Consider the following 72089-nt stretch of genomic DNA (forward strand, 5'->3'; position numbering starts at 1 on the left):
AACTTCATAAGGTAAGTCTTTCATCTTCTAATTGTTGGTATTGTTATAATTTTATGCATTTTGGTGGTTAGGATTTGTTTAGAAATTAAAAATCCCAAATTGGTTGAATTAGTTGGTGTTATAGGGATGCAGGGCCTTATATTAGTAAGAGAAACAAACCCCAAGTATGATATTTGATGAATTTTGACTGTACAATACTCGATCTGTTCTCACGACCCGACTGCGCAACACGACGTGGAACGCTAGTCCACGTCGTGGTTCCTGGGCTGTCAAAATTCTGTTTCGCTTTTAATGTAATACTTTGGGTGTTTTGGTTTGTTTTTGATTTCAGGCATGGCTCTTAGACGTGCGGTTCAGCAGGAAAACAACCCAATTGATGTGGTGAGCATTCACCCATTGTATCGGTTTCCACAAAATATTTCTCGTGCTTTGTTGACCACATACGAAAACCGGTTGGGATGGCTATATAATCGGGAGTTTTCCATAGCACCCATTGTGGATTGGGGATGGCTTGGAGGTGTGGGCATGGTTGTTGAGTTGGAACGTCACTGGACAAAGGTGTACGAAGGAAATGATTTTTCTTTTACATGTCATGGGTGGAGGAATTTGTTTGCAATTCAAGAACCCGTATACCGGGAATTATCGGTGGAGTTTTTCTCTACCGTAAGCTTTGAAGAACGGACTGTGGACTTTGATTATAACCGGGCACTTGTTTTTCGGTTAGGTGGGGTATATCGAGAATGCAGTCTTTGGAAGTTTGCTTGGCGCATAGGGCTATATACGGAAGTGGAGACTCAATCCCCGTTCTTCGTGCCATTTTTACTTGGGTGTGTTCGGGATTTTACTCCCGGCACTTTGGATGTTCAGTTTTGGCGGACTATCTCCAATCACGAGTACAATTCTCGTGATTCTAGTGAAGCACAGATTCTGAATCCCGTGTATCGTTTTCTTCATCGCCTTGTCACCTTTTCTATCAACCACAAGCACCATGGTGATAATGTTTCCATCCAGAATTTGTTTTACTTGTGGAGTATTATCACTCTCGGGGTTTGTTGCGACCTTCCCTACATGCTTGCTCAATTTATGGGGAAGAAGGCCGCCAGTTCACGACAAGGGAGTCCGATCACGGGTGGACATTTGGTCACTCGCCTTGCCCGGTCTTATGAGATTTTATCACCTAATTTTGTTCGGAACCTTACCCGATTCCCGGACAATGATTTGAAAATTCAAGTGTTGGGTGTTATGAGAGTGGTGGTAAATGTCGGGGGAGGGTATGTTATACCCCCGGAAGATGGAGAACAAGAGATGGAGAAACCCAAGCAACAACCTCCGGCGAGACAACGTAGGAATGTGAGAGCCCGAGGAGATATAGATCGAGACCGTCACGCAACACCACATGCGGGTGGAGTACCCACCGACCCGTTTCAGAGTCGGGTTGGGTCGTATTTGGATAATCTTCGTGGTGGGGTAACTTATAACATGCAAATTTTGGAGGCAATGTTTTCTCACATGGGTGTGGTGCGACCACCCTCCGTGCCACTGCAAGGTCCTTACATCCCGACTTGGGAGGAGCTTTGGATCCCGAGAGACGATGGAGAAGGGCCTAGTGGAGTTCAAGGACGGGACGAAGATGATTGATTTCTTTTCGTTTTATTTGGTTTTTAGTTTTTATTTGTTTGGTTTTGAACTTGTTATGGTTTGTAAGACTTGTAAACTATTATGTTACTTTTATTTGTCCTTTGGTTGCTCTATTTCATATTTGCAATGGAGTCTCGGTAAGGAAAGTCGAGTCAAGCGTTTACGTCTAGCCAAGAGTCGGATAGAGTCTAGAGTCAAGAGTCGAGACCCACAATTGGAAATAAGTGTGAGGTGCGTCGAAGATAGAGGATAGAGTCAGAAAGGGTCTTTAGAATACTGAATGAGAAGAGTCTTAACCAATTAAAACATTGGTTGAAATTCCAAGTTGAATGAAGAAGTGGAAATTTTATTTTTTGGTTGCCCAGTTTTCACGACGTGGTGACCATTCCACGTCGTGGCTATTATACTCAGGACGTTCTTTCTAATTTTTCACAATATCGAAGTCCATTGGCACCTTTTACCTTATGGCCTACCATGTTTCTTCTTGGGATCATTATAAAGACCATTATGGCTCGTTTCCTCTACCATACAATGTGGCGTATGCTTTCCCACATTATTCTACACGCTTTGGAGATTTGCATCAATTTTTATTGAAGATCAAAGTTTCGATTAGTTGCTTGTAGGCTCATTCACATATTTCACGAGTTCAAGGTGCAAGTTCCGATTTAGAAGAAGTCCATATTCGAGATGCACATTTCATCCACACGTTTGGAGTTTGACCATGCCACTGCTATCCCAGGGGAGTCTGTTCCTTTTTCTCCCTTTTATTGTTTTTAATTTAGTTTACACATACAATGAGGGAATTGTATGTAATAAGTGTGGGGTAGGAGGTCGAAAAAGTAATTGCTTAGGTTGAAAAAAGTAAATTGCTAGAATTTAGTAAATTTAAAAAAAATTTGGACATAGATTTGAAATAATAATCTAAATAAAAATTCTAGTAATAATGATAATCTAAACTTAAGTTGCTAGTGTTGTGTGGGATGATCCGATGAGAGCTCACATGTTTAGTTGAGCCAATATACGTTATAGTGCATTTGTGGCCTCCTTTATTCTAGTGAAATCATGAGACAAAAACACAACCCCGCTTAGTTTGAGGGATGCAATATGTTTAGCAGCCTGTACTTGAAATGTATCCAGGAAAACTAATATCTTTAACCAATAAAGGTTAAAGTTAAGCGCCCCTGCTTAATCATGTAGGGTTTTGAGTGGAAAAAGTGAGATATTTATAAAAAAAGAGAGAGAAATTACCGAAAATTTAAAAAGTTGAAGAATTTTTGGAGCTATCAAGTATAAAGTTCAAGTTTAAAGATCAAAGATCAAAAATTATGAAGAAAAATCAAAAGTTGAAGATACCAAAAATCACACAAAAAGGTGATGAATTCAAAGTACAAATTGAAGATCAAATGTCAAAGAAAAAGAAGAATTCAAGAGCTCCATTGTGGTATCTTAAAGTTGTAATTCTCTAGATTATGTATGCTTGGGTGACTTTACAAAAATACATTGAGGTTAAAAAGATTTTTGCTGATGGATTCGAGGGATGCATAAAATGAGTGTTGTTCAAAAGAAGTGGGCGAGTGTTTATGAGGATTGTGAGTATTTAGAATTGAGGGGGGTTACTTAGGAAAAATTTTAGACACAAATGCACATGTTGAGGTCTTGGCATAATGGCTGAGCTGGAATTGGATTGTTCTATGTGATGCTAGTGATGAAGGTTTAAGTTTAAATTAAGTAGGTTTGCTTGAGGGCAAGCTAAACATAAGTGTGGGGTATTTTGATATTGACATATTTATACATATTTTTAGGCAATATTTAATTACATTTTTATTAATATTTTGGTTATTTGCATAGAATTATGGTACTTATAAGGATACATTGTCATTTGCAGCCAAAGTAAAGCATTTTTGAAGAAAGGGACTAGAATTGACAATACTTGGAACATTGGAGACTTGGAGTACAAGAGTTGAAGAAATTCACGGATTTAACCGATACCACGACGTGAACTATAAGCCCACAACATGGCATGGATATTCCAGAAGATAAGTGCACACGAAGCAAGAATCCTTGCCCGATACGGATAACTCTCAAATCACGACGTGAAGCACCTTTCACGACGTGGACCGCAAAATTCGAGATTAATATAAAAACCCAGGATAATTACGACTTGAAGAACTTTTTACTGGTAGAGAGGAGATCTGGGGACGAAATTCATAAGGGAAGAAGTGTTGGAATAGGGTTTTTACCATTAAGGAAGAAGAAGAGTACATCAATAGTTTATTTGTTTGGTACATTCATCATGACTTATACTATGATTTGTTTTAGTTTGTTTGTTGCTATGAGCAACTGAATCTAGCTACTCTTGTTTAGCTAGATGAAGCTTCTGACTTATGGTTTAGTTTAATTTACTATGGATTTGTTAAGTTGGTAGTTTGCTTGTGTTTGATTATTATTACCTAGCATGCTAATATTTGTTTCTTTAGTTGCTTAAATTCATGTTCTGTGTAGCTTAGTGACAATTAAATTACACGAACTTGAAACCTAGTGATTTAGTGAACATTAAATTGCTAGAGCTAGGATTGACCAATCTTAGATAATAATTAAAATAATTAAATTAGTTGTGCTAGAGAACATAAATTATGACCATAATTGTGTTTGCATAATCTTACATAGCATATTCATAATCCATAACTGGTTCTGTGTTTGATTGTGTGTGACCATACATAGTTTTACATGAATTAGTTTAATATTGGTAAGTTTAGACTTAAATTACTAATACAATAATAACCAACTTGATAATCCATAATTGTTAGCTAACCATAAAGAAGAAGTGGATTTGAACTAAACAGGAGTGTTTTTAATTATTGATTGAATTTGAGTTAAGTTAGTCTGATCTTGCAAAATCGGATAAAAACCCACTAAAATCTTATTAAAAAATTAGGTTAATTTGGTAGTAATTAATTAATTAGACAATACCGTTCCCTATGATCGACACCGGACTTACCCTACTATTCTATAATTTTGACTAGGTACACAGCCTAGGTGCAATTTAGTTAGTTAAGGTAGTTAGGTTATAAATATTAAAATTAGGTGTAGCTAATTGTACGCATCAATTACCAACATGAATCTGCTCTCCAATCCTTCAGATCTTCGCTCCTGTCAACTTAACTGTAACACCGGGTTCATGGTATGATTTTATTTAAGTTTTTATCCTAATTTTGCCACGAACTCGGCGAGTCTGCGTCCCGACTCGCCGAGTAGCAGCAGGGTGGACACGGGATTTGAGCGGTGAACTCGGCGAGTCGATGCATGGACTCGGCGAGTCCACCTGTCTGGATGAAACTCTATTTTCAGACATTGCACCCTATTTTACCCATTCTAAAACACCCATTTCGTCCCATTCTCTTCCAGAAGAACTGTAGAGCGAACCCTAGCCCATTTTGATCCTTGTGAGTGATTTTGGCTTGGTGAAGGAAGTTTGAAGCTTAAGAGAAGAAGGAGGAAGTTGGAGGGTGCAAGGAAGTGTGGTAGATCCGAAATCTACCCTGGGAGAAGCTCCTAACCAGGTAAGAAAGCTCCTTCTTGATCTTTAGTATAATAGATTCCCTTTTTGTCCCTTATATGTGGATTGCAAGACCTTAAACCTCCCAAACTCCGTGTGTTTATGCCCTAGGAGCTTAGATTTATGGTTTGGAACCATTGCATGTCTCAGAATTGGCCAGAATGGGTGAAGAGTCGAAGGGTACTCGGCGAGTGCCAAAGTGCACTCGGCGAGTTCCATGAAGATGGCCTTAGACTCGGCGAGTTGGATAAACAACTCGGCGAGTCCTATGAAGATTGCCTGGTACACGGCGAGTCGTTCTTCAAACTCGGCGAGTCCCTTGAATATAGCCTTGAACTCGGCGAGTGTTCTTCAAACTCGGCGAGTCATATGAACTGTTACTAGGATAAGAAGGGTTTAAGTGTAGGAGGTCCAACCCTTCGTAGTCACACGTGGAATTAGCAATTTAACGTGTAGCTATAGTCCCAGAATCTCCAAATCTCCAAGGTTGATGTTCTGATGGAAGATTGGAGCGAATTGTGAGATCTGTTCGTCGGACTCGACGAGTCCCCCCTTGGACTCGGCGAGTCCAGTCGCGGGTTTGTTAGTTGTCCCCGTTTAGTGAGTCAGGCTGACTCAGTGAGTGGGAACAGGGACCCGATGAGTCAGAGTCAGGCTAGACGTAGAAGGACTCGGCGAGTCGCTATATGGACTCGGCGAGTCCAGTCAATCAGAGAGTTGACTTTGACCAAGAAGTTGACTTTGACTAGTCATTTGACCTAAGGGGTATTTATGAGTACCTAATCCATGATTACAGATTTATTGCCGGAGGGTTACCGGTGCGGCAGCCAGGCGTAGGTTGAGCGGGTTTTCAGCAGCTACCCTCGAGGTGAGTTACCTTCCAGTAGCGGTGGGTCTACGGCCACAATGCCGGCCCACCAGTAGGAGTTGTATGTTGGATGATTGTCTTCGTGATATCATCTAGGTTTGCTACTACCTGATATGTTATGTGCTAGTATGATATGATGTTATATGCTATTAACAGTAGGGGAGATAGTCCCCAGGGTTTTCCGGTCGATAGGGCCGAAAGGGGTAGTCATACCCAGTCATGTTAGACAGATTATGGTTATGTGATATATGTTATGTGGGAGTAGTAGAGGGGTGAAATAGTCCCCAGTATCCGGTCGAAAGGACCAAAGGGGAGGCCAGCACCCAGATATGATGGGCAGTATCCGGTCGAAAGGACCGAAGGGGTAGGTCGGGCACCCATATATGCCTGACAGAATCTGTATGTTATGTGATTGTATGGTATGTGGTACGATGGGGGGAACTCACTAAGCTTCGTGCTTACGTTTTATAGTTTTGTTTTCAGGTACTTCTTCAGCTAGGGGAAAGGAGCCGGCGCGGTAGCGGCATATCACACACTCTCATGTTTTCCGCACTATGGATTTTCTGGGATGTACTCTGAATATTTTACTATGATGTTACCGGTTCTCAGACATAAATTAATATTATGAATGTTTTGTAACGATGTTTTTATGAATTAACCTAATTTAAAAATGAAATTTTTAGCTGGTATTTTTGGGATGTTACAAGTTGGTATCAGAGCCCTGGTTTGAGGGATTCGGACGCACCTTCGGGGGTGTCTGGACTCAAATCGAGGGATTAAAAGATTTTTATAAGAAATGATTTTCTAAAGACTAAGTAAAAGGGGTTTCTAAAAAGAAAAAGGTGTGTGATGTGCGCGACCGGCCGAGCTCAAGTAAGTTTTCCCCAAAGTACCCGTACAAGTTTATGTTATGATTATCAGTTTTAGCTTCAGTAGAACAGCATGCTAGAATAGGACTAAGGATCTAGGAATGATGCCTTATGTGCCTGCTTTATGTGTTTCAGCTTATTGAGAACTGCATGCTAGTATTCAGTAGACAGCAGTAGGATAGCCTGTTTAGGTTATGCCTGATAGTAGGAGCTTATCATTGTATGCTAGTACAATTTCTCGTTATGAGGATAGAATTGCTTGAGTAGTTTTCTGTGTCCGAATGCTGCTTGCTTCGTGCTTAGTAGGGCTCGGAGTGATGGGAGTTAGCCATTATGTGAATACGTCACGTCACATGTGATCAGGGTTGAATAATCTAAGAGTGCTGGATTTGGCCCTATTGCGCAGCTCTCGTTTGAGTCTAACCGTTATAGGGACGAGTCTCTTACTCGAAGGATTATCTGAGCCTCGTCACATGTGATGGTATTTAGGTGATGGCTAATTGGCATTACAAGGAGGCCTTCAGCAGCTGAGGACTGGTTTGGGTAGAGTCAGATATTTCCCTAGGGCAAGCCTAGGGCGAGAGTAGCACGAGAACCGCAGTATTAGTAGAAAGGACTTGGTTGAGTTGAGGCAATTCTTGAGGAAAGTACGGATAGACGTGGAAGGTAGTATGGGCCCGTACTACTGAAAGCGGAGGATCCGTACTCGATTCAAAAAGGGCCGAGACGAGACCGGGGACTTGTGATATGAATGTGAGCCTCGTTAGTGGAATATAGTATGATGGTGGTTATGCTATGTTTTGCAGTATGGTGACCACACGACAGGGAGCGGGAGGCTCAGGATCAGGATCGGGTTCGGGTTCAGGGTCCGAACCAGTTGATGAGGATCTACGCGAGTTCATCGCGTCAGAGATTACCAGGGGCATCCTTGAGTCGACTCCCATCATCTTCGGGTCGATCAAGGAGGGTATTGTAGAGTTGATGGAGGATCGACTCAGGGCGTTCAGGAGTGATATGGCGGCTAGCCAGTCAGGACCACGCACACTGTCCTTTAAGGACTTCAGGGGCAGTGGTGCATCAGATTTCCATGGGGCGAAGGACCCCATTGTTGCCAGACGATGGATTGCAGACCTTGAGTCTGCACAGCTGATCAGCTTCTGCCCCGAGGGGTCGAAGGTACGATTTGCCAGTAGGGTGTCTACGTGACAGAGCTAGAGATTGGTGGGAGTCGGTTTGTGACTCTTTGGGAGCCACGACCATTGAGGCTATGACATGGCCGAACTTTGTGACACGATTCAGGACGGAGTTCGCGCCTGCGGTGGAGCTCCAGCAGTTGGCACGGGAGTTCTTGGATATGAGGCAGACGACAGAGACAGTGGCAGAGATCACCGCCAAGTTCCGGGAGAGGGCGTTACTGGTACCTCAGTACGCGGGTGATGAGGACATGAGTAGGACCCGCTACCACGACATGCTCCGAGCCGACATCCGGGAGCATGTCAGTTTTTCAGCTTGCCCTACCCTGGAGTCCATGATTGCCAGGGCAAGGGAGAGGGAGATTGATCTGGGTCACATTCTGAAGAGAAAGGCTGAGGAGGGACAGATGACGGGGGCTTCAGGGAAGAAGCCCAAGGGATCAGATCCGGGCCCAAGAGGCCCACCGAGTCGTAGCCGCTGCAGGAAATGCGGCAAGTCGCATGAGGGACCATGCAGGTTAGGATCGTCAGGCTGCTACAAGTGCGGCAAGATGGGGCACTTTAGCAGGGATTGTACTGCTCCTACTCCGGTATTTCAGACGTCCGAGTTGCTGTGTTTCCACTGCAACCAGAGGGGCCACAAGAGGGCCAATTGCCCTCAGTTGACAGCAACAGCGCCAGTACGGGCGCCAGCTCCAACGACCCTGCGGATTACGGATGGCCGGCAGGGCAAGGCAGAGGCTCCGGTGGTGAGGAGCCGGGCATTTCAGCTGACAGCCGAGGAGGCACGCGCTGCACCCGATGTGGTGACGGGTATGATTCTTTCCCTCTGACCTATTTATATGAGATTTATGATATTGATATGTGCTCTGTGTATATACGTTTAGGATCGTTCCATGTGAACGGTATTCCAGTCCAGGTGTTGTTTGATTCGGGGGCTACCCGATCCTTTGTTTCTCTTGCACTTAGCAAGAAGTTTCCTGAGTCCTCGGGCATGTTGGATTGCCCTTTAGAGGTCGAGATTGCAGACGACCGGTCGGTGCGAGCATCAGAGGTCTTCCGAGATTGTGTGTTAAGGTTGTTCGAAGAGCGGTATTTGGTTGACCTAGTTCCCATTCCATTGCGGGGAAACAAGGTCATTATTGGTATGGATTGGCTGAGTCCCAATGGGGCAGTGATAGATTGCGCGCAACAATTAGTACGAGTCAGAGCCCCAAGTGGGGGAGAGTTAGTAATTCAGGGTGAGAGATCACAGCGAGGGCCAGCCTTCTGTTCGGCAGCGAGGGCAAGGCGTTACCTTCAGCAGGGTTGCGCAGGATATGTCGCATATGTCATGGACACCCGGGAGGCGGGTAAGGCGACGGTGGGCGATGTGCCCGTAGTACGAGAGTTCGCGAATGTATTCCCCGAGGAGCTGCCTGGGATACCTCCAGAGCGACAGGTGGAGTTCAGGATCGACCTAGTCCCTGGTGCGGCTCCGGTAGCCAAGGCAGCGTATCGGTTGGCTCCTCCTGAGATGCAGGAGTTGTCTACACAGCTTCAGGAGCTGTTAGACAAGGGTTTCATTAGACCGAGCAGTTCACCCTGGGGAGCCCCGATTCTGTTTGTGAAGAAGAAGGACGGGTCGCATCGGATGTGTATCGATTATAGGGAGCTGAATAAGGTAACGGTGAAGAACCGCTACCCACTCCCGAGGATTGACGACCTCTTTGACCAGCTTCAGGGAGCATCTTGGTTCTCCAAGATAGATTTGCGTTCAGGGTATCACCAGGTGAGGGTCAGAGAGGAGGATGTGCAGAAGACGACATTTCGGACACGTTATGGCCACTATGAGTTCGTGGTGATGCCTTTCGAGCTCACCAATGCTCCTGCCGCGTTCATGGACCTCATGAACCGCGTGTGTAGACCGATGTTAGACCGGTCGGTGATAGTATTTATTGATGATATCTTGGTTTACTCCAAGACGCGAGAGCAGCATGAGGAGCATTTGCGGGAGGCTTTGGAGACCTTGAGAAGGGAGAACTTGTATGCTAAGTTCTCCAAATGTGAGTTCTGGTTGCGCGAGGTGCAGTTTCTTGGGCACCTTGTCAACCAGAACGGGATTTCGGTGGATCCGGCCAAGGTGGAGGCCGTGATGAGATGGGAGGTTCCGAAATCTCCATCTGAGATTCGGAGCTTCCTGGGATTAGCTGGCTACTATCGGAGATTCATCCAGGATTTCTCCAAGATAGCATTACCCCTGACCAGGTTAACGAGGAAGGCTGTGGTCTTTCGTTGGGGGCCTGAGCAGCAGGCAGCATTCGAGACACTGAGACAGAGATTGTGCGAGGCGCCAATCTTAGCCTTGCCAGAGGGCATGGAGGATTTTGTTGTATACTGCGATGCGTCCATCTCAGGTTTGGGCGCGATATTGATGCAGAGAGGGCATGTCATCGCCTACGCGTCGAGGCAGCTGAAGCCTCACGAGGCGAACTACCCGACGCATGATTTGGAGTTGGGGGCTGTTGTGTTCGCCCTCAAGATTTGGCGTCATTACCTCTATGGGGTTCGCTGTACGATTTACACGGACCACAAGAGTTTGAGGTACCTCATGGACCAGCCAAATCTGAATATGAGGCAGCGTCGGTGGCTTGATGTGGTAAAGGATTATGATTGTGAAATCCTTTATCACCCGGGGAAGGCCAATGTGGTGGCCGATGCGCTTAGCCGCAAGGCGGCGCCAATCAGGGATATTTGCATGCGGATGACAGTGGTGACTCCGCTTTTGGAGCGGATTCGGGAGGCTCAGCAGGAGGCTATAAAGGAGGAACATCGGAAGAGTGAGCGGATTGTGGGACAAGTTTCCTCCTTCGACCATGACAGCAGGGGGTTATTGACATTACACCGCAGGGTGTGGGTTCCATATCTTGGAGGCGTGCGCCAGGTTCTGATGGAGGAGGCGCACAAATCCCGATTCTCCATTCATCCAGGGGCAACGAAGATGTATATGGATCTTCGTCTGGACTATTGGTGGCCCTACATGAAGCGGGATGTAGCATGGTACGTTGAGCGGTGTCTGACCTGCAGGAAGGTCAAGGCCGAACACCAGAGACCGCACGACAAGATGCAGCCGTTGGATATCCCGCTGTGGAAATGGGAAGACATCACGATGGATTTCATCACCAAGTTTCCCAGGACCGCGCGGGGAGTGGATTCGATATGGGTCATCGTCGATCGATTGACCAAGAGCGCCCACTTTATCCCGATTCAGGAGATCATCTCGGCCGAGAAATTGGCCGATATCTACGTCAGAGAGGTGGTGGCACGACACGGGGTGCCAGTTTCAGTGATTTCGGATAGGGATGTGCGGTTCACTTCCAGGTTCTGGGAGAAGTTTCATGACGAGCTGGGTACTCGTCTGCATTTTAGTACAGCCTTTCACCCACAGACGGATGGCCAGAGCGAGCGGACCATCCAGACTCTGGAGGACATGCTACGGGCGTGTGTTTTAGACTTCGGTGGTAGCTGGGATACCTATCTTCCTTTAGCCGAGTTCTCATACAATAACAGCTATCACGCGAGTATTGACTGTCCTCCCTTCGAGATGTTGTACGGGAGGAAGTGCAGGACTCCGATATGTTGGGGCGAGGTTGGACAGAGAGTCATGGGGAGCACCGAAATAGTGCTCAAGACGACAGAGAAGATTCAGCAGGTCCGGAGCAGGCTTCAGACTGCTCAGAGTCGGCAGAAGAGTTATGCCGATAAGCGCCGATCAGACCTGGAGTTCCAGGTCGGGGATATGGTTCTCCTGAAAGTGTCGCCGTGGAAGGGCGTCATCTTATTCAGGAAACGGGGCAAGTTGGGTCCCAGGTATATTGGACCGTTTAGGGTTGCAGCCCGAGTGGGCAAGGTGGCATATCGGCTGGACCTGCCAGCCGAACTCAGTCAGATCCACAACACTTTCCACGTCTCCCAGCTGCGGAGGTGCCTGGTGGACGATTCAGAAGTGGTACCTTTGGAGGACATCCAGATCGATGACAGCCTGAATTATATCGAGCGGCCTGTGGCTATCCTAGACCGGAAGTCGAAGGAACTGAGGAACAAAAGGGTGGAGCTGGTGAAGGTGCAATGGCAGCATCGGAAGGGCTCGGAATGGACTTGGGAGCCCGCGGATGAGATGATGGAGCATTATCCGGAGCTGTTCCGGAAGGGAGCGGCAGACTTCGAGGACGAAGTCTAAAATAAGTGGGGGAGATTTGTAACACCGGGTTCATGGTATGATTTTATTTAAGTTTTTATCCTAATTTTGCCACGAACTCGGCGAGTCTGCGTCCCGACTCGCCGAGTAGCAGCAGGGTGGACACGGGATTTGAGCGGTGAACTCGGCGAGTCGATGCATGGACTCGGCGAGTCCACCTGTCTGGATGAAACTCTATTTTCAGACATTGCACCCTATTTTACCCATTCTAAAACACCCATTTCGTCCCATTCTCTTCCAGAAGAACTGTAGAGCGAACCCTAGCCCATTTTGATCCTTGTGAGTGATTTTGGCTTGGTGAAGGAAGTTTGAAGCTTAAGAGAAGAAGGAGGAAGTTGGAGGGTGCAAGGAAGTGTGGTAGATCCGAAATCTACCCTGGGAGAAGCTCCTAACCAGGTAAGAAAGCTCCTTCTTGATCTTTAGTATAATAGATTCCCTTTTTGTCCCTTATATGTGGATTGCAAGACCTTAAACCTCCCAAACTCCGTGTGTTTATGCCCTAGGAGCTTAGATTTATGGTTTGGAACCATTGCATGTCTCAGAATTGGCCAGAATGGGTGAAGAGTCGAAGGGTACTCGGCGAGTGCCAAAGTGCACTCGGCGAGTTCCATGAAGATGGCCTTAGACTCGGCGAGTTGGATAAACAACTCGGCGAGTCCTATGAAGATTGCCTGGTACACGGCGAGTCGTTCTTCAAACTCGGCGAGTCCCTTGAATATAGCCTTGAACTCGGCGAGTGTTCTTCAAACTCGGCGAGTCATATGAACTGTCACTAGGATAAGAAGGGTTTAAGTGTAGGAGGTCCAACCCTTCGTAGTCGCACGTGGAATTAGCAATTTAACGTGTAGCTATAGTCCCAGAATCTCCAAATCTCCAAGGTTGATGTTCTGATGGAAGATTGGAGCGAATTGTGAGATCTGTTCGTCGGACTCGGCGAGTCCCCCCTTGGACTCGGCGAGTCCAGTCGCGGGTTTGTTAGTTGTCCCCGTTTAGCGAGTCAGGCTGACTCAGTGAGTGGGAACATGGACCCGATGAGTCAGAGTCGGGCTAGACGTAGAAGGACTTGGCGAGTCGCTATATGGACTCGGCGAGTCCAGTCAATCAGAGAGTTGACTTTGACCAAGAAGTTGACTTTGACCAGTCATTTGACCTAAGGGGTATTTATGAGTACCTAATCCATGATTACAGATTTATTGCCGGAGGGTTACCGGTGCGGCAGCCAGGCGTAGGTTGAGCGGGTTTTCAGCAGCTACCCTCGAGGTGAGTTACCTTCCAGTAGCGGTGGGTCTACGGCCACAATGCCGGCCCACCAGTAGGAGTTGTATGTTGGATGATTGTCTTCGTGATATCATCTAGGTTTGCTACTACCTGATATGTTATGTGCTAGTATGATATGATGTTATATGCTAGTAACAGTATGGGAGATAGTCCCCAGGGTTTTCCGGTCGATAGGGCCGAAAGGGGTAGTCATACCCAGTCATGTTAGACAGATTATGGTTATGTGATATATGTTATGTGGGAGTAGTAGAGGGGTGAAATAGTCCCCAGTATCCGGTCGAAAGGACCGAAGGGGAGGCCAGCACCCAGATATGCTGGGCAGTATCCGGTCGAAAGGACCGAAGGGGTAGGTCGGGCACCCAGATATGCCTGACAAAATCTGTATGTTATGTGATTGTATGGTATGTGGTACGATGGGGGGAACTCACTAAGCTTCATGCTTACGTTTTATAGTTTTGTTTTCAGGTACTTCTTCAGCTAGGGGAAAGGAGCCGGCGCGGTAGCGGCATATCACACACTCTCATGTTTTCCGCACTATGGATTTTCTGGGATGTACTCTGAATATTTTACTATGATGTTACCGGTTCTCAGACATAAATTAATATTATGAATGTTTTGTAACGATGTTTTTATGAATTAACCTAATTTAAAAATGAAATTTTTAGCTGGTATTTTTGGGATGTTACATTAACGGCCTCCGGCCACATTTTAGACCCTCAAAACGGTAGTTATGAAGTTTTCTTGTTGCACAAGTCGAAGTGGAATATCATAGATGATGAAAATGTTGGAATAATATGAGATATTTATAGTTGAATGGAGATGGAATTAATATGGAATATTAGAGTTGGATTGGAACAAGAAAACTAATGGTGACTTAGAGATTAAGCAAATAAAAATAAGGTAAGTGGTGCTTGGGGAATTTCCGTCCAGCTTTTATGCTTCATCTTCAAGGCCGATTTTGGATATGATAAATGTCAAATTAGCAAAAAGGCCCTCTCACATAAGTCGTAGAAAATTTCATCTAGTTTCCAGAACATTTTGAAATCTAGTCAATTGGACTTATGAGTCATCAGATATACCCAAAACACTGAAGATGGGTCAATCTGCCAGCAATATCCTTTTTGCATCTTTTTAGCTCCATTCTATTTCTTTTGCATTCCAGGTCCCATTTTAACTGTAATTGAATATTTCAAAGCATATTAAGTATCTTTTAGTTCTAAATAACATAAAACATAGTATAAAATAATAAGAAAACATCATAAATATATGCATAAAATAGACGTTATCAAAAGACATGTCTAAAATGTGTTTAATTTATGCTTTTGATATACATAATGAAAAATGTAAAATTTGCATGTTAACTAAAATCACTAGACAACCTTTCAATGATGTTGTTAGGGAAAATAAGGCGTTGGAACTTATACATAGTGATTTATGTGATTTTCGTGCAACACCTTCCCTAGGAAACAAAAAATATGTCATTACTTTTATTGATGATGCATCTAGATATTGTTATGTCTATTTGTTACATTTAAAAGATGAAGCTCTTGATAAATTTAAAATTTATAAACAACAAGTAGAGCTACATAAAAATAAATTAATAAAAGTTTTGTGTACTAACAGAAGTGGTGAGTATTATGATCCAATTAATTTCGAATCAACTGAATAATACACCAAACCATGACTTCTTATACACCACAACAAAATGGTTTAGCTAAAAGGAAGAATAGGACTTCGAAAGAAATGGTTAACTAAATGTTGTCCTATTATGGTTTAAGTGAAGGGTTTGGGGTGAGGCTTTGTTAACTGCAAGTTATATCTTGAATAGAACTCCAAACAAAAGGAGTAAGAATACTCCTTAAGAACTTTGGTGTAAAAAGATATCAAATTTGAGTTATCTCAAAGTTTGGGGTTGTAGAGCAGTTGTAAGGTTCACCGAACCCAAAAGGAAAACATTGGGTGAGAAAGGTATAAAATATATCTTCATTGGATATGCTGAATATTCAAAAGCATAATTCTATGTTTTACAAGTTCTGATTTGCGTTCCTGTAACCATCAGATGACAATTTTAAGACATGAAGTTATGTTCTTGATCTATGATCAATTTTGAAGTCAGGACTGGTACACTACATCATAACATCTTATTCGGTCTCCTTTTTTTTTTTTTTTTTTTTTTTTTTTTTTTTTTAAACAATGAGTTTTATACAATTAGAGATTTTAGATTGTACCCTCAAAATGCTTTAATTTGAAAGTGTTTCACAACTCTCACTGATCCAAATACTCTGTTACCCCAATTATCTAACATATATGTCAGTAATAGATCAACCCTTTTGAAAAGTTGTTATATTTAGTTGAAATTAAAAGTTGTTCTATTTAGTTGAAATCATAGAGTTTGGGATAACTCTAACTTATATCTTGGTTGTTAATAATATATGAAGTCAAACATCTCCCCACAACACCACGATGACAATGTTCGTTTGAGCATTTCGATTTTCTTCACTCGAGATTTTGCAACATCCAGCCATAAAAAAGAATAAGAAAACAACCAAACAAGAAGTAATAACGATATACTAATCTAGAATTAAACGGGAAAATAAGAGCCACATAACTAGGAAAAATACATGGCAACAAGATTAAACCAACTACAAAAGTCTATAAGACAACAAACACAACCTTCCTCTATGGTCTTTGTAAAAAAACAAAATCCAATTTATGAAATCGTGGCTAAATACAAGTATTTTTTTTAACAATAATGATATTTCAAATGTTGTGATTAGATAGTTTTTTTTTTCAAATATAATATATTGATAACAAACTTAAATGTGTAAATTTTTTATGAAAAAATTGAATTTTTTTGTTATTATAATTAATTTATACATAAATAAAAATTCTTTAGCTCTTGTATTTATTTATTTATAATTAATTAATTTATAGAGCACTTCTATAGTTCTATGTAGAACCATTTACAGAGGCAAGAAATCAAACCATCCTCGAAAACGGGCTGTTCCCAACAAATGATTTTCTGTAAGCTTCCTAAATCCAAAAGATTCTCTACTTTCACGCGTTCCCCTTCCCGATCATCATCTTCTTCTTCTCGTCGCAACCATCAATCAATTCTGTCACTCGCGACCCTCTTGAAAAGTAGTGTGAGTCCATCTCTCAAACATTACAACAACTTTCTTCTTAAACTCTTCAAAACCAAAAAATTTCGATTCATTACACACTTCATATCTCAACTAAACTCCAACAAAATCGAAGGAGATCATATCACACATTCAATCTTCACAAGGGCTCTTCTCAAACAACACCATTACGAAAAAGCAGTCGAATTTATCAATACCCAGATAGGAAAAACCCCAACCATTTTACAAAATCGGATTTTGGATTCATTAGTCCAAGGTTTCTGTGTCAATGAGAAAGACCCGGAAAGGGGGTTTTCGGTGTTGCAGGATTACCTGAAGATTGATGGTATAATTCCTTCTTCTTTTACATTTTGTGCATTAATAAGTTCTTTTAGTCGGCAAGGTAAGATGGATAGAGCAATTGAAGTTTTACAACTGATGACTGATGAGAAATTTAAATACCCTTTTGACAATTTCGTGTTTAGTACTGTTATCTCGGGGTTTATTAATGTTGGGAAGCCTGAGCTTGCTGTAGGATTTTATGAAAATGCTGCAAAATCCACTGCGTTACAGATGAATATTGTCACTTATACTTGTCTTTTGAGTGCTTATTGTAGATTAAAAAGATTTGAACAAGTTTCTGAATTACTTAACAGAATTGAGAAGGATGGATTAGCATCTGATGTTGTGTTTTATGGTAATTTAATTTATGAGTATTTTAGGGCAGGAACTGTAATGGAAGCTTTGCAAAAGCATAATGAAATGGTTGAAAGGAAGATAGAATTGGATGCTATTAGCTACACAATTCTTATAGATGGTTTTTCAAAGGAAGGACTTGTGGAAAAGGCAATAGGGTTTCTACATGTAATGGAAAAGGAAGGAATTAGGCCGAATTTGATCACTTTTACCACAATCATATCAGGATTTTGCAAGAAAGGCAAGTTAGAAGAGGCCCTTAGGGTCTTCAATTTGGTGAATAATTTGGGGATGGAAGTGGATGAGTTTGCATATGCTACCCTAATTGATGGATTTTGTAGAATTCATGATTTTGATTTTGTGTTCCATATGCTTGATGAAATGAATGAAAAGGGTGTTCATCCAAGTGTTGTCACATACAACATTATAATTCATGGGTTGTGTAAAGTTGGGAGGACAAATGAGGCGTATGATCTTTTGAAAGGTATCCATGGAGATATTGTTACTTATACTACTGTGTTACATGGCTATATCCAAGAAAAAGATTCCATGGGGTTGTTAATGACAAAAAAGACCCTCAAAGAAGCTCAAGTTTGTATGGATGTTGTCATGTGTAACACACTTATAAAAGCACTATTTCTCATAGGGTCATTTGAGGACGCATATACCCTTTACAAGGGAATGCCAGAGATGAATTTGGTTGCAAATCATGTTACTTTTTGTACTTTGATTGATGGGTATTGTAAATATGGTCGAATTGAGGAGGCACTTGAAGTCTTTGATGAATTTAGAAGGACATCAATGAATTCAGTCACATGTTATAATTCCATCATCAATGGACTCTTTAAAACAAATATGATCGATATGGCCATTCAAGTGTTCATAGAGCTTAACGAAAGAGGTATGCCTCTAAATCCACATATCAACCAAATGTTATTACATTCGATTATAAAAACAAAAGGCCAAAATGGGATTTTGGATTTTGTTTCAAGAATCAAGAATTTGGGACTTGAATCTTTTCATATAATATGCAACGATGCTCTTTGTTGTTTGTGTGATGAAGGGTTTTCTGAGTCCTGTACTGATTTATACATGTTCATGAGAAACAATGGATCTTTTTTTACCATAAACTCTTATAATTGTTTCTTGGAATTGCTTGTTAAAGATCAAGAAATGGGTTTTGAAAAGATTTGTGTAAGCGATTTTGTGAAAGAATTTGGAATCTTTGACTCTAGAGTAAGCAAGATCATCTTACATTACTTGTGTATGAAAGATATTAACCTAGCAATCAAATTTCTCAAATCAAGAAACAATCTTAATTTTCCAATCCCTATTTTCAAGAAACTAATCAAGAATGGAAGGGCCATAGATGCTTTTAACCTTATGATTGGATCAAAAGAAAGACTACCCTTCATGGATGTTGTTGATTACACCATTCTTGTAGACAAACTTTCCAAAGAAGGGTATATCCGGAAAGCTTTAGAGATATGTTGTTTAGCCATGAAACATGGAGTTACCCTTAATGTCATCACTTATAATTCAATCATCAACGGGCTATGTCACCAAGGGTGTTTTCTTGAAGCATTTAGACTATTCGATTCATTAGAAAAGAAAAAGATTGATATAACTCCTTCAGAAATCACATACGCAACACTCATTGATGCTTTAAGCAAAGAAAGGTATTTGCTTGATGCCAAAGAATTATTCGAACGGATGATTTTAAAGGGTTTCAAGCCAAATATTCGTGTTTATAACTCTTTAATCAACGGGTATAGTAAGCTTGGGAAATTGCCTGAAGTGTTGAAAATTGTTGCTGATTTGGATGAAAAAGGTGTGAAACAAGACGAATTTACAATTAGTGCTGTGATTAATAGTTTTTGTAGAAATGGGAACATGGAAGGAGCTCTTGAGTACTATTTTGATTCAAGAACAAATGGTCTTTTCCCTGATTTATTAGGGTTTTTCTATTTAATTAGAGGGTTATGTTCTAAAGGAAGAATGGAAGAATCTAGAAGTGTTTTAAGGGATATGCTTGAAATTGAAAAGATTGTTGATTTGCTAAAGAAAGTTGATACAGGGGATGAAAATGAGTCTTTGGATCATTTTCTTGTTTCTTTATGTGATCAAGGGAACATACGTGAAGCTATTTTGCTTCTTGATGAAATTGTGAGGATGTTTTTTCCTGTAGGAAAGAAGTTTGATGAGGGAAGGGTTGGATTAGGTGGATCTCAACCGTTGATTTCTGATCAAGATGATGGGGTGTATGATGATTTTGAGGCTTGTTATAACTTACTTGCTTCACTTTGTTCTAGAGGAGAGTTAAAGAAGGCGAATAAAGTTGCAAAGTTGCTTTCTTGTTTTGATAGAGGATGATTGATTGAAAAATGAAAATGTCATTTTCTTCATGTTTGATGCAATTTGCAGGTATGTTCTTGCTATTTTGATTGGAAACTAATTGTTGAATAAAGCTTTTTAAAAGATTAAACTTTGCATTATTTGACACCTTCTGATCTTTTTCCCATAAAATCGAATTTTTTTCAATGTGGATGGAAATCATGGAATCTTTCTGATCAATGGGACTTATAGTTTAGAAAAGTAACTGTATCAAAATAATACAGCATGATTAGCATCAACATTATAAATTTACAACTATAATATGTTTGTTCATATACTTAAAAATATATATGTTGTATATACTCCAAAGTTTTATAAATTTTTTGCACAGAATCCTTTAGATTGTTAATCTGACAAGTAAGATGAATGAAATGTCTGAATGTCTGTATTTATCTGTTTACTTCTTGTAAATTGTTGAATATAAAAAAAACTTATTATTAAAATAAGAAATAAGAGGTTTTCAGTTTTTTTTAATGGTTAAGTGTTTTTTGAAAGGAAATAAGATCTTAATGATGAAAAACATATTACGTATTCAATCAAGAAAAGCTAATACAGATTCTTGTTTTCAACCTTGCTCCTAATATCTAACTTATAATTTGTCATTTTAGGATCATGAATGTTACCAATAACAATGAGATCGGAATGTGCAACACAATTTTGTTACATGGCATTTATTTTTTAAGGTGAGATTTGTGGATTATAAGTTGCAAAATGGAAATGGTAAATTGGTAATCCATAAGCTTCAAAGCACAAATGGAATTGGGGATTCCGTCCTTTGATCCACCTCATCATGTATGTAAATTAGCAGCACTCAGAGGGGAGATAAATGGAAAGAGTTATTGTAAGAGTTGTGTTTACCTTCTTCTTGATCTTTGAATCCTCAAAGTGGAGTTTGAGTTTATTACAATTTAACTTGAATTCTCATCGAGTTTTCAGAGTATTATGTTAATATGTATGTATTTGTAATAAGTTTTTTTGGTTACGCATAAATATAAAAAAGCGATTGTACTTTTGTCATTATATCGGTTTAGCCATTTAAGTGGCATTTGTGATGATTAGATTAATATATGTTTTACTGGTTAATATGGCATTCTACGAAAAAAACATGCACCTTAGCTGGAATTATTATTGAGGTTTCTTTAATTTAGGACAAAGTACAATCCTCCCCCTCCCCCCCCCCCCCCCCCCCCCCCAATGAAATAACAAATGTATAAAATAAAAATAAAAATAAATAGACAGACTAACCTGAATGTTGTGATTATAATGCATGATATAAACTTAGATGTTGGATGAACTTTGCTATTTAGAAATATAAATTTCAGCAGAGGAAAACTTTGAGAGTATTCAAGTCTTACACAAGACAACTCTATTTTATTCATAATGGGCAACGCCCTTTTATACATAAGGAAGACTCTTTAGAAGTCATTATATAATTATAAACGACAAGTGATAAGATGAGAATCTAGTACAATACACTTTCACGTTCTCATGTTTTGAGAAACGACAATCCTACGTTATTACAAATTATATGACAAGACTCACATCACACTCACATTATTTGTATTTTTACAAACGTTAATGGGTATTTATAATTGTCTTCAATCGTCATTGCTTACGACTTCTTGTCTTCAAACGTCATTGCTTACGACTTCTTTTTTGTTATTCATCCATCGCTTCTTGTCTTCAAACGTCTTCAAACGTCTTCAAACGTCTTCAAACGTCGTTAATGGGTATTTATAATTATATGGCAAGTTTTTTGATTTCTTGTAAAGCTAAAATCTAACATAATAAATAAAGATCTTTTTGTCATATGTCATGCTCTCATTGCATTTGACATATGTTATTTTTAAGAAAGATTTTTTGATTTGTTTTTTTTCCACTTGTCATTTTATGGGTTTTTCCATTTTATTATATTCTACATAATATTCAAATGTAATAAATGTAGTAAATGTAATAATAAATGCATATCAATTTCATTAATACAACTTTCCTTTTAATTTTAAAATTTCTTAATTGAATCAAATTATTTTATTTGTTTATTTATTTAAATTATTTGTTTAAATTTAAAAGAGAAATAAAAAAAAGTCATAAAATAACAAATTAAACATTACATTTCAATAATTCAATATATTTTTTCCCTTATAAATTCAAACTTTCTAAATTTTTAGATTTTCATATTTAATTTTATTTTTGAGAATAAACATGTGTAGTATACGAGTCTCTGAATTTGTCACATGTTATTTTGTGGTTATTTTAAACTTTTTTCCACATGTCATTTTATGGTTTTTTTTTTCCTATTTTATTAAATTTCATATAGTATTTAAATTTAATAATTGTAATAAATATAATAATAAATGGATATGAATTTCATTAACGGGCTTATCTTCTAATATCAAATTTCTTAAATTAAAGCTCCATTAGTTTCCTTTGTTTATTTATCTAAATTATTTATTTAAACTTAAAAGAGAAAAAACACTTCAATTTTAATAATTCAATATTTTTCTTATTATTCTTATAAATTTAAACTTCTCAATTATTTAGACTTATATATATATATATATATATATATATATATATATATATATATATATATATATATCCGGTAAGAATGAAATTTTTGGTAGGAAGGTAAGAAGTTTTTTTTCTATATATTTTTTTGACGAACAAAATAAATGAATCACTAGATGATTCATTTGTAAGATGATTCACAAGAAAAAATTCCCAAAAAAAATCTTTATGATTCATTTTTAAGTAAATTAAGAAAAAATTCACTTTTATGACAATTTTAGTGAATAACAACAAAATCATTATATAAATGAATCATCGAGATGTTTTTTTGAGAATTTTTTCTTGTGAATCATCTTACAAATGAATCATCTAATGATTCATTTTGTTTGTTCGCGAAAAAAATATATAGAAAAAAAACTTCTTACCTTCCTACCAAAAATTTCCTTCTTATTTGATCTTGACTCTATATATATATATATATATATATATATATATATATATATATATATATATATATATATATCATTAAGAACAGAGAAGGCCCAGGGGTACCATATAGTTATGTCAAAATACAGTCATAGGATTATTTACAATAAACATGTAATTTAATTTGAAACGATAATATGAAACCGAGTCAATGACAAACAGCCTTAAAACGCCAACTTTGGCTAAAAGACGGGCAACATCACGACTAGTGGTTTAATCATTTCAAATTAACTTACTTGTTATCAACCTAGACTTTTGTATTTCAAATAACCATATGATACCGAAGGTTTCTACAAAATTAGTAAAGCCATAATTTCATGAGATTACTTAACACTTAAAAGGATTTAGCCTATCATTAGGCTAGTACAAACAATAATAAAGTATAAGTAATGAAAACTTACAAGAGTAAGGGGAAACACAATCAACGCAAGATGGATGCACCAGTAATACTTTAAACTTATTTTATTGCTTCAGAATAATTTTACAAGAGAGAGAGAATAAGCAAAGGATAGGAAGAACTCTTCCCAGATGCCTAATATGTAAACATAAGAGCCTATTTATAGGCCCGGACATCAAACAAAGATTAAAAACTATAAAATGTTACAGAATAATAATTGAGTGCACTATCGAGTGCATTGTGACAACTGGTTGATTTGATGCCTCTATTATTGTTGCTTTATAAAAGCAAATAATAGATGTAGAAATTTCCACCGTAAATTATTAAGTTTTTGTCTTCTTCTTTTGTAGCTTTTCCAATATTATATCTTCAATAGTGGCAAAAGCATCTTCGACAGTAAATTCGTCCATAATGTCATTGTTATCATCCATTGGCTGAGATTCGCCTGCAAGACAATTATCATCATTGCCTGTAGATAACATGGAGCTGTCTGACGATTGTTTATTGATATTTTGAAGCAGGTCTTCTTTCATTTGACGGAAATAGGTCTTGATAATTTCATCTTTTGATGGCGAGGAATTTCCCTGTGCTTTGATGGAGTTCAATGCTTTTTCATAAGGATTAGAACTGTTGGATTGTTCCTTATGGGATAAAAATTCTTTTTGGGATTTATATTTCAAAATTGCTTGATTGATATTATCAATCGTTTGTTTAGAATTTATCTCATTTGAGATCGGATCTTTTTGCAACATTTTTGCCCAAAATTTTGTAAGGTATGACCTTTGTAAAGATGAGAACTTATTGGGACTATAATCCACTTCTGGATCCATTTCCAGATCCAAGGAATTGAAAATTCTATGAAAAAATGTAGAGTAGGTATTACTTCCCTTCCCCATTGGAATGTTCAAGAGCCTCCTTGTATTTAGGGGCTACATGTAACCATTCAACATATAAAGATTTGAATGGTTCAGGTAGAATTTGAACACTTGGACCATATGATGTCCACCATTGTGTAAACCAATTTGGCAACTTTTGTTTATAAACTTGGTCACAGATTTTGAAAAACCAAGAATGTTTCTTTTTTGGATTTTCATAAAGAAAAGCTTTATAAAAGCTATCGATATAATCCCATAAATTGTATTTTATTAAGTTTTTTTGTTCAGGGTGGAGAAATTTTCTTTCCCTGAGGGTGCTTAAACCCCATTCTTCTGCAAATATAATCCTCTTGAATATTACTTTGCTAAAGTTATAAACTTTTTTATCTCCTGCAGAGGAGAAATGTGAAATTTCACATGTGCCTGTTGAAATTAGTATATTTTCATAATAATTTCGTGATTTATAAGAACATGCTGCGTATGACGCAGTATCCAGATATCTGGAAAATAAATTCCATGGATCATCATTATCCTCAAAGTATAACATGATATCTTTCTCCTCTAAAAGAATTATTAAATCTTTGTGGGGAGTTAAAATATATTCTGAGGAATCATCATTGTCTTCCTCCGAAACTATTTTTGAGAAAGAAGGATTATTATCCTTTTGTTGCTTCAAGAATTGTTGGAAAGCCGAGTATAGTGGATCTCCAGGTTTCGGCATATTAGATGATGATGGTTGGGAGACAATATTTTCAGCCATTAATAAATTTTTTCCATGTTGAATAAGAGGATATGATCCTCTTTCTCTGCCACCTCTATTAGGGTAGCCACCACTTCCCCTATTAGGGATCATCATGCAAAGTTTAATTCAAAAGTAATATAAGTTTATTCTCAAGAAACCTAAGATGAGCTCTTAGGCCTATTAGTCTGAATCTTAATAAATTAATTCGTTATGGCGAATGCTATCAAGGATATTTGTGTCTGTTGTTGGCATATTATCCAATAAGTTGGTTAATTCAACTTCAGTCTCTTTAATTAAGTTTCTTGTATTAGAAATATCATTAGATAATTGTCTTAAATGCTATTACTCATTTAAAAATTCTCTAGTTAAAAAATTAGGAAGACTATTATCTTCACCTTTTCTATATATTATTGTAAAATCAAATGGTGCTAAATGAGCTTGCCATCTGGCAAACATTTGTTTAGACACATCATGCTTAAAATCTTTATTAAACATAAATTTTGCTGCTTGACAATCAGAAATTACAGTAAATTGTTGATTGTAAAGATCATCTTGAAATTTTAAAACACATTTTACTATTGCCAGGATTTCTTTGGCAGTAGTAGCATAATTCTTTTGAGAATCAGACCATTTTCCTGAATGAAATCTAACTAAATATACTTCTTGTTTATTACTTGGATTAATTTGTTTTAAGACCCCTCAATAACCTATATTGGAGGCATCGATTTCAACAATTTTTTCCCAATTTGGATTTGCTAAAGACAGACACGGTAACGATTTTACCTTTTCTTTTATTCTTTGGACTGCTTGAGTATGAAGATCAGTCCATGGAACATGTTTCTTTTTTAGTCTATCATATAAGATAGCCGTATCTTTAACTAAATCTTTATAAAAAGAAGATATATAATTTAAACTTCCTAAAAATCTTTGTAATTGAGTTTTATCAATAATTTTGTCAGGAAATTTAGAAGCAAACTCTATACTTCTATTTATTGGAATTATATGTCATTTTTCTATATTATGGCCAAGAAATCTGATTTTGGATTGAAATAAAACCATTTTGGGTTGAGATATAACCAAACCATTTTTTTCTATAATTTGTTGAAAAAGATTTAAATGTGTAAAATGATCTTCAATGTTTTTAGAAAAAACTAAGATATCATCGATATAAACTATCATGCAATTGCTATGAGGATAAAAAATATCATTCATAATATTCTGAAATTCAGAAGGTGCATTTTTTAAACCAAATGGCATAACATTCCATTCATATTGACCAAAAGGAACATTAAAAGCAGTTTTATACCGGTCTTTTTCATCAATTTGAATTTGCCAATACCCTGATTTTAAATCGAATTTTGAAAATATAATTGCAGAATTTAATCTATCTATTAAATCTTTTTTATTTGGAATTGGATACCTAATCCACTTTAAAACTTTATTTAAAGGCTTATAAATAATTACTAGTCTAGGAATTCCTCTTTCTTGTTCTGCATGTTTATTAACATAAAAAGCAGTGCAAGACCAAGCTGATTTAGAAGGTCTAATTAAATTTTTGCTTAGTAAAGAAGATATTTCTTTTTTACAAAGATCCAAATAGTCGTGATTCATTTGACAAGGACGAGCCTTGGTTGGAATATTTCTTTCATTAAAATTGTCTTTATATGGAAGAGGAATTATATGTTTCTTTCTTTCCCAAAAGGCATTAGGATGATCGGAGCATATTTTTAAGATAAATTTATTTCTTAAATTATTAATTTTTTCTTGTAGCTTGGGATTTTGTAGTTTTTCATCTATGTTTATTATTAAAATTTCTTCTTTTAAAAAATTTATTTGTTTCGTTTTCAAATCTATAAGATCTATCCAACGAGTAAAAGGTTTTGTAATAAATTTAAAAAATACTTCATAATTTTGAAAATTGTCTAGGATTCCCTTTTCATTAACTCCAAATGACAATATTTTTTGTAAAAATGGAGTGCCTAAAATGATTTCATTGTGGGACATATTCTTAATTATTGTAAAGTTTAGTGGAATACAAACTTTATTATTACAAATCTTTGAATTAGACAATTTATAATTAATATCCAATTTCTCTCCACTGACGGTACGAATCACATGAGTGGATTTTTCAAAATATTTGACAGGAATTAAACCTTCCTGTATACAGTTTATATCTGCTCCACTATCAACAAGAGCAATAAATTCTTTTTTATAATATTCTCCAATTATTAATTTTATCTTGACGTACCATTTTTGGGATGTAATTAATTCCATAGCACTTAAAAATTCATTCGACTCGTTATTTGAGGTTGATGTTTTACTATTATGGGATTCTTTTTCAAGAGTAATGATTCTATTTTCTAACTTATTATGATTGTTTTTTAGATAAATAATTTCATTTTTTAAATTATTGATTTCTTGTGTGTAATCCATGATTGTAGTGTTTAATGAAATATTATTTTTCATTTTTAATCTTTGATCTATCTCTTTCATAGAATAAATTGGTTCATTAATCTGAGTATTTCTTTGATTATTCATTATTTGATCAATGATTTGTGATCTTAATTCGGAATCATCTATATTTTTTAAAATAGATAAAATATCTTTATCTAAAACGTTTATTTGTAAATTATCCTGAAATTGTGATTGAATATTATATATTTCATCACCACATGAGCAATTATTTTTATCTATACAAAAACAATTATTTTCTTCTTCTTCATTAGAACTACTTGATGATGTATAAATTTCTTCATCCGAATTTATATTATTTATTTCATCATCAGATGAGGATTCTTCCGAATTATTTAAAAGAATTTCTTTTAATTTCTCTTTCATATTATCATCTAAATTTAGATTATTAATCTTTTTCTTCATTTTACATTTATTGGCAAAATGATCAATTCTACCACATTTATAACAAGTTGGTGGATTATCTTTCTTCTTTTTATTATGTTTTTCTTTTCTAAAAGACTTTCTTTTAGATCTATATTGTTTTTGGTTTTCACTATATTTTTTAAATTTTTTAGGGATATATTCCCTTTTTGATCTCTTTTTATTTTTTAAAGTATCAATACCAAATTGTTCACAAAAATGGCCTAATTGTTGTCTCTCAGTGAGGCGTTGTTTTTTAATCTGTTGATTCAATTTTATTTCATTACACAAGGCTAAACCTTCTTGGGTACATATTCCGATAAGTTTTCCATATGAATAATTTTCATAAGGAATTTGAGGATGATTTCCCTGTAATTGTTTCCTAACTCTTTCAGCAAAAAGGTTTGGAAGACTATCAATAAATTTTTGTTTCCAATAACTAGAATTACAATCATCTAATTTTAATACTCTGCTCATAAAAGTATCTTTATACCATCTAAATGAAGTTAATGTTTTACATTTCATACCATTTAGTAAAGTTCTAGTATTACCAGAATTATTTGACCATTTACCCGAAAAATGTTCAATTATACTTAAAAGGAGTGTATAAACCACATCTTGAACTATTGTTTGTGCAGAAGTTGAAGTGCCATCTTCATTTTTAATTTGATTAGTAACTATTTTGGTAGCATTATAAATTTGAATTTTATCTGATTCATGTAAATAATTATCCCACCAGCCTTTTAATTGGCCAGTAAAACCTGCTATTATCATTTGAGCAACTGTTAAATCAGTATTTCCTAATTGTTTTACACTAGTAGCATATAGAGTCATTCTTTGAGTTAACAAATATATTTGTCTCTCTGTAAAACCATCTAAATTCCATTCATAGACGTTTTTACCATTATAACTATTGTCTTGTATAAACTCTTGTTCCTCAAATAAAGCATCTTGAGGGGTAGGTCTATTATAATAATATTTAGATTGGACGGGTTTTCTAGCAAATTTACCATCATAACTCTCATATTTTATTTTATTAATACGTTTATCTTGTTCGGATTCAGACTCAGAATTATAATCTGATTCTTTAATTTTGTTTAAAGTATTTACACTTAAATTTTCAGGTTTTTTTAATTTTTCTAAAATTTGATCTAATTTTGTTTCATTTTTAAATTTAAAATCTTTTATTTCTGGAGGAGGTTGGAAAGTTACTATTATCTTTTCTTTATTCGGCTTTGTTTTCTCCATTTGAGATTGTTCGATAATTTTATATATGCTTTCTACCTTTTCTTCAATAGAAAGAATTTTTTCTCCAAGAATTATAGAATATAAATTTGTAAAATTATTTTGTTGTATTAATTGGTTAATATGTTCTACGGTTACCTGTAAAGTATTACTTTCAACTAATTTTTTATAAGCCGAAAACTTTAAACTTATATTTTCTCTAGAAATTTGAAAACTTTGTTGTGGCGGAAAAATCAATTTTTGTATATTTCCATTTGTAAGAGTATGTGACAACCCCATTTTCACGGCCAGAAAAGACCGATTTTGTTTATGCTTTGTTTAAAAATCAGAGTAACATTTTAAATAAAAGTGTTGCGGAATTTGTTCCCAAAATAAAATATGATAAAGATTTATCAAAGCATTTCCATAGAAATGTATTTCATTAAAAACCTCGGGATGTCATGTTCAATACAGATCAAAAGCATAAACAGTACAATAAAGCCTTACTACATTTATTCATAATCTCTCATCCCAAACATCATATCTATGCTCGTGCGCCACTACCTGTAATACAAGAAACTGAGTGGGTCAGGCTTGGGAGCCTGGTGAGCACATAGGGTTTTCAACCCACAATAAATAAGTTTATTAATTTCATCAATCAACAATAACCCGATTACCCGTTCCCGTTATCCTCGCATTACGTCCCTAAAACACCTATCATAAGGGACCTAGCCTAAGGATCAACATCGGGATGGACACTAATGCCAAGGGGTTTCCTCAGCAATAAATGTCCTAAAGGCAACCATGAGGGGGATAGAGTACACCGGTGAACACATCGTTCACAAACACCTACAGGTTGCGAGCCTGCTAGCGTTCCACTGGACTGTCTAGAAGAGTCCGTGGCCGTCATCCATACTCCGCTAGATGACAGAATCAACAACAACATCATCGAGGCCTCTCATCATTTTATCACACATCGTCTTATTACATCTACCCATGTTTTACCCCAACATTTTTGTAGATATAAAATACATATACAGTTTAAATTATTTAAAACATGTATAAAAATCTTTCATCAGCATAGGCAGCAAGTATTCAGATAATATGCACACATAGCACGTAATTAATATAAAATACTTCATATCTATGTGTAAGATGAAAGTAACTATGCACTCACCTGATAAGATGATAATTCTGCCCTTGAACAGCACTTTGTTATCTCAAAAACAATTATCCCTCGATAAAACCTAGTATTAATACCACTAGGATTTAGTCTAGCGTTAACCGCGACTAATTAATAGTCTAGCTATTATGATTATTATTATGTAAGCGTTAAATAACACTCAATATAACTCATAATAATAGCCCAAATAATTATTTTAAAGACCTAATAACATTACTATAATTATTTAAAAGTTATATTAAAAATTGCGTAGGCGTAGCTTACTTACAACGAGTTTTTCTTAAAAACCGGGCTTCTTGCGGGCAGAGCTTCAGCTTGAATGGATAGAGAGAGTATAGAGAGTAAAAGAATGGGTTGAAGGTGTGAAGAATGAGGCAGCCCCGAGCCTCAATTTATAGTGCTCTGGGTGCTCTACTAGTGCTCCACTACCTGCTCCACTAATTGCTTAGTGCTCCACTACCTTTCATTTAGACTCTTTCGGCTAATTCTCGACCGATCTTAAATTTAACAGTAGGAGGAGATTAGACTGCTAAATGACCGCGAAGAATTCGTAACTAAAATTCGAGTTTCGGGCTGTACACTGCTAAGCCGAAACTTTGAAAAATCATAACTTCTTCATACGAAGTCAGATTTGGGCGTTCTTTTTATGGATTTTCTTGGTTTAACATACTCTACGACTTTGGTTTAGATTACTAAGGCTAAAAAGTCTTCTATCGTAAATTCACTTTTTACGCTTCCCGGTGTTGTGTCGGTTCCGTCTCGAAACTTCGATGGGTCATAACTTCTTCGTTATAAATCGGATTTCGGCGTTCTTTATATCCCCGGAATCCTTGTTTCGACCACTACGACTTTATGTAAAGATATCGGGCTTATCTCACACTTTAATTTTGACGCTTATTTTTATTCGTTATTTATTACACATTTATAAATAAATAATAAGCATATAAATTCACATAATTCACATAATACTCAAATATTTCATCTTTATTACCTCAAAAAGTGTTACAATAGTTGACCTAGACTATTACATCGTCTAAAAATGCTTAGCCCCGAAACCCGGGCGTTACAGAGTATATTCTCTTTCTATCATGTTTAAATAATTAATTATATACTTATGAAAAAACCATGGAACAAATTATATAATTTTGTTTATTTTTGATAAATAAGAATAAAACTCATCTTGTATAATTGTTAATTCTTCTTTTGAAAATTCTTGGAATAACCAAGTTTTAAAAGGCTTCCATTTTTCTGTATTAAATTCATTATAAATTATTGATCTTGCCGGTGATCCCGGACTAAAATTTATTATTTCTTCTCTATCCATTAAATTGGAAAGTTCATTTCTGAGGCAGTAGGATCCTCTTCATAGACACCTTTGACTATATTTTCTTTTATATTTAATTGATTTATTTTCTTGTCTAATTAAGATGTAGAACACCGGGAAGGAGTTTCTACCTTATATTCTAAAGGCGATATATGAGAATATAGTGATCTAGTTGATCTACATCTTCTTAATAGAGGTATTTCTCCATCATCATTATCGAATTCTATTTGAATTCTTCCTTCCGATGTTTGTATAATTTCTGTAATTTTATTATTTATTTTTGGTTGAGGAGGAACCGCTCCCTCCAAGACCCAATTTTTTGGGAAATCTATTTCATCCCACTTAATAGCTTTTCTAGTGGTTATCTTAGACATATCAAAATTACTTTCTATTAAAATAGTTTCATTATTAGATTTATTAGTTTTTTTACACCTAGGGTTCATTGTTTTTAAAGGCCTGTAGTATATTCTATAACATATACATATTAATTCAGATCCTGACATATAATTGTATCCATTTGTTTTAACATTTAGAGTTAAAGCATCTAATATATTAACATCAGATAATGATAATTGTAAATTAGGATAAACATTAAAATATACTGGACCATTAGTTAAACTGGACTGTATTATGCCCATTAAAGATTGTTTCCAATTCATATTACGACCATCACGTAATACAGCTAAAAAACTTTCTGGTAAACCTTGTAAAGTTAAAGGTTTAAAAGCAATTTGCACTAATCCTATATGTAAATAATTATGAGTATATTGATATCTTTGAATATCTTCATATGTTAATAATTTAACAACCATATCTTCTTGATTCATTGTTAAATTTTCTTCAGTTGTTTTAACTGATTGTATAAAACCTAATTCTTCAAAAGTACCTAGCTCATATAAAACTTTTGGTTGTATTTTAGGAATTGTCCATTTGTTTAGCAAATCTAATTGTTTTGGTATTTCATATTCTTCATTCATTTGATTTTTAACATTATTTCTATTATTCCTTTTGAACATGTGAAAATTCATTTGGAAAATAAGTGTTAAATAATCTTATGAAACACATGACTCTGATACCATTAAGAACAGAGAAGGCCCAGAGTTACCATATAGTTATGTCAAAATACAGTCATAGGATTATTTACAATAAACAGGTAATTTAATTTGAAACGATAATATGAAACCGAGTCAATGACAAACAGCCTTAAAACGCCAACTTTGGCTAAAAGACGGGCAACATCACGACTAGTGGTTTAATCATTTCAAATTAACTTACTTGTTATCAACCTAGACTTTTGTATTTCAAATAACCATATGATACCGAAGGTTTCTACAAAATTAGTAAAGCCATAATTTCATGAGATTACTTAACACTTAAAAGGATTTAGCCTATCATTAGGCTATATATATATATATATATATATATATATATATATATATATATATATATATATATATATATATAACTCATGTAATTCATGGGTCTCATAACTAGTATAATAATATATAACTAGTATAATAATATAGTATAATGACTACAAATCTAATACAATTGTTTTTAGGTTTTTGTAATTATAGTAATATTTGTTAAAGGTAACATAAAGTACATTTATGGCTTGCAAATGGATTTCACATATACAATGTGAATATAACCTGTATGAATTAAAATTGCTAGTATGTTGTAAAGCTAAAATGTATAATAATAATAATAATAGCAATAATAACAATAAAAATAATAATAATAGTAGTTATAATAATAATAATAATAATAATATTATTATTATTATTATTATTATTTTTATTATTATAACTACTATTATTATTATTTTTATTATTATTATTGCTATTATTATTATTATTACTATTATTATTATTATTATACATTTTAGCTTTACAACATACTAGCAATTTTAATTCATACAGGTTATATTCACATTGTATAATAATTTTTAATAATATTATTAATAATAGTAATAATATTAGGGATGTCAAAAATCCTTGTAGGATCCCGACCCTGTGGGATCCCGTTTTCCTATGAGAGTATTTTTACAATTTTTCATGTTCAAGGGTGAGTTTTATCCCCGTTTAGTTTTTGGGGGCGGGGATTTCCGTCTCTAATATCCCACGAGGGCCCCGAAATAATTATCTAATATTTAACTATTTTATTTATAAAATAAATATTAAACTTAGAGTATTCATCATGTAATATATGTTTTGTATCCGAATAACTAGTATAATATGTAAAGCTAAACGAAATAAACGAATTAAAAATACGTTAAATGGAGGATTTCGGGCCAAACGAGATTAACGGGGGCGGTCTTCAAATTCGCAGGACTGGGGAAATGGGGGAATTCAGGATTGGGGGAAAAAGACAAAGTCAGGGGTGGAGGTCGAGGCAATTATTTCTGGCCCTATTTGATCCCGTTGACATCCCTAGTCATAGATAGAATGATGAAACAACACTTCTTTTTTTTTTTTTTTTTTGTATTTTTATCCGTTTGGTTAAATAGTTTTGTTCAATAATTTTGATATGTGTAGCCTCGAGTGTTTACAAAGCTAATATTGATTTTCTTTAGGCTTTTCGAAACCATTAACCACAAACTTGGTAGATGTTATGTCGTTGTCACCTCATCATCACACACAATCATATTAAGTTTGTATACCCACCACTACACATCACTATATCATTTTTCTTTTTTGATTATTTAAATAATTTTTTTTAATTAATTAAATATAAGAGAGATAAAGAGAAAAAAAATAAGATTGTGTGTGGTCAATTGTGGTGATGACCGCATTTCATCACAATGTACTGTTTTTACATTTCACCACATTAACACGAGGTGATGTTCATATTCTACTATCTTATCACATCAACCATATTTATAGTTAATGGTGATAACTCTGAAAATAAACTAAACTAGAAAAACACTACAAAGTGTTTGGATTTTGTTAAATCATTTAGAATTTGATGAATTTGAATCAATAAGAATTTTTAAATCTTTGGTTGGTATAGTTTGAAAAAGAATTGGAATTCATTCTTTTTTAAATTTAGTTTGTTTATAGAGAATTGGAATGTATTCCTGTCAAATTTTTTTGTGTTTATTTTATAAACAATTTATAAAATTGAAATGTAAATATTTATAGAAACAACTTTTTAAGTTTTATTATTATTATTGATTGTTTACATAACATATTTAAAATAATTTGTAAATAAAAATAAACAATAATAAACACACTTTATCCACACCTCAATCAAAATAAGAATAAAGAATGATTGTTTACATAAGTTTTTAAGTTTTTTATTATTGATTCTGTACATAACATTTTTCAATCCACCCAAATTACTCGAACTAAACACCACCTAAGTTACTCAATGAAGGAGTTACATAATACATAGTACAAGTAATTGCCTAATTACGAGGATAATTGACCGATTTAACCACTAAGTTACATAGTAAAACTAATTTCCTAATAGCCTCAATGTTCACACGCCCAAACAAGAGAAGAGCTAATAGAATAAAGTAGTCTATCAATGATTTCCAAGTTAAAAGGAAATTGTCCCAATCACTATCACATAAAGCATAGAGATGAAAATCACTCTCCCTACATAGTAGAATGCCCTATCAAAATAACCTTTTAAATACAACAAAACTCTCAAAGCTATATCCCAATGTTCAACTTTACTTGAAAGAAGCCAAATCCTTTTCGTATGCTACTTCAATACCAAGAAAAATGCTCGAGTACACCCAATTTTTTGTAGACATCAAAAAATAAACCATAGATTTTGAAGACATCAAATAAATTATATGGCTCGAGGCTCAAGAATAGTAAACAGTAGTTAAAAAAAGCAATGAGTTTTGAACCGGGTCGGACTATCCACTCAAACTAGCCGACAAAGAATATATGACCCATATATCAATAATGGGTTAAGCCGACGATATATATTTCTCTACTATTACTTAAAGGAAACATGCTTTATTTGACCGAATCCTTGGTTTAGATGGGTTTTGAATCGGGTCGGACTATCCCCAATCTTTTTATGCACTTCTACTCCGAAACATGTACCACTTTCATTGCACAAAACATAACGAACAAACACAACCATGGAATCACTATTCCTACTTCAATAATTGTTTCATCCCTACAAAAATACAAACAGTCGACCACATCGTCTACAAAACATCTCCCCAAAAATCAAGGGAGTATAAAATTACAAATTAACAAGATTAAACAGATTTCTGAAAACCTTTCTTCCTCACTATCCACTCAAACTTGCTCTTCAACTCGAAAACAGACCCAGGTTTGAAAGGAGTGAGAATTAAGATGGTTTTACCAAAGAATCGGTAATAAAAGTCAAACAGTCGTGTAAATTGGGAAAAGGTCAATCATGCTGTTCAAGGTCTCTGGTAAGAACTTTCTTGCAAATAAGTAACATGGTCGATTCACACTATTCCACATACAGGGCGTAATCGTCATTTCCCTCTGCAAGATTCTTGTAGTAAATAAGAAACCAAAGCCGAAAAGCCAAGAATTTACAAAAAAGAAAAATACCTTTTCATCACTTGTAACATGAACACTTTCAGAAATCGACTGCAATTCATACAACAAGAACGCGTTAAGATGGAAGAATTTTAGGGGGAGATTTGGTTTGTGAAATATTTTTGGAAGGAATGGAAATTGTCAAAGGAATTGGAATCATAATCTGTCATGCGTGTGGTTGGCAACATATGGAATGTAATTCGATACTAAAATTAAAAACTAAATATCTTGATTTTTTTTAGTTTTGTTAATTTTGATACATATGACAAGGGTACTTTGGTCTATCAATAAAAAAGGAAGAAAGTAATTGGCTTCCTTCAACCAACCCTCCCTTGAGAATGGTGAAATCCATCAAACATGGAATTTGAACGATTCTCATGGAGTTCAGTTCCATCCACATGGCAAACCAAACACACAATGGAATGGAATCCGATGGAACTGGAATTCGAGATTCCATTTCCATCAGATTCCATTGAAATTCGAGATTCTAAACACTCAATGGAATGGAATCTGATGGAACTGGAATTCAAGATTCCATTGGAATTCGAGATTCCAAACATGAATGGAATGGAATTTTGAATTCCAATTCCATCGGATTCAGGCATTCCCACCAGAAATGAATTATAAAAATAAGTAAAAATATACCGAAATATTTTTGATGAGCTGTAAAGAGATGTCCTTCTTCCGGTAGGATTTCGGATGCCATTTTCGTTCTGACCAATCAACATGCGTCACCGACCAGTTTGCTACTCCATGTGGATCAAACATCTAAAAATTTGAATCACAAAATTAATTAATTTTAAAGATAAAAATCCAAATCTTTTTGCTAGAAATAAGTACAACACAAAATGAACGATAAAAACGCCAAAATTTCTCACATGAAATAATGTTGGCAAATAATGTTCATCAGCATAGCAATTACGCCCATCCATACCAGGCTGTAGTCAAAGAAAAAGACATCAGAATAAAAAAAAAAAAGTTATTCTTCCAACAACCCCTGAGCTGGCCCACACTGTGTCCTGTACCATATCACCATATCAGGTACACAGTGGCCCACTAAGTGGCTGTCATAAAGCCTAGTAATCCAGATTGGAATTGAAACTCCCACACTGTAGCTGCTGATAGGGGTGTAAACGAGCCGAGCCGAGCCCGAGCCTGACCAAGCTCGAGCTCGGCTCGTTTAATTTTGAGGAAGCTCGAGCTCGAGCTCGAGCTCGATTCGAGCCTTAAAATGAAGCTCGAGCTCGGCTCGTGAACAATTTAGTGGGCTAGCGAGCCTAATCGAGCCTATATATATATATATATATATATATATATATATATATATATATATATATATGTGTGTGTGTGTGTGTGTGTGTGTATAGGCTCGTTTAAGCTCGTTTAGGCTCGTGAGCCCCTGAATTGAAGCTCGGCTCGAGCTCGTTTAATAAACGAGCCTTATATTTAGGCTCGAGCTCGGCTCAGGCTCGTTTAATTCGATCCCGAGTCGAGCTTTTAACGAGTCGATCCCGAGTAGCTCGGCTCACTTACACCCCTAGCTGCTGAGATTCAAATTTTAAAATGGCATAACTAGTGATGCCAAATTCATCAAATATATATATATATATATATATATATATATATATATATATATATATATATATATATATATATATATATATATAAAGGAATTCTCACCCGACAATAATCTCGGAACTTTGTATAGTAGAGACTATCGGCCATAACAATAATGGCATGTTGACGCTTCATTGTGAACCACTGCATAAAGTACAAAATTACCCTCTACTTCAATTTCAAATACAAAAATGTAATAAGACTACAATATCCAAAAAAGTTCAATATTATATTACACCTGAGCACCCTTTCTAAAGAATTTCTTTTCAACTTCAGGTAACATACGGTTGGAATATCTACCACTTCCATGTGGGCCAGGATCCTCAAAGCTGAAAAACATTTAAAAACATCAGAATTATATAAAAAGTGTTATATTTACATTTTGACTTTTTGAGTCAAACCTACTACTTTCAAATTGCATATTTGATATGAAACTTGTTACTAAATGGCACCAAGAACACAATATTTGTACTATTTGTAATCAATACTAATGTAAATGGCGATTTTCCTGCCAAAAAAACTGTTAAAACACATTGAATTTGAAGTTGTGAAGTTTCATGTTTGACTTCCAAAGTCAAAGCTGTCAAGATTTTTGTACAAACCTGTCGATGAAGCTGATGTTGGTGTAGATAAGATAATTATATACATAGTCAAACCCACGCAATGGTACACAGCTGAAAAAAAAACAAGAATTTGACATTGACACCAAAAATCAGATATTGACCAATATACCCCTGTCAGAAACTAACACAAACTGCTGACCTGTCGGAAAGTAAAACGAAATGCTGATTATCGGGATCTTTCAATGCATTCGCCAAAAGCCGTTTTTCAGCATCAACCATTGAAATTTTCCCCCAATCTACCTGAACAAAATATTGACCAATATACCCCTTGTCAAGGGTAGTTGTATCTGTATAGCACTAGCATGATAGGTGGTTTTGATTATGTTTCCACTGGTTATTTTGTATGTATGTATCATTGGATGACATATATATACATATGATGTTAAAACTTAAAAGTTTTTAAAAGTTGCTATTTTTTTTAACATAAAGATTATTGCTATTTAACAATGTATATAACAAACCTTGTCACTACGAATTTCACGATTTTGGAAATATCGACTAGAGTGGACCGGTTTGACTCTGGATGCATGAATATGGATCGAAAATTTACCTTCATGACCCTACAAATTATGTAAATAAGTCATCAACTAGAGGGGTAAAATGTCAAAACACAATTTTAAAGAAAAGAAATGATAGTTGGAAGGTGTTTGGATGCACATTTTTAAACTGATTATTGCAACTTGAAGCACAATAATGAGTTTCTTAAAGCAACTTCTTATGCTTTTTTCAAAACTTGAACACTTTGACTTCAAATCATCAGAAAATCATAATTGTAATGAGTTTAATCGAGCATCCAACACCCTCTTGGATTAAAAAACTTATTACATACCTGAAAAAATTTATCCCACAATCTTTCAAAAGGTAATGATCCAGGACTCAAGAACATGAAAGCAATCTTGGGATTTTTTGTTTCGATTTGGGAGTTTAATATATTCTTAATTACAACACGAGAAGCAATCTCTTCATCGGTGAGTTGTCTTTCAGGAGGTGGAAGCCATCTGGCAATGGTTTTACAGCTAGAAGACGAGAAGATATAACAGGCAGTAGAGTCTCGAGGTGGATGAATGTATGCGACAATTAAGAAGATGCAAATTAATGAAACCAATATGATAATCCATTTGGGTTTCTTTAATTGAGAACGATGGCGAGGTGGATGCAAAATCTGCATATCTTTCATGCCCATAGGACACGACTCAGTGGATTCGTTTATAATTATGCATCGCACTATGTAATGAATTATTCGAATCTGCAAGCAAGAATATAGAATTAGATGAAATCGCAAAATCGAAGCAACTGATGTTTATAGTTTTTAAAAGCAATTTATTAAACAAAGATGGAAGTCAAACCTACCAATCTAAGTCAATGTCACACAATCCATCCAAATCCCAAATGCATTTCACATAAACACGAAACTTTCTTAGCATAAAACCCTTAAATGCCACGCAGAACACATGCTTTTACGCTTACAAACATGTATGATAGTGATATTGAATGTAATGCAAATTTTTTTAGTTTTGAGGGTAAACCCAGGATAGAAAATCAAATTTTTATACGAAATTAATTGAAATTGAAAACGAAATCAAAAGCGAACCCCCGCCACTTTCAAATTGGGGGATTGCCCTTAAAGAATCTTGAATTAGAACGAAGAATGAGAGATGAGGAGCAATACCTGGTTCAAGCGATCTTTATCTGAATCTTTCTTGACTAATTAATCTCCGATTAAAGCATCATCTCTCAAATGGGTGTCAAGATCTGGAAAAAGTGAAACCCAGAAACGAGTTGGAGAGCAAGAGAACAGAGTAACTCTACGGATGATAATTCGATTGAAGAGGATACAGGTTTGTATGCTTTTGTTTGGATATGAGTATGTGTGCTTACGGATGAGTGAAGAGAGAAGGGAGTGATGGATTAAAATCAAGAATGGTGTTCTGTAATTGGGTGACTGCTGCTGCGTCAACAGAGTCCAAGCACGGGAACATTTCAGCCGGCGAATTTTGTAAGAATCAAAAGTGGATTACAAGTGGTCAAAATATATGGAGTGGGAAGCTGGTGAGTCAGTAGATTAATAATTGTTTTGGTTTAAAATTACACTCACCAGTAACTATCATATTATTCGCCGTTCACATGATATAATAAAATTGGATAATGACTTAGAGGGTATCACGAAATTTTTTTATTTTGTTCATTGAAATTTTTTTTTATTTGATTTATCTTTGAATAATTTGATATTGTTCATATTTTATACTTGGTTATAAGGGTAATAAAAGTAAAATGTAAACAATTTCAAATAATTCAAGGATAAATCAAAACGAAAAAAATTCAATGACTAAATGTGAATAAAATTGAAAGTTCGTTATCTTTTTTAGTCATTATACATTGTATTATTTAACAGTTTGAAACTTTCACAACCTCAAATTACATTCTAATTATCTTGAATCATATTATTTTTCATGCAACCAAGGTGCAAATTCTATTGTAATAGATGGTTAGATAAATGACGTTCCATTATAACCTATAAAACTTTAATTATAAATAGAAGCATAAACACTCCTTAAAAAATTATCTTATGGACTAAGATTAAAACCATGAACTACAACATAAATGTATTTGTATCTATTGTACCTTTCTCCATAAATTGATAAATAAAAGAATAAATCTTAACAAAACTAATTGTGAAGAGTTTACTCCATGATATTAAAACAAGCTAAACCATGACACCACTGAAGAGGCTCATAAAGGACATAGTGGTCCACCATTTTCGCGAATATAAGTACACCATGATGGAACGGGCCCTTAGGAAGAGACTGGAAAACAAACATATTCAAACTCTTTAAATCGTTGAAGTAATTTTTTCTTGCAAAAATCTTTTAACTTTAATGGGGTTTGTAGCTTCGTATAGACCAAAACAAGCACAACCGAGAAAGCACAATGAATGCTCGATGGCTTCATTTTTATAGCTTGTTAAACGGTTTCATGGTTTTGACTATTGACTTCACGAATATATTAAAACTAGGTGGGGACCCCGCAACGACAATTTTTTCCGTTGTTTGTTCTTTGTAAATGTCATTTGATCAACTATTTGTTTATAGTTTGAGTATTGTTATGGGGCAAGTCAAATTAAAAAACATACACTGTCCCATTTTACTGTACTGTGGCATTTTTGAGTGCAGGGGCAAATTGGTATTTCAACAAAATTGAAATATAAACAAAAAAAACATTATATAAGGGTAGTTCGGTCAGAAACTATTAATGATAAAAAAGAAGTTATTTTTTATTGATAAAATCAGTCAACTTTAATAAAAAAAACTTTGCATTCAATTTGAACATAAAAAAAACTGTAAATGCTGTCCCATTTTACTGCACTGATGCATATTTGAGTGTAGGGGAAAATTGATCTTTCAGCAAAATTGAAATACAAACAAAAAAATTGTACATAGGGGTAGTTTAGTCACAAAACACCAAACAACTATAAGTAGAAGTTGTTGAAGTAGAAAACGGTTGCTGCTCGCTTAGCTATGGTTTCTGTTATTTTTGACCTTATGGTTATTTAGTCCAAAATTGGAAAAAGTCTTTTTTGGTCCTTGTTTTAAGCAAAACAACATGTACAATAAATTTTAAGTCCAAAAAGTGTCTTTATCAACTTCTTAAAAGTACCTGAAAAGCAATAACAGTAACTGTTCTTTCACCAATGATGGAGCTCACGGTTGAAGATTTTCCAACTCGACCTTTCCCCATCACAAGAATCGTTAACATGTCCCTTTTTTTGTAACATTGCATTAAATAAAGAATTGGTAACGTTAATTTGTATAATATTTCTTATCATGCGAGTCTAGTGACCAAATACATAAAGGGAATTAGGGAAAGAATTAGACCTTCACTTTTAGTTTTCCCAACAGTTGTAGCAACTTGTCATTAGTGGCAGTAGGAAAATGTTGAATCTCAATCCCTTCGCAGATAAACTGAGCCACCATGGAAACTGTTCTAAGGAAAACGTAATTAAACGACTATACAAAGTCAATTATGTATAAGCCCGCAACCCAAAAGCAGCAAATTCAAAAGCAATACTAAATTACATTCACTTTTGTGAGATTCCATTAATATTTAATAATTATAGTTCAAAATTTATTGAACCCCAAAGATTAACCAACCTTCAAACACAAAGCGTGTGAAATCAAGTGTATGATCAAAACAAACCTTATCCACGTTTCCACATTAATCATTTCGATAATCCAAATAGCTAAAAAAAAATTCACATTGAGCATATAGAAATTTCAACCAAACCAAAAATCAGAATGACGCTGTTAACCAAACTTCAAACACAAAACCTGTGAAATCAAGTGTATGATCAAAAGTTCAAAAGAAAGTTAATCTACATTTCCACATTAACCATTTCAATTATCCAAACAGGAAAACAACTAAAAAAAATTACACAGCTGCGAAGTAGAAATCACAAAAAATTACATTCCAAAATCAGAAATTAGAAAAAAGATATCAATGATTAGATATTAAGAGCCTTTGAACATAAGCTACAATCTGATTATTGTCGGTTGCTTACTTAACAAAATCATGGATACAACACTTCATCTAGTTTACATTAAGGTCCAACCTTTGAACATAAGCTACAATCTGATAATGTATTGGTTCCCATAAAAAGTTGCAAACGGTCAATAAAGCCTACAAAATAATCACAAAACATGCAGGTGATCTCATTTTAAGAACCAAGAAATCTCTTACTGCACTAATTGAAAGACTTCAATACAAAATTTGAAGAGTTTACCTTTACTAATGTCGGATGCTGCTTCCATCAATCATGCCCCCCTGCTGACAGAAAAAAAAAATTCAACAAAAGTTGTGTTGGTTGTGTATTCACAGAGGAGAATGGTGTTTTTAACCCATAATGAATTCATTTTCTAGCATAAAAGAGTAATTTCTAAGAATATTTGAAGCAGCAACAACACATTGTTGCTTTTGTACACACCCCTTGTCCAAATTAAGTAAACCATCCTCGGAAACCATTCTGCAGCCCGAGACTTTGTTCCCTTTTTTCCGCATGGACTACATCAAAACTTAAAAAGGAGGGGAACTACGCATCCAATTCAACGAACCTTCCCAAAAATCAAAAACTTCCAAGTAAGAACTACATCTTATGAATGTACTGTCAATACATAATCAAACAAAAAGCCAAACCAAAGAAAGGAAACAACTATCTCAGATGTCATAAAACAAAACCCCCCAATTTCTTTCACACATAATAAAATCAAGAAATCCATTTGTATGTATATGTAATTACTTTGATTTGATATCAATAAAGATAGATGCATATCTTATAGCATCATTGACCTGCATCGGTCATTGTTAGACATGAAATCACGTAAATGCGTCTTACCAATGCCCGCAACATGGGCCCGAAAGTAAAAAGGGTTCGCATCATCAATTAACAGTTACGCTTAGCAATGAATACATGAAATTGTTCAAATAGGCGTATGGGAATCACCTTCAGGTCCTTCCATGGTGCAGTGTCAGAGATTAAAGTCGCCATCTGCAAAGATTTTCAAGCAAAAAAAATTATTTCCACAAAACAACGGTTAGTGAGATTACTAAAACCTATAAAATCGCATATGTAAGCTTAATATGTCGCCAATCAGATGAGAAATCACATATTCAGAAAAAAATCATCTATGAATTTCACCATTTATCCACAAATTCCCAAAGCTCGACATTTCATTTTATGTGTATGTAACACCCAAATATTCAAGCGAATTTAAAATTTTTAAAACATTTCCAAAACCATTAACCATTACAAAACTTGTTTTCAAAATGTATAATATCAGAGTATCCCAAAAACAAAGTCATAAAAAGTGAGGAGCTGTACGATCATGCATTTGTCTTGCCACGATCCCCTGATGTACCTGAAACAATAAACTGAAACTGTAAGCCTGAAAGCTTAGTGAGTTACCCCCAAAATACCGATACACATACAGTCCACATAACCATGTCAGCAATATCATAACATAACAAACTGAAACAGAACAGCACGTAACGGTTCCACAGCTTCACAGACTGGAATACCCCTGGGCCCACAGTATGAGTCTGGAATGCCTACCGAGCCCTCAGCTCACATCTGGATTGCCATCGAGCCCTCAGTACGAGTCTGGAATGCCTACCGGGCCCTCAACTCGTATCTGGAATGCTCCCGAGTCCTCAGTATGAGTCTGGAATGCCTATCGGGCCCTCAGCTCATATCTGGAATACTCTAGGGTTTGTTGGCTACCGCACGGAGCAGTACCACCTCAATCCATCCCACATAACATGTCGACATGTAACATAACTAATGCACATACAGATAATCATACAATATCACAGGTAGTCCTACAGATCTACCAGACTAGCATATCAACTGACATACATCACTAACTCATACTCAACATATCAATAACTACTAGAGTATAAAATCCAATGGGCCGCCTTGGTGCCTTAGACCCCTTAGTACAGTGAGGATAACTCACCTCAAAATGCTGAAGTCCCGTATACACAATCCAAGCTGCTTGATGACAGATTCCCGAACTGTCAATATCAAAACATCACCCAATTAATAATTGGGTTCCAAGCCCAAGGTCCAACTCATACTATAAAAGCCCAAAAGCCAAGTAATGGGCCAAAGCCCAACATATGGCCCAATTTTCCAAATTGGGCCCACACCTCTACATGGTCTTTCCTTAAGGCACATTCGATTATTCCAATCCAATTCCCATGGCCCATTATCACATAGTCATAAAGGCTCAATTATGGCCCAATTTTGCAAATTGGGCCCAAGTCCTCACATGGGCCTTATCCTAAAGCCCATCTACTTATTTTGGTCCATTAACTTGTTCTTGGACAACCCATCATTAGTCCATTGGTTGAGCTTCTAGGTCACTTTGGGCCTTATTGGGTCCATTAGGGTTTTATTAGGTCCATTGGGGTCTCTTTGGGCCCACCAGGGTTTCTTTTGGCCCATTAGGGTTTAGTAGCCCCTTGTCCAAACATCCAAACGAGGTCCAAACGCAATCAAAGCACACCGCCACCCGACACGGCGGCCGGTGGCGGCAAGAGGCGGCAACCACCACTCTACGGTGGTGGTTTGGGTTTTTCTCTTCATTATTTCACTTTTTGTTACAATTACAATGCTAAAAAACAAATAACCCACACACACTAACACACCTAAATCCATAGCAAAACACACACACACACATACAGCCACCCTCGTGGTGGCCGATGGTGGTTCACGGTGGTGGTGGTGGCCCCTTTTGAAATCTGATCAACTACTCACGCGCACATACAAAATATGTAACATCCAGATTCCCAGGTACTCTATGTTATTCTTTTATTTTGAGTTTTGAGGAGGGACTCGACGAGTTGACGCCTAGACTCGTCGAGTAGGATCGCGTGTTGCTGACTGGATTAATGAAGGGATTCGACGAGTCGATGGTTGGACTCGACGAGTCCGCGCTGTGGACAGAAACCCTAAATCTTTGGGCATGTGCCCTATTTAAGGGTCCTTACAGCCCTCATTTGCGGCTACCAGTCCAGAGAGAGAAACCCTAGAGAGCTTGAACGAGTTGTATGAGAGAGAAAGCCATTTTAACCCCCTTTTTGGTGTTGTTTTGCAAAGAAGAAGGTGTTTCCAGCTAAAGGAGGACAAGAGGATTGCTAATCCGTGGTTTCCAAGTTTGGATCTACAGTGTTGAGGTAGCAAATCGATCCTTTCTCTGTTTGGTTTAAGATCCTTGATTTTTAGGGTTTTCTATACCCTTTATTGGCTTGAAATGTTGAGTATGTTGTCCCTTTGAGTGTTAGACTCTGGATCTGGACCTCTAGAGGTCCAGAGGGCCTTATCCATCCTACTTTATGTGGGTTCATAGAGGGAATGAGGCTATGTTGCCATTTTAGAAGCCATTTCACCAAGGAAAGCCTTGTGTGCGTTGCATGAATGTCAAGACTGAACCTTTACGTGATTATCGTGTTTGGGAAGGTCAGATCTATAGGTTAGAGAAGCAGATCTGACCTCAGAAGGTCATTTGAGTGTTGCCATGGAAGCAACTCGCCGAGTTCATAAGTGGACTCGACGAGTCGAGTCGGGGTTGCCCCGCGATTCGTGACAGGCTTAACCCGTCGAGTGAAGGGATGACTCGACGTGCCAAGTGAGGCTAGAAGGATTCTGAGGACCCGCATGGACTCGCCGAGTCGCCCATGTGCACTCGACGAGTCAGGTCAAAGTTTGACCGTTGACTTCAGTTGACCTTAGGGTTTTGGTCAAGCTGATTCAGGAGAGTTCATGGAGGGGTAGGATGACCTTCTACCCAATCTTTAGAGACGAGGCTATGAGAGGGTATTGATCAGGAATGTTATTCGTATGGTAGGAGGAGGCTAGGTCGGGACGTCAAGCACGAGAGTTTATCCGACTTCGTATGAGGTGAGTCTTCTCACTATACTGTACCTAGAGTGGTACTTATGTGTGACCGGAAGGTCTTATATGCTATGAGATGTATGTGTTGTATACTGTTATATGATATTGATGTGTTATGTATGTCATGAATGCTAAGGACCGGAAGGTCATTATGATATGGACCGAAAGGTCATTACGGGTAGGACCGGAAGGTCTACCAGGGATGTGGGACGGAAGTCCTCTGAGACACATTGACCGGAAGGTCTTATAGCCATGAGTGGCGTATGTGGTATTTTGGGGAACTCACTAAGCATTTATGCTTACAGTGTTTTGTGTTATGTGTTTCAGGTACAAGTGATGATCGCGGGAAGGCGCCGGCATGATCAGTACACACTTGTGGAGTTTTTATGTATTGTGATCTTGGGATGAATTTTATGGATTTCATATGTGATACATTGAGATTGATAATATTTATGAATGAAATTATATTTTAAAAGTGAAAAAAATTGTTTTGGGATTTACGTTGTTACAAGTTGGTATCAGAGCCTTGGTTTGAGGGATTCGGATGCACCTTCGGGCGTATCTGAACTCAAACTGAGGATTTCAGAAAGTTTTTCATAAAAAGGAACAATTTTTCTAAAAGAGTAAAAGACTTTGAGAAAAGCAGAGAGGAGCAGTGTGTACGATCAGCCAGCGCCCGAACGGTGATTTCTCAAAATACCCTTACATTATGTATTATGAGATATGTTATGATATGTTATGCATGCTAGAGTAGGCTAGGTATTCATATTAGGAGTAGAGTGGCCTGATTTGTGATGCCTTAGCCTAGGAAGATTTATGCTGCTATGTGATGCTTGGGAGTGAGTAGGTAGCAGTGAGGAGCTTATGAGAGGTCTACCGAAGGGTAGCCTATGCTAGCGAGGTGTAGAGTACTTGTGATCTGGGATCCTAGGAGGAGGACTTGGGGTGAATACTGATGCGGTGTGGACGGTAGTATAGGGCCCGTACTACTGAAGACATCGGATCAGCGCGCAGTCCAAGTAAGAATCCTTAGGGTACTAGGGAACAAGTAGGGTTGAGTGATCGAGTGAAAGTATGCTCGAGCGAGTCTCTGATATTTTATGTTGTATTTCAGAGACATCATGGTTGGGACACGCCACAGACCAAAGACCAGCGGTGTGAGTGACGAGGAGCTTCGTCAAATGATCCATGAGGAGGTGGCTGCGGCTATCCGCGCAGAGATTCCGGAGATGTCTGGGTCTATTAAGACCACATTGATTAAGACCTTTGATGAGAGATACCCAGCGGTTACTGAGGCTGCAGCCGCTGCAGCTACCGCAGCTGTTGCTGCTGCTAGACCTCAGGGTGGTGATGCGTTGCTGTTCTGAGAGTTCAGCAACACGAAGCCACCAGAGTTTGATGGGACGTAGGATTCGATCGCTGCGATGAGATGGGTTTCTGACATCGAGGGATGCTTCTATACATGTTCTTGTCCGGAGCATCTGAGAGTTCGGTTCGCGCTGAACCAGCTTCGCTTGGGAGCGAAGGGCTGGTGGAAGTTTCTGACAGCGCATTATTCTTCTGCAGGGCTTGCCGCGGTGACCTGGGAGAGGTTCAACGTTATGTTTCGTGATGAGTACGTTCCCCCAGTGGAAAGGGAACAGTTGGCCCAGGAGTTCTTGACCCTCAAGCAGGGTACTGAGTCTGTTACTGTGATCACCAAGATGTTCCATGAGAGGGCGATGTTCTGCCCTGAACACGTGTCTTCCGAGCAGGAACGCATGAGTCGGTACTTGAGCATTTTGAGGAGGGATATCAGGGAGTTCGTGGCGAACTCGTCATACCGGACATTTGCTGAGGTCCAGGCAAATTCCCGGAAGAGGGAGATTGAGCTGGAGACTCAGGCCCAGGAGGAGGCCGAGTCTCAGGGGAAGGATCGGCGGCCGGCACAGTCTCAGCCAGCAGCCAAGCGGGCAAAGCCCGCCGATTCGAGATCTGGAGGCCAGAAGGGCCGCACTTGTGGAAAGTGCGGCAAGGGACATCATGGGGTTTGTCGATCAGGTGCTTGCTACAAATGTGGCAAGGAGGGGCACATAGCCAAGGATTGCCCCAAGGGGTTCATGGTTTGCTTTCATTGCAACCAAACCGGACACCGGAAGGCCGAGTGTCCGCAGCTACGGGGGACAGCGCAGGGAGCACCGCAGGGATCTGCCCCTGCTACCGTGCGAGCTACTGAGGTTCGGCCAGTGAAGGCCGAGGCACCGAAGGCTCGCTGGAGAGCCTTCCAGTTGACAGCGGAGGAGGTCCGCGCAACGCCCGATGTCATGGCTGGTATGTATTCTTTCATTTATTTATGATGAGTTTGAGATATTATGCTCATATTATGATATGCGTAGGTACTTTTCTTGTGAATTCTGTACCTGATTTGGTGTTATTTGACTCGGGTGCTAGTCGATCTTTTGTATCATTAGCCTTTAGTCAGCACATCAGTATCCGTCGAGAGGCGTTGAGTCGACCTATGCGAGTTTCCATAGCTGACGAGTGATGCGACTCCGACCTCCGGCTGCTCTTCTGGTCTTCTGCTGCGGCGGAGATCTGACATCACAGTGCAAACCTGTTAGAGCCGTCCCAGGGACTGTGCCGCGGGAGCGGACTCCGACGGTCAAGTTAGATCAGCTAGAAGATCTGAGATGGTTCTCCATAGCTGGAGGGAACCATCTTGGTGCTGATGGTGGCTGACGGCTGAGCCACCCTGCCGGAGTATAGTGGCGGCTGAGCCATGGGGAAGTCTAGTGGTGGCTGAACCACCTGGGAGAGAGTCCTCCTCCATAGAGGATGTACTGTTCATTATATAGGGGACAATTAGGTCAGGCCTTGGGCCAAGCCCCCTTCAGGCCCAACTAGCAAGGAGCTGGGCAAGGCCGCCCGGAGGCACCGGGCGGGGCTGGCGGGCGCGCCCCAGGCAGGGCTGGCGGACGCGCACCAGGAGAGGATGGCAAGGGAGTGCCAGGCGAGGGAGCGCCTGGCCGAGCCGGCAGGAGAGTCCCCAGCAGGGCTGGCAAGGGAGTCCCCAGCAAGGCTGGCAAGGGAGCGCCAGGCAAGGCTGGCAAGGGAACGCCAGGCAGGGCTGGCAAGGGAACGTCAGGCAGGGCTGGCAGGAGCGCGCCAGGCCAGGCTGGCGCGCTAGAGCAGTCTAGGCCATGCCAGTGGACCATATCTCATCAAGTCCCCCCCAGTCTGATGGTATTGGTATGCGGCCAATGACATCGGACTGGACTAAGCCGTATAAACCAACTAGAGAGTCCCCAGCGAGGCTAGCAAGGGAGTCCCCGGCAGGACTTGGCAAGGGAACGCCAGGCAGGTCTGGCAGGAGCGCGCCAGGACAGGCTGGCGCACTAGATCAGTCTAGGCCATGCTAATGGACCATATATCATCAAGTCCCCCCAGTCTGATGGTATTGGTACGCGACCAATGACATCGGACTGGACTTAGTCATATAAACTGTGCGTCGTCAAGTCCCCCTAGTCTGATGCGATTGGACTGCTGACAATCGGATCGGACTAGATAAAGCACCAAATACATTAAAGAGTAAAAGAAATGACCGAACCTCACCCACGAGAGTCGTGGGGTTGCGCGATGAGCCAAACATTACTTATGCTGCTTGAGCTGACTTGATACTCCTTCATTGAGAGGAGTGTGAGCCGATTGGTGCGATGCAACGTAACTGTTGCTGCGATCATGTGGACCGAGGCTGCTAAAGAGTGTTACGCGACACTGATGTCGGTGGAATGTCGGACCGGGGTAGCTGGAAGCGTAAGCTTGCCATTCAGTCCCTGAGACTGTTATCCGACGTGATTGTTGTGGTAGCCATGCGAGATGGGATGTCACCAGTAACCATCTGCATTAATAACCATCTGCATTAATAACCATCTTGAGGATCTTTCTTGCTCGGTTTACACCTAGCTGGATTCCGGCGTACCAACCCTATTCCCCCCCTTTCTTAGAGGAGGCGAGGAATAGATTCCGAGAGTTGGGCGACTAGGTTGCTAGCGAGGGTCACGTAGTAAGACTATTGTCGATAGTCAGACAAAAGAATTCTTGAGGAACAGGTAGTGAGGCTATAGGTAGGAAACATGCAGTGAGACTGTTGCCGAGAGCCAGGCAGCAGAGATGCTACGGGGTACGCGACGAGGCTACAGGTAGGGTTACACAGCGAGACCATTTCCGAAAGCCAGGAAACAGAGATGCTGTGGGGTACGCAACGAGGCTACAGGTGAGGTTACACAGCGGGACTGTTTCTGAGAGCCAGGAAACAGAGATGCTGTGGGGTACGCGACGAGGCTACAGGTATGGTTACACAGCGAGACCATTTCCGAGAGCCAGGAAACAGAGATGTTGTGGGGTACGCGACGAGGCTACAGGTAGGGTTACACAGCGGGACTGTTTCCGAGAGCCAGGAAACAGAGGTGCCGTGGGGTCGTGACGAGGCTACAGGTAGGGTTACACAGCGGGACTGTTTCCGAGAGCCAGGAAACAGAGGTGCCTTGGGGTCGTAGGTAGCAGGGCCGCTGTCGGGATGACCTTCTTGCTGGAGAGTATCCTCACTATAGCAGGTTGTAATGCGGATAACACTTCATCGATCGTCCAAGCACGAGAGAGTCGTGATGACTGTGGGATAGGAAACACCGAGATCATGGTGTTGGTCGTGGAATAAGCTAGTGATGCGCCACTTATGATGCACGACTTAGGAGAATAGCTTGGGCTTAGCAGCCAATGATCATGGAGGTGTCATGCGGGAAAGCCTCGCGTGTAACAGATCGGGTTGGACTGCTAACGATCGTAGATAGATCGCGCGAGAGAGCGTCGATCGGAATGGATCGGGCTTGGCTGCCAACGATCGTAGATAAATCACGCGGAAGAGCGTCGCGTGGAATGGCCGGAGCAAGTTGCTATAATGGAGTCGGGCTGAGAAGCCAGGCGACTCGAGGCCAAGGTATTGAACCTCGTATGCGGAGCGTGCCGCTATAATGGAGTCGGGCTGGGAAGCCAGACGACTCGAGGCGAGGGAACTGAACCTCGCATGCGGAGCGTGCCGCTATAATGGAGTCGGGCTGGGAAGCCAGGCGACTCGAGGCGAGGGTACTGAACCTCGCATGCGTAGCTTGCCGCTGTAATGGAGTCGGGCTGGGAAGCCAGGCGACTCGAGGCGAGGGTACTGAGCCTCGCATGCGGAGCTTGCCGCTGTAATGGAGTCGGGCTGGGAAGCCAGGCGACTCGAGGCGAGGGTACTGAACCTCGCATGCGGAGCTTGCCGCTGTAATGGAGTCGGGCTGGGAAGCCAGGCGACTCGAGGCGAGGGTACTGAACCTCGCATGCGGAGCTTGCCGCTGTAATGGAGTCGGGCTGGGAAGCCAGGAGACTCGAGGCGAGGGTACTGAACCTCGCATGCGGAGCTTGCCGCTATAATGGAGTCGGGCTGAGAAGCCAGGCGACTCGAGGCGAGGGTACTGAACCTCGCACGATTGGGCGTAGCACCCCACGATCTATGCGTCTAGCTCGCATGATCACTCTGGGTTAAAGCGTACCTGATGCTTTGCTGCATCGCTAGTCGTACTAATAACTGATGCCTCGCTGTCTTGACTGTTTGTCGAGGGCTATGCGGGGGTGCTACTTAAAGCTGGATAGTGTAGCTACCGTCAAGTGGTGCGTAGCGAGACCGCCGTTGAGAGCTGGTCATCCGGGTCGTTGAGAACTAAGCACCGAGCTGCTAGCGATAGATGAGCAGCACGACCGCTGAAAGCTGGGCAACGAGACTACTGAGGGTTGAACAACGGGGCTGATCTTTCGCCTCGGAATATTAATGTCACCTCGGGAGTGCACTATCATGTATAACATCAGCTCTTCATCTACTTTAACTCTGCCCCTTCGGAATGAAAATCACTTCTTCATAGTGTCGTACCCACCCTACTCCCCTCCCCCCTCTTCCTTAGAGGAGGCTAGGTATGGAAACGATGGGTGAATAGTTGCAGGAAATTGGGCGACACAGCTACTGAGAAAAGCTAGACGACCCAAGTACTAACAAAAACTGGGCAGCGCAACTTGCACGACTGCTGGGAGTTAAACAACGTAACTGCTGATGACTAGGCTTTGCAGCTGCTGAGCTGGGTACTGTCGCTGCTGAAGGTCGAGCTGCTCGATTACTAAGAACTGGGCAGTGAGACTAACGGGGGTCGGTCAACATGAATGTGAGAGTTGATTAGCAAGACTTCCTGGGGTTGGTCAACACGGCTGCTGATGACCGCGCAGCGCAGTTACTGATGGCTATTTCGAAACACTTTATGAGTAGTAGTAGTAATGTACTACTCTTCTCCCTCCTTTTTTTTTTTTTAAAACACTGAGTTGTCGGACCACATCTTCTTGAACTGAATTTAGCTTGACTAAATTGGAACACACGAGCATTGAGTTATTGATTTTTTTCTTGTGAAATCTGACCAATTTAATTGTTGTTGAATTAGCCCATAAAAAGCTTAAGAGACCCAATAGCAGCCCTTGTGGTAGCCCAAGAAGATTTACTAAGTCAGTTTGTGATTGGAGGAGCCCAAAATAAATATATGAGTCCAACTTATCATCCTATTTATTCATAAATTGGCCCAGCTGAAAAATAACGGCCTATATTGGAGTTGTGAGTCCTCTTATGAAATAATCATCCCAATATGAGGCTGCTGGAGCCTACTTGCGAGATATAGGTCAGTGCCCTAATTCCTTTTCTGTCATTTATGTGAAACAAGTTGGGTAAATGGGTCCCCTATGTGCATCTTATCAGTTTTGACCCAAAGGTAGCACCCTATGAACTCGATCCGTCAAAGAAGGGGGTGCCCCAAAAACGTTACGTCGACGACTAGGAATGAAAAACGGTACAACAACGAGATAGTCGGTGGTGCTGATCTGCTCGTTTATCAGTTCAAGGTCCCGTGGTGGCGATTGTGTGTGGGGAACTCGTGGATCGACGATTGCTACCGTCGGTGTTTCGTCATGGATTGCGTCAGCGATCTAGAGGCGATCGGAGATGGATTGGCTCCGACCGCTGGTGTCAATAGTTTGGAGGTTGCTGCTGTGAAATAGGTTGATGTCGGAGGAGATGGCTAACTGGTTAGTTTTTGGAATTGTTGCTGACGGATGGTCCGATAATTGGGGGTTTACAGGCTCTTGGTTCGCTGGGTCGTGGTCGATGTCGGAGCTAGAGCGACTGTCGGTTGTTCGTCGATCTACTAGTCGATGATGGTGGGAAGTAGCAGGTGTCGATAGGCTTTGCCGGCAACCTTGATTTGCGGTGCCGCTAGCAGGCCACCGCTTATCGAATCCGATTGGAGCAACAGGTGGTGACTAGGATGGCCGGAGATGGCAGCGGTGCTTCCACCGTCGGGGGTTTGCAGTGGTGGATGATGGTGCATCGCTGGTTCTGAACTCGGCGTAGGCAGGAAACAAGTGGCCCGTTATGCGCAGGTTCATCGGAGCTGTAGATTCTTCGCCACCTGTGCTGAAGGTGGGCAGCTGCTTCTACGTGTGCTTCGTTGGGACCGATGGCGACCAGCTTGAGGCGTGCTGCTGGAGTCACGGCGGTGAAGGGGCGACTAAGTCTTGATTTGGGGATCTCTTTGTCTGCCCGAGGAAGTGTGTTGAATGGGTGGGTCCCGACTCTTTTGTTTTTTTTCTGTACATAAGGGATTGGACCAGATGGGGGTCCTTTGTTTCTGACTTCTGTATAGACAGCTATGTCCCTTGTCTTGTCATTAGTCTGGTGCACTGTGCACCGTTACCTTTTTTTTTTTTTCTTTTGTCGTTTGTAGAGCTCATTCTTGTAATATTTTGTACAATAAACATGAGCTGTAAAATTTTATCTGTGTATGCATCTTTTCATTTCTTTGCGTAGAAATCGCTTTCTGCTCTTCATTTTTTTTTAAAACCATTTACTGGAATGGTAAATGAAACATAAAGGTAACTTTGAGATGGGTTAAAAATGAATAAATGGTGTGTGAAAAGCATACGAAATTCTCAGAAGAGGGTTCTGGAAATTTAAAAACATAAAAAAAAGTTCATTTATTTCTATTTCAAGTTTCAAGACTTCTCCTCCCATCTCTTTTTATTTGAAGGTTTTGTCAAATATACAAGCTACACAGCTAAATGTATAAATAAATGTTTCAAGAATTGAAATTCTTTACAGAAGATCTAAACAAAAATCTTTTTTCTATAACACATAAACTAAAAATGGGGCAAAGACTTCTCTTCTTCTTAGACTTGCTAAACAAACACCAGAATATAAAGAAAAACGTATTTGAGAAGGATCTCTTCTTGTAAAAATGAGGTAAAGACTTCTCTTCTTCTTAGCTTGTGCAACAAACCATCAAAATATGAACAAGAAGAGATCTGGAAGTTTTTTGTCTTCCTTCTTTAAACTTGTAAGGGAAAACACCAGAAATATGAACAAAAATGAGTAAGAACTCGATTTTTTTTTGAAATGTACAAGCATCCCAGCTTTGTTTACAAACAAATGTTGCTGGGAGTGAGGTTATACACAAAAAATCTTAACTAAAAAACGATTTTCTAATAATATGAACTAAAATGAGGTAGAAACTCATAAAATTTTATTTTCTTCTGAAATTGCTCAACAAACCCCCAAAATGAAAGCAAAAACGGATCTAAGAAGGTTTTTGCAAGCTTGGGGAGTATTTGAGTGAAGAAAATCATATAGATCCATAGATCTGAACTAAAAAACGTGATGGATCTACATATCTAAAAGATGGTGAAGCAATTTTGAACAGATCTTGGCAAAAAACAAACAGATCTGAACAAATGATACTAGAAATTGACAGATCTGAGGAAACCTGAGATGGAAACACATCAGATCTGAGGGAAAACGAGCTTGAAAGCAGCTGAGGCTTTTGCTACTTGCTCGGGTCCGGGATGGCGCCAAATGATGCGAATCCGACCTCCGGCGGCTCTTCTGGTCTTCTGCTGCGGCGGAGATCTGACATCACAGTGCAAACTCGTTAGAGTCGTCCCAAGGACTGTGCCCGGGGAGCGGACTCCGACAGTCAAGTTAGATCAGCTAGAAGATCTGAGATGGTTCTCCATAGCTGGAGGGAACCATCTTGGTGCTGGTGGTGGCTGACGGCGGCGGGTGGCGGCTGAGCCACCCTGCCGGGGTATAGTGGCGGCTGAGCCATGGGGAAGTCTAGTGGTGGCTGAACCACCTGGGAGAGAGTCCTCCTCCATGGAGGAGGTACTGTTCATTATATAGGGGACAATTAGGTCAGGCTTTGGGCCAAGCCCCCTTCAGGCCCAACTAGCAAGGAGCTGGGCAAGGCCGCCCGGAGGCGCCGGACAGGGCTGGCGGGCGCGCCCCAGGCAGGGCTGGTGGGCGCGCACCAGGAGAGGATGGCAAGGGAGTTCCAGGCAAGGGAGCTCCTGGCCGAGCCGGCAGGAGAGTCCCCAGCAGGGCTGGCAAGGGAGTCCCCAGCAAGGCTGGCAAGGGAACGCCAGGCAGGGCTGGCAGGAGCGCGCCAGGCCAGGCTGGCGCGCTAGAGCAGTCTAGGCCATGCCAGTGGACCATATCTCATCAATGAGAGAACGGTGTATGCCACTGATGTGATTCGAGGATGTGTACTCTAGATCTTCGGTGTGGAGTTTCCGATTGATCTGGTCCTGATTGCGATGGGGGACGTGTGTGTCATAGTGGGCATGGATTGGCTGAGCCGATTTGGGGATGTTATAGACTGTGAGCGACAGTTGGTGACGATTCGAGACCCTAGTGGGGGAGTACTTACGGTGTACGACGAGGGTATCCGTTCTGGGTCAGCATTTTGTTCGGCTGCTAGAGCGAGGCGGAGCCTAAAGCAGGGTTGTAGCGGGTTTGTGGCTTATGTGATGGATTCACGGGGGGCCGCAGAGGGGCCGGGTTCGGTTAGTGATGTACCGATAGTGCGCGAGTTCCCAGATGTTTTCCCCGAGGAGTTGCCGGGTGTGCCTCCCGAGAGACAAGTGGAGTTTCGCATCGATTTGGTTCCGGGAGCGGCGCCTATCGCCAAGGCGCCCTATCGCCTTGTGCCACCAGAGATGCAGGAGTTATCCTCACAGCTTCAGGAGCTGTTGGGGAAAGGATTCATCAGGACGAGTAGCTCACCTTGGGGAGCACCGATCCTTTTTGTCAAGAAGAAGGATGGTTCACACCGGATGTGCATTGATTACCGGGAGTTGAACAAGTTGACGGTCAAGAACCGTTATCCACTACCGAGGATTGATGATCTGTTCGATCAGTTGCAGGGAGCATCTTGGTTCTCCAAGATAGATTTGAGGTCTGGATATCACCAGATGAGGGTGCGAGATGAGGATATCCAGAAGACGGCGTTCAGGACTCGTTATGGGCATTACGAGTTCGTGGTAATGCCTTTTGGGCTCACCAACGCACCAGCAATGGATCTCATGAACAGGGTGTGCAGACCGATGTTGGATCGTTCGGTGATCGTGTTCATCGATGATATACTAGTGTATTCGAGATCCAGAGAGCAGCATGAGGAGCATTTGAGAGAGGTCCTCGGAGTATTGAGGTCGGAGAGGCTTTATGCCAAATTCTCCAAGTGCGATTTCTGGTTACGAGAGGTCCAGTTCTTGGGGCATCTCGTTAACCAGAATGGGATATTGGTCGATCCGGCCAAGATTGAGGTTGTGATGAGTTGGGAGGTGCCGAGATCCCCCACCGAGATCAGAAGTTTTCTGGGGTTGGCCGGCTACTATCGGAGATTTATCAAGGATTTCTCCAAGATTGCCGTGCCTCTCACCAAGTTGACCCGGAAGGGCGTTGCTTTTTCATGAGGTCCGGAGCAGCAGACCTCGTTTGAGACTCTTCGCCAGAGGTTGTGCGAAGCCCCGGTGTTATCCCTTCCAGAGGGAATGAAGGATTTTGTGGTGTACTGCGACACATCGATATCGGGGTTAGGTGCTGTGCTTATGCAGAGGGGGCATGTGATAGCGTATGCATCGAGGCAGCTGAAGTGTCATGAGACGAGGTATCCCACCCACGATCTAGAGTTGGGGGCAGTAGTGTTCGCCCTCAAGATCTGGCGTCACTATCTGTATGGGGTTCGGTGTACCATATACACGGACCACAAGAGTTTGAAGTATTTGATGGATCAGCCCAACCTGAATATGCGTCAGAGGAGATGGTTGGATGTGGTAAAGGATTACGATTGTGAGATCCTGTACCACCCGGGCAAAGCTAATGTTGTGGCTGATGCTCTGAGCCGTAGGGCAGAGAGTGCCCCGATTCGAGATACTTGTATGCGATTGACGGTGATGACTCCGGTGTTGGACACCATTCGGGAGGCCCAGGCAGAGGCCGTGATACCAGAGAACCGCAAGAGGGAGCGGGTGATCGGGCAGGTGTCTGAGTTCATTACCGATGCCCGAGGGCTGATGACCTTTCAAGGTCGAATCTGGGTGCCATATACTGGCGGGGCACGTACCATTCTGATGGAAGAGGCGCAAGGATCGAGGTTCTCGATCCATCCCGGGGCCACTAAGATGTATTTGGACCTGAAGAGAGAGTATTGGTGGCCCTGTATGAAGAGGGATGTCGCGTGGTTTGTGGAGAGGTGCTTGACTTGTCGCAAGGTTAAGGCCGAGCACCAGCGTCCGCATGGCAAGTTACAGCCACTTGAGATTCCCCAGTGGAAGTGGGAACAGATTTCTATGGATTTTATCACCAAATTGCCGAGGACCGCGAGGGGCGTCGATGCAATTTGGGTGATCGTTGACCGGCTGACGAAGAACGCTCACTTCCTTGCTATAAGTGAGAGCTCTTCCGCAGAGAGTCTGGCCGAGTTGTATGTGAGAGAGGTGGTATCGCGTCATGGAGTACCGATCTCGATTGTGTCAGATCAAGATGTACGTTTCACTTCCAGGTTCTGGAAGAAGTTCCATGAGGAGTTGGGTACGAGGCTGCATTTCAGTACCGCATACCACCCACAGACGGACGGGCAGAGTGAGCAGACGATTAAGACACTCGAGGATATGCTTCGGGCATGTGTGTTAGACTTCGGGGGAAGTTGGGACACCTACTTGCCGTTGGCTGAGTTTTCCTATAACAACAGCCACCACTCGAGTAATGGTATGCCTCCCTTCGAGTTGTTGTATGGGAGGAGATGTAGGACCCCCATTTGTTGGGGAGAGGTATGGTAGCGTGTGATGGGTAGCACCGAGATAGTGCTTCAGACGACTGAACAGATACATCAAGCCAGACAGAGGTTGTTGACAGCTCAGAGTCGCCAGAAGAGTTATGTGGATAGGCGACAATCCGAGCTTGAGTTCCAGGTGGGAGACTTTGTGCTCCTGAAGGTGTCTCCTTGGAAAGTAGTGATCCGATTCAGGAAAAGGGGCATGCTGGAGCCCCGGTATATTGGTCCGTTCAGGGTGACCGCGAGGGTGGGCAGGGTAGCGTACCGTTTGGAGCTACATGCGGAGTTGAGCCAGATTCATGATACCTTCCACGTGTCTCAGTTGAGGAAGTGTGTAGCCGACGAGTCAGCGGTGATGCCGCTGGAGGATATTTAGGTGGATGCGAGCCTGAATTATGTTGAGAGACCGATCGCGATCCTGGATCGGAAGATCAAGGTTCTGAGGAACAAGGAAGTGTCCCTGGTTCAGGTCCAGTGGCAACATAGGATAGGGTCCGAGCTGACTTGGGAGCCGGAGTTAGAGATGCGGGAGCAGCATCCAGAGTTGTTTGCCGAGCGAGACTTCGAGGGCGAAGTCTGATTCTAGTGGGGGAGAATTGTAACATCTAGATTCCCAGGTACTCTATGTTATTCTTTTATTTTGAGTTTTGAGGAGGGACTCGACGAGTTGACGCCTAGACTCGTCGAGTAGGATCGTGTGTTGCTGACTGGATTAATGAAGGGACTCGATGAGTTGATGGGTGGACTCGACGAGTCCGCGCTGTGGACAGAAACCCTAAATATTTGGGCCTGTGCCCTATTTAAGGGTCCTTATAGCCCTCATTTGCGGCTACCAGTCCAGAGAGAGAAACCCTAGAGAGCTTGAACGAGTTGTGTGAGAGAGAAAGCCATTTTAACCCTCTTTTTGGTGTTGTTTTGCAAAGAAGAAGGTGTTTCCAACTAAAGGAGGACAAGAGGGTTGCTAATCCGTGGTTTCCAAGCTTGGATCTACAGTGTTGAGGTAGCAAATCGATCCTTTCTCTGTTTGGTTTAAGATCCTTGATTTTTAGGGTTTTCTATACCCTTTATTGGCTTGAAATGTTGAGTATGTTGTCCCTTTGAGTGTTAGACTCTGGATCTGGACCTCTAGAGGTCCAGAGGGCCTTATCCATCCTGCTTTATGTGGGTTCATAGAGGGAATGAGGCTATGTTGCCATTTTAGAAGCCATTTCACCAAGGAAAGCCTTGTGTGCGTTGCATGAATGTCAAGACTGAACCTTTACGTGATTATCGTGTTTGGGAAGGTCAGATCTATAGGTTAGAGAAGCAGATCTGACCTCAGAAGGTCATTTGAGTGATGCCATGGAAGCAACTCGCCGAGTTCATAAGTGGACTTGACGATTCGAGTCGGGGTTGCCCCGCGATTCGTGACAGGCTTAAACCGTCGAGTGAAGGGATGACTCGACGTGCCAAGTGAGGATAGAAGGATTCTGAGGACCCGCATGGACTCGCCGAGTCGCCCATGTGCACTCGACGAGTCGGGTCAAAGTTTGACCGTTGACTTCAGTTGACCTTAGGGTTTTGGTCAAGCTGATTCAGGAGAGTCAAGGGAGGGGTAGGATGTCCTTCTACCCAATCTTTAGAGACGAGGCTATGAGAGGGTATTGATCAGGAATGTTATTCGTATGGTAGGAGGAGGCTAGGTCGGGACGTCAAGCACGAGAGTTTATCCGACTTCGTACGAGGTGAGTCTTCTCACTATACTGTACCTAGAGTGGTACTTTTGTGTGACCGGAAGGTCTTATATGCTATGAGATGTATGTGCTGTATACTGTTATATGATATTGATGTGTTATGTATGTCATGAATGCTAAGGACCGGAAGGTCATTATGATATGGACCAGAAGGTCATTACGGGTAGGACCGGAAGGTCTACCAGGGATGTGGGACGGAAGTCCTTTGAGACACAGTGACCGGAAGGTCTTATAGCCTTGAGTGGCGTATGTGGTATTTTGGGGAACTCACTAAGCATTTATGCTTACAGTGTTTTGTGTTATGTGTTTCAGGTACCAGTGAGGATCGCGGGAAGGCGCTGGCATGATCAGTACACACTTGTGGAGTTTTTATGTATTGTGATCTTGGGATGAATTTTATGGATTTGATATGTGATACATTGAGATTGATAATATTTATAAATGAAATTATATTTTAAAAGTGAAAAAAATTGTTTTGGAATTTATGTTGTTACAAAATAACTCGCACCCACACAACCGCCGCCGCCCAACGATGGCTTGTGGCGGCATAAAAGATTTTGAGACATCAACCACCATGGTCGGCGGCCATGGTGGGTTTTTCCTCAATCTCCGGCGAAGCAAACACGGTACTCACGTCGTCTGGTGCGTAGATGAGTCTAGCCACCCTCTGGCAGCGTAAGGCGACGACGGTGACACAAAAGGAGGGCAGCAGCGACCACTAGCGGCAACAACTTCGTCACCGGCGGCAGACGGGGCTCTTACGTCGCACCAGCGAAACAATACCAAGGTGGTGGTTCACGAACAACAGCAGCGACGACTAGGGTTTGGCCAATAGTCACCAACGTACGGATGACGGCGGCTGAAAGTCTTGGCGATGGGGTACATCGGTGGTAGCAACACACGCACGTCGTTTTTATTGGCGGTTGACGGTGTTTCTCCTGGTGGCCATCGATGATCGGAACGACGAGACAGAGTGGAGGGTGGCAGCGGTGCTGGGGGAAGACATAAGGTGGCAGCTGTATTCAATTTAGGGTTAGGGTTGCAAGTGACGGGAATGAAGGGTTAAATACCCGGACCCTTAAACTAATTCCCATAATAACACATTTGGTCCCTCAAACTCCATTTCCTTTCACATTTAATCCAAATGTTACCATTTCTACCCTGGCTCAAGAATCTTTTCCAAATCTAATCCGTAATTTACACAATAGTCCCTCGCTCAACAAATACTTTTTAACAAAGGTCCATAATTTACTCTTTTAACCCCATCCATCAAAAACCCTTTTATTTTAAGTCCAAATGATACCAAACACCCCCTGACTACTGAAAATCTTTACAAAATAATCTCGACGTTACACTTTAACCCCGGAAACTAACATCCGATAATTATTACTTGTTTTGGGCTATAATAATCTAAAATAATAATAAAAATTACTTCTCATAGTTCCGGTTTTATCATTTAATTATTCTACTTTAAACGGGATGTTACAACTCTCCCCCACTTAAATTTGATTTCGTTCTCAAAATCGTTTCTTATCATTCCTTACACGCCAGACAACTTGAGCAATACGGCCACAACTACGAGTATAACCCCAGCCTTTCCAAGGCAACTGTAACCAACCCTCGCAGGGTTCTAAATCCTGAAGATAAATGAATTCATTGCAATATAATTACATTTACACAATCTGAAGTTCGAATTCTCGAAATGGTCTGGCTCCTTAACAGACCGCCCACACTAGATCATTGCAGTATCCCATTGCACTTACTCCTAACTGGCTACTCAACTTTTGATAACCTGAGGTACCTACGAGAAAACAGAATAAAAAAAAATCACACATTGCTACCGTACCTTTACCAAGGTACCCCTTTTCTGCACCAGACTTTTACCTTCCCTTCCAAGAAGGCCCTCGGCCTATCTACTTAGTTTCGACATGCAGAAACTTGACTATCACCCAATGATACCACAACATTACCGTCCTACCCGCACTTTCACAACTTGCGAACGATGGGAATTACTATAATCCAGATAAATTCCTCCAAAAGACTTAATCTATCTGCCATTTTGCCAATCTTGGCAATAATCCTGCTGACTCAAAGAATCGAGGACTCAGCTTTTCTCCTTCCTGAAGCGAACCCCTTTTGTGCTGACAAGATGATGCGTCCTTCAGCTCCCGAAATAACTCACATAAACAACCAGCTAACAAAGCATGAACACTCACACCTGGACCAATCAGCCTCGGGCTGGAATACCAGGCAAGCCTACGACGGGTCCAGTCATCCTTAGGATGGAATACCCTCGTATCCTTCACATGTTTGGCCCAATCAACCCTTGGGTTGGAATACCAAACACGTTAGGTCCAATCAATTATAGGGTCCGGTCATCCTCGGGATGGAATACCCTAGATCAGATTACCACTATATATGAAACTCGGGCCTAAACTCATAACTTGAGGTTCAAGGACCTGCCCTTATATTTCTCACAAAATCTTCTGATTCCTCGCGGCCGACTACAGCTCGCCCGAAACTCAATAATATACCCTTTCTAGAAGCGCTCAAACAGAAGAACTGAACTCCTAAGGTCACTAGGCCCACAACCTATGACTGGAATACCCCTACAATGCCCTCAACATAGGTCTGGATTGCCTCTGAGCCCACAACATGAGTTTGGTATGCCCTACCCGGCCCTCAGCTCATGACTGGAATGCACTTGATAAACTATCAACCTTGTCCAAAAGAAAAGGCCTAACCAACGTCCTTCACAACACCAACTAGCGCCTATATGCTGAAACCCCACTATGAACGATTCACTAATAGAATAAGTTGTTATCCAAGCAAAATCCTACAAACCTTGGTCGCACGTGATCCTAGAATAGGGTGATAGTCGAACTCTAGATCCAATTTGCAAACTATAACCCACACCTGATCAAGCACGTAAGCCGAACCAACCCTATTGCCGCCTTGAATACCCACCGCTGCACACGAAGAATCACTACCATGTACCTATTTGGGAATCCCTAACTCCATATTCACTCGCCATAAAGCCCATACTGGATCGAGACTGATCCGATTCTACTAATACAAAACTAGTCCGAGAAAACTTCCACAATTATTCCCAAGGTTACCGAAGAATGAGTCCGATACGAATCAAAAGTCTATTCCATCATCGAGGGGTAACATACCGCAAGGACTTAGGAAACATAAACACACTGCATAAGGGAATTGGTGACATGCCCCTAGCTTCTCAACTGTCGCCTCTTGAATTCCTTCGGAGAATTCCCGCTCCCTGAGAGGTTTACCAATTAACGCCTGTCCGACCATTCTGGCAACCATAATCTGAACAGCAACAAATAAAACCTTCAATGGCTGACGCTCAACCTGAGAATTCCCAATTCTCCCCCACTTAGAACACTAACCACCACCCACTGGTGTGAAATCGAGACATAAATTAACCGACAATCCATGATGCTTCAATAATCCCACACTCAAATCTTAAGGACCAAAAGATAGGTGCTCTACTAATACTTCAACAATAAGCTATTTCCCTCAGCACTCTCATATGCCAATTAATAACGATTACTAAAACCACTGAATCCTGAAAATGCTGAATAACCATCCTGTGGGACCCTGTCTGCAGACCTCCCATGTAATACCCTTCTTCCCAAAGTACTCCAACCAATCTCCCGCTCTCGGCTCTCGAAATCATATCATTCAAGGTCACTCACCCTGACTCACTCACCAGCTCGATCATCCACAGCTGAACTGCAGTAGCTAAAACAACCTTTACCCTAAACCAGGCTACAACCACTCCCAAGACATAGTCTACCATCCCAAAAGTGCAATAGATGGTACAATCAATCCTTACCACTCGATACAAGAGGACCAAGGCGAACTAGACCTCCAAAATACTTATGCCACATCGACCCACCCGCACTTACCAGCGTTGAACTACTGTAGCCAATTCCGGCGACCAATTGGCCCCAAGCTAGAATACAACCTGATCCTAGGGTCACAAGCCTGCTCAATCCTTCGAGCTCGTAAACTGAAAGGGCACATTCCTTGCCCTAGAAAACAACATTCCAATCCTATCAATTAACCATTCTAATTCCAGCTGCATAACTCCAACTGAACATAATCATTACTCTTTTCCGGAGTCCCCGCGACTCACATTTTGGCCTCGAGCAAAATCCCTGAAGCCTCAATCTAGAACGCATTTGCTAGACTCTCCCGCTTAACCCGTGGAATGTAACAAGTGCAGAACATCTCCCTGATCCCACATAACTGCAGCCCTCTGCTCATCATAATATGTGCTAATAACAAGTCCCGATACTGGAAAGCTCGACCAGCTCCTCTCCTGCCGTTGTTACAGCTGCTGAAGCTGCTGCGGCAGCCGTCTCAGCAATGGCTGCATAGCGCTCGTCGAAATACTCAACCATGGCGGTCTTAATAGACCCTAACATCTCCGGTAACTGTCCCCAAAGAAACTCGATCACCTCCTCCTGGATGATCTCACTGACACGGTCCCTTGACAATGCTGGCCTATCCTGGCTGCCAGCTCCCGATCCTAACCTGGATCCGGTCTCAAGCCGTCTCGTAACCACCGTTCTGGTAAGACACCAGCAAGATCTCTGATAATCCATATAATGACAAGGGACCAACTCCCAACCCAGCCCTAGTGATTGTGACTTACTTGATACGCGTATGGGTCATGTGCTTTCAGTAGTATGGGCCCCTACTACCTTCCACACCTACCAATATTTGTCTCAAGTATCACCACAACGCCCTAATTGAATACACAAAATGGCGAGCGCTCATTCCTCACTCCTAGAGGAATGCTAAATATCTCATAAATGGCCTCCCGGCCTCACACAACCCACCCATCCATGAAACTTCCACCAACCATGCAGCACTAGTGTATGCTAGCTGTTAGGGTCGAAGTGTTGTAATAGTCGAAGTTTGTATTTAGAGTCTTCGAACATTGTTGTAATGTATTTTACTAGGGCATAATATTCGAAGCATAATGTTTTAGTCCTTAGTATTTTTTTTGTACGCTTTCCTCTTCTATAAATAGGAGTGGTTTCTAGTGTCTTAGTAACAAAGTCTTTACAGAATATTTCTTGTACTCTGTAAAACTGCAAAAGCGTAATACGAGCCAAACAGATTATATTTACATTCTGTGTTCAAATCTCGCACTTATACTTTGAATTCATACTCTAATTCAATCAATACTTGATTCTTTATCTCATCAATTGGTATCAGAGCAGGAATCATTTCTTTGATCTGATTTTCACATTGTTCAAAAGGTTTTTAAATCAACTTTTTGATTCAAAAGTTTCCGCGCTTTTTGAAAGTGAAAAATTGTTTAGATCTAAGTCAGTGATTCGATTCTGCACTTAATTCATAGAATCGAGTGTTCTAAGAGTGATTGTGATTTGAATCATACAGTTTGTTGTCAAATTCTCAAAGTTTCATCAAAAATTATCAAGGTTTTGTTCCGTACAACAATGGCATCATTCAATCTGAATTCCATGACTTCATTCTCTCATCTTCTAGGTTCATCCACCAAAATTCCTATGCTCATCCCTGAGTATTACGATCAGTGGGCTGATCGTATGGAGGATTATCTCAATGGTTTGGATGAAGAGCTTTGGAATTGCATTACTGGCAATCTTAATCCACCATCAAATGTTCAACCAATTGGTTCTTCCACTGGAAATTATGGAGTTGAGGATCAATCTGATCGACTAAAAAAGCTGGAGAAAAGGTGTGTAAGAGAGCTGAGAGGAGCTTTGCCTCATGTTGTTTACAATTATGTGAGAAGTTGTACAACAACAAAAGATATCTGGAACAATCTAAAGGAAATTTTTCAGGGAAGCGAGAAGACAAAGGTCAATTCTGTCAAGCAATGTTTAGTGGAGCTGAAGGACTTCAGACAGAAAGATGGTGAATCAATTGAAGTCTGTTATGATCGTCTTAATGAACTGATCTATCGATGCAATCGATATGGGATCACCAGATCATCCATGGAATTCAATCTGATATTTGTAATGGGACTTCGAAAGGAATGGCGGAGTGTGAGCATGATGGTGAAGAATCAACAGAGCTTTGACACATCTACATTGAATGACTTGTACAACCAGCTTAAGACACATGAAAGCGAAGTGAATGAAATAGCTGAAGAATCGAAGGCTATGTTGGGAGGTCCATTAGCTTTGGTGTCAAAAATCTCTGAGAAAGATGCTGAGAAAGACGCTTCGGATGAAGATGAAGGGTTCATCATGAACTCAGATGATGAGGCATTTGCCTTTTACTCAAACGATCGGGTGAAAAAGTTCTTGAAAAAGCCTTTCAATCCGAAGGCAAAGTGGTCTGAGACAAAAGGGATCTTTCAGAGTAAAAGTGCTGGGGAAGAGAAGAAGAAGGAAGAGAAGATAGACTCGAAGCCTGTTGAGGGAAAGAGTGAGAAGAAGCTAAAGGGAGATGCTGGAATTGACTGTCATTATTGCAATGGTGCCAATCACCTTGCTAATGACTGCATGCTTCGAAAGAAAGATGAACGAAAGAATAAAGTCAAGGATGAGGCGTACTATGCTGAAAAACTGGAGGAGGTTCGTACGAAAGCCAAGAATTTGTCTCTGGTTGCAAAGGGTGCGGATGAGGAGGAAGATGGTACTTATCAAATCTGGTCATCTGGATCAGATGATGAGGAGATGCGTAATCCAACCCATGGAGCCATGTTTGCAAAGATGGAGGAGGAATCAGAGGAAGATTCATACGAAGTACATGGAAGATGCTTCGTATCAAAAGCTGCTGACAAATCACCAATGACCACCAAGGTACGAAACATTCTTGAATCTTTTAATATTCCAGTTCATGCTTATAATTCTGAATTAGTATCTTTTGATGAAACTGTTACTTATTTTGATTCGATTGTGGTATCTGCTAGCAATGAGGCTAAGAAGCTGTCAATGCAATTGCTTGAGACTCAGAAGAAGTTAGATTCAAAAATCACTAGGATAGATTGTCTAGAACTACAAATAACGAATATAATAGTAGATAGGGACAATTTATCTAGTGATAATAAACTGATATTAGCACAAAGAAACATCTACTGTAATGCTGCTAAGAGATTATATGGAAAAATAACTGAACTTCATCATTTATGCGAAATTAGTAAAGAACAACATAGAAAATTGCTGCCATTTTTAGCTTATGAAAGAGCTAAGGTAGACAACATTTCGTATGATTGTGAAAAAGAAATAGCTGATTTTGACAAAGTTCCGAATGACAAGTATAGATATGGAATTGTTAAAGTTGATGAATGTCTTGATTCAAATGATTTAGTTAACATTGTAAATGATACTTTGACTAAATCTGAACAAATTCACATTTTGAAAAAGACTGAGAATTCAACATCTGATTCTCAATCTAATTTTGCTGATATTGAAGATAACTCTGATAATATTAGTGAAATTAGTGAGCTTGAAGATGTTGATTGTTCTCAGTTGACTATTGTTAATGTTGCTTCGAATTCTAAAGGGAAAGAAAAAGTTAAGGATTTGGTAGTTGAGAATAAAACTGATATACCCTCAACTTCGAAAGTTGGTGAAATGAACTCCGAAGATCTCAAAAATTACCAAACTGATGATAGTGATGATAAAGAGGTTGAGAAAGTTTCGAAAGAAAAGGCATCCTCAAAGGAAGAAGAAATTCCACGAATAGTTGTTGACCAAGTGTATGGTGATACACAAAAATTCGAAGAAGTGATGAATGAAAAAGGTCCACATTATCTTGAAACAAACACGGTGATTTTCCCAAATTTCAAATGCACAGATGATGTTATTTTTCCAAATCAAGTCTTCGTAACTACAGGAAATGTTGAGAATATCAAACCAGAGTTCAAGAAGATGGTTGAAGAGGATAATTCAAAAACAACTGAGGAAGGTTTTTTCGCAAATCAAAACACCGTTGAAAACAACTTAACAAAGAATTCGTATATCTTTCAACGACAAAAACCACAAAAACAATGGGTTCAAAAATCAAAAGTTGAAAAAGAAAAAGAAAAAGTTGTCAAATTAAACTCTAAAGAATTAAAAGATCAAATTGACAAATTTTCGAAGGAAAACAACATTTCAAAAAGACAAGCAAGAAAGAAAATGTTTTGGCAAAATATTGAGTCTCAAAAGATGTCTGAATCACACTCAACCAAAAATGTTTTCAAAACTAAAAATGCTTCTTTTTCAAAAACCCAACAATCATCTCAATCACATCGTCCAAGGTCTGAACTGAAAAAGCAATCCACATTTTCGAAAGGTTTGGAAAATAACAACTCAAAAGCATTTTCAAATAAATCAAATCAATCATTTGTTCAAAAACAACATGTTAAATCAACAGTCAATTCATCATATGCTTATTCTTTTGTAACAAATCCAAAAGTTGATTTTGTTCCTGAAAAGCCAAATTTTCCTAATAACACAAAGAAAGAAACTATGAGGACGTCTCGGGAAAAAGGACTGACATCAAGGAAGAACGTTGATCATTGGCTTGAAGGAAAAGGAAAAATATATCAGTCGAATAAATATTCAAAAGAACAAATTCATGAAGCATATGAAAAGTATGTCAATACTTCTTCGAATGGTAGCTCATCTTCTAAGGATTCGAATATTTCGGTCAAAGCTTGGAGACCAGTCACAAAAGCGAAGACAGTTCAATCATTAACTCAAGATGCGAAGGGTAATGTTAGTAAACATTCGAAACTATCAAACACTTATGTTTCGGTTCCTTTAGATGAAGAAGTCAACTTAATTGATAGCCTCAAAACTAAAATTTGTGATTGGGTTAGAAGTTCTTCATTACATTCGAAGTTGAAATCTAATTTCCAAGGAACCAAAAAGCGTTGGGTACCTAAATTTTTCCATTGATTGCAGGTGTTATGTGACGAGCAATATGATAACAAGTGGTACATTGATAGTGGTTGCTCTCGTCACATGACTGGGAAGAAGGAGAACTTAAGAGATTTTCGAAGTCTCAAAAATGCTGGAGTTGTAAAGTTTGGGAACAATCAAAAGTGTCAAGTCAAAGGATATGGAAAGATCACGAATGGACAATTCACAGTGAATCGTGTTGCATATGTTGAAGGTCTTCAACATAACTTGATAAGTGTTTCTCAACTTGTTGTGGGCACTGGCAATCAAGTTCTTTTCAACGAAGAAGGAAGTATTATTTCGAATGTTAACACAAACGAAATCTTACTAAAATCTAAAAGGAAAGGTGACATGTTCACTTTGGACATCAATCCAATTGTTGGCAAACCAGCAGTATGTCTTCTTTCGAAAGCTACATCTGATTTGAGCTGGTTGTGGCATCGAAGACTTTCACATCTCTAACTTTCGAAACTTAAATAAACTTGTGGTACAAGATCTGGTAAGAGGTTTACCTGTCCTTAAATTTGACAATGATTCTTTATGTGCAGCTTGTGAAGTTGGCAAACAACATAAACAAGGTCATCCAATCACAATTGATTCGAAAATTGTTGCACCTCTGGAGTTGCTACATATTGATTTGTGTGGTCTTTCGACTGTTTCAACTCTCAACAATAAATGGTACATTTTAGTAATTGTTGATGATTTTTCTAGATTCACGTGGGTTTATTTTCTCAGGCTCAAATCCGAAGTTGCACAAATCATGATTGACTTTATCAAAAAGATGGAAACCACGTTGAAAAAGCCTGTTCGAAAAATCAAGAGTGATCATGGAACTGAATTTAAAAACAAAGTTCTTGATTCGTTTCTAGTGGACAAAGGGATTTCGCATAATTTTTCATCTCCATACACACCACAACAAAATGGTGTTGTAGAACGAAGGAATCGCTCATTATGCGAAGCAGCAAGAACCATGTTGGCATATGCAAATTTACCTCAATATATATGGGCTGAAGCTGTTTCAACTGCATGTTTTACTCAAAACAGATCGTTCATTCATCGTCAATTTAATATTACACCATATGAAATTCTGAATAATCGAAAACCTAATGTGAAGTTCTTTCATGTTTTCGGATGTAGGTGCTTTATTATGAATCTCAAGGATCATCTTTCGAAATTTCAAGCAAAAGCGGATGAAGGGATTTTTCTTGGATATTCACACAATTCAGTGGCATATCGAGTGTTAAATAAGCGAACTCGCAAAGTGGAAGAAACGTTCAATCTCACATTCGATGATTATTATATTAAATCAAATGAGCATACATTTTCGAATCATCCAATTTTACAAGAAACACAAGTTGAAAATGAATCTTTCCAAATGGATGATATTGATTATGATTTGATTTTTGGAATTTCAGATCATGCAGTTGATGCTGAAGTTCATGCTCCTGATAATCACATACCAGAATTTTCGAAATTTACTGATGATTCACCATCGACTCCTCAAGCAGACGAATCTATACATGATAGTCCACTCGAGGGGGAGCAATTGGATTCGAATACTTTGGACGATGAAGGGCATTCTTTCGAGGGGGAGAAAGATCAAATGAATGCTGAAATCGAGGGGGAGCATGTAGTCGAGGGGGAGTATGGAGTTGAGGGGGAGCATAATGTTGATGATGCTTGTTCGATTGCAGGCTCAGAAAATGATGAAACATATGAAGATGCACCTTTGGAATTTGATCCAGCTTATCCACCCATGGAAAAATGGACAAAAGATCATCCGAAGGATCAAGTTATTGGTAATCTACAAGAGGGAGTTATGACAAGAGCTCAAATTCGTGCAAAGAATGAGGTACTGAATACTCATCAAGAATTTTGCATGTTTAATGTTTTCATCTCTAAGATTGAACCAAAAACAATTAAGAATGCAATGGAACACTCAGATTGGGTTGTTGCAATGCAATCTGAATTGTCATAATTCTTACGAAACAAGGTTTGGAGATTAATTCCTAAACCTGCAAATGTTTCGATTGTCGGGTTAAAATGGATTTTCAAAAATAAAACCGACAAAGATGGAAACATTGTTCGAAACAAAGCCAGACTTGTTGTAAAAGGATATTCACAACAAGAAGGAATCGACTATGAAGAAACTTTTGCCCTTGTCGCAAGACTCGAGGCGGTTCGAATATTTCTGGCTTATGCAGCTCACAAAGATTTTGATGTTTATCAAATGGACGTGAAGTGTGCATTTTTAAATGGAGAGCTTGAAGAGACTGTTTATGTGGAACAACCCCCAGGTTTTATTAACGAAGAATATCCTGATCATGTTTATATTTTAGATAAAGCAGTTTATGGTTTGAAACAAGCACCACGAGCTTGGTATGCAACTCTTACATCATTTTTGAAGCAATCTAAATTTAAACAAGGATCAGTTGATCCCACATTATTTCGAAAGAAAGTGGGGAATCATCTAATGCTTGTTCAAATTTATGTTGATGATATTATTTTTGGTTCGACTGACCCTGCTTTGTCTAGAGAATT

The 72089-nt window shown here is 39.6% G+C and overlaps 2 protein-coding genes and 1 long non-coding RNA gene across 4 annotated transcripts; 1 reads left to right on the forward strand and 2 right to left on the reverse strand.

Moving 5' to 3' along the window:
* The first annotated feature begins 16605 nt into the window (after positions 1 to 16605).
* LOC145125005 (Pentatricopeptide repeat (PPR) superfamily protein) lies at positions 16606 to 20934 on the forward strand. Its single transcript, XM_079060492.1, has 2 exons — positions 16606 to 19881; positions 20460 to 20934. The coding sequence occupies exon 1, from the start codon at positions 16654 to 16656 to the stop codon at positions 19828 to 19830; it is 3177 nt and encodes a 1058-aa protein (XP_078916618.1). The 5' UTR covers positions 16606 to 16653; the 3' UTR covers positions 19831 to 19881; positions 20460 to 20934.
* Positions 20935 to 35548: 14614 nt separating this feature from the next.
* LOC145124541 (glycosyltransferase BC10-like) lies at positions 35549 to 40278 on the reverse strand. The gene is made up of 11 exons (XM_079059942.1): positions 39912 to 40278; positions 39072 to 39488; positions 38704 to 38802; positions 38382 to 38482; positions 38222 to 38293; positions 37858 to 37948; positions 37683 to 37763; positions 36881 to 36940; positions 36648 to 36770; positions 36015 to 36053; positions 35549 to 35945 (listed from the first exon to the last, which is right to left on the reverse strand). The coding sequence occupies exons 2-11, from the start codon at positions 39423 to 39425 to the stop codon at positions 35817 to 35819; spliced, it is 1149 nt and encodes a 382-aa protein (XP_078916068.1). The 5' UTR covers positions 39426 to 39488; positions 39912 to 40278; the 3' UTR covers positions 35549 to 35816.
* Positions 40279 to 42683: 2405 nt separating this feature from the next.
* LOC145123463 (uncharacterized) lies at positions 42684 to 51772 on the reverse strand. 2 transcript variants are annotated; one of them, XR_013715148.1, is made up of 6 exons: positions 50275 to 51772; positions 49088 to 49302; positions 44749 to 44806; positions 43737 to 44151; positions 43020 to 43060; positions 42684 to 42916 (listed from the first exon to the last, which is right to left on the reverse strand). It is a non-coding gene; the product is annotated as an uncharacterized LOC145123463 (long non-coding RNA). The 2 variants fall into 2 exon arrangements; XR_013715149.1 differs by having other exon boundaries at positions 43737 to 44806; positions 49088 to 49262; positions 50275 to 51767.
* Between the last annotated feature and the right edge of the window lie 20317 nt (positions 51773 to 72089).

The sequence above is a fragment of the Lactuca virosa genome, chromosome 7 (genome assembly GCF_052849685.1).
Source record: "Lactuca virosa cultivar CGN04683 chromosome 7, Lactuca_virosa_CGN04683_v6, whole genome shotgun sequence".
NCBI classification, from domain to species: Eukaryota; Viridiplantae; Streptophyta; class Magnoliopsida; order Asterales; family Asteraceae; genus Lactuca; species Lactuca virosa.

Coding starts and splice junctions, on each gene's coding strand:
- LOC145125005 (XM_079060492.1), top strand. CDS start 16,654: ATGATTTTCTGTAAGCTTCCTAAATCCAAAAGATTCTCTACTTTCACG.
- LOC145124541 (XM_079059942.1), bottom strand. CDS start 39,425: ATGGGCATGAAAGATATGCAGATTTTGCATCCACCTCGCCATCGTTCT. Junction 38,483..38,703: donor GTGAAATTCGTAGTGACAAG/GTTTGTTATATA, acceptor TATTTTGTTCAG/GTAGATTGGGGGAAAATTTC. Junction 35,946..36,014: donor ATGTTACAAGTGATGAAAAG/GTATTTTTCTTT, acceptor AGAATCTTGCAG/AGGGAAATGACGATTACGCC.